Consider the following 71,445-nt stretch of genomic DNA (forward strand, 5'->3'; position numbering starts at 1 on the left):
CTTGGCGCTGCTCCTGAAGAAAACAGAATTACCCTTGATGACATACTGAATCATGACTAATTATTTTCCTTTGGGAGATAACTCTTCTTTGTGACCCATGATTGTGATTATATTGTGAAACAATCATCATATTTCTATATTTGTCTAGCCCCCGAGTGTTTCGGTGGCTATTTACTGTATTTGTATATTGCGAGGTTTTGAACCAAGGCATTTATTTAATACGTATTTATGGCGAATATCAGCCCCCGAGCTTCTTTATTGAGTACTATTTTGTATTTTTATTAACTCACGAGGTATTTTAATACCAAGGCAAGGCTTTTCTTTTTCGAGGAACTATATTTAAATTCGTCGGGTCAGAGACTTTGAGCATGTCGATAAAGAAAAGTTATATTGACACTATCTTTATTATATTGCAGCACCGCGAGCCCGCCTCATTAAAAACCTTTCCCGGCCCCACTCGGTGCCCCGAAAAAGGAAAAGAGTGCGTCTGAAAACTCGCGGGCGTTTCAGTACATTGAAGTTTTACAAGGACTATATTTCAGCTCTAGGCGTAGAACCGCCTGAGTTGCGCCACGTTCCAGGGGTTTTGCTCCTCCACCCCTGTCTTCTTGTCCTTTATCCTGTATGCTCCTCCTCCGATTACTTCCGTGACAATGTAGGGGCCTAGCCATGGTGACTCGAGTTTTTCATGACTTTTTTGCGTGAGCCGAAAAACTAGGTCTCCCACCTGAAAGGATCTTGGCCGCAAACGTCGACTGTGGTAATTCTTCAAGTCCTGTTGGTATTTGGTTACCCGAGACAGTACTTCATCTCTAGCTTCATCAAGTGCATCGACGTCATCTTCTAGCGCTTTTCTCGACACCTCTTCATCATATTCTACGACTCGTGGAGAGTCATGCTCTATCTCGATTGGTAGTACTGCTTCTGCTCCATGAACCAAGAAGAACGGAGTTTCCCTGTGTTCTTGTGTTTGGTGTTGTTCGTATGCTCCATAATACACCGGGCAGCTCCTGCGGCCAGGTGTGTCGAGCTTTCTCCAAAGGCGCTAGTAAGCGTTTCTTAATGCCGTTGCAGATGATTCCATTAGCTTTCTCGACTTGGCCGTTGGTCTGCGGGTGCGCAACTGACGCAAAGTGTAACTTTATACCCACTTCTTCGCAATAATCTTTAAACTCGTGGGATGTGAAGTTACTGCCATTGTCTGTGACAATGCTGTGGGGCACTCCAAATCTGAAGACGAGGCCTTTTATGAATTTTACTGCAGATGCTCCGTCTGGTGAATTTATCGGCTTCGCTTCTATCCACTTTGTAAATTTGTCGACAGCTACTAGCATGTACTCCTTTCCTCCTGGCCAGGATTTGTGTAACTTGCCCACCATATCAAGTCCCCATTGGGCAAAAGGCCACGACAATGGTATTGGTGTTAGTTCTGCTGCTGGAGAGTGAGGTTTTGCGGCAAACCTTTGACACGCGTCACAAGTTCTTACTATTTCCTTGGCGTCCTCGATTCTTTGTCAACCAGTAGAATCCTGCCCGAAATACCTTGGCTGCAATGGCTCGACTACTTGCGTGGTGGCCACATATTCCTTCGTGTACATCCTTCAGAATTATTCTTCCTTCTTCGGGTGTGACACACCTTTGCAGGACGCCTGAAATACTTCGCTTGTACAATTCTCCTTTGATCACCGTGAAAGCTTTGGAGCGTCGAATTACTCGCCTTGCCTCCACTGGATCATCGGGTATTTCTTTCCTGAGGATGTACGATATGTACGTCTGCATCCATGGTATTTGTATCACCATGACCAGGTCCTGATCTTCTTCTTCCTCTTGCTCTTCCTTGGTAGCCCCCGAGGGTTTCTTCTCCTTCTTTTTTGATTTTGTCGATTTTGTAGATCTCTCTGTTATCTCTTCCCAAAATACACCTGGCGGAACTGCAAGGCATTGCGACCCGATGTTTGCAAGAACGTCGGCTTCGTCGTTGCTCAATCTGCTAATATGATTTACTTCGCATCCATCAAACAACTTTTCGAGCTCGTTGTACACCTCCTTGTATGCCATCATGCTATCATTGACTGCGTCACATTGGTTCATGACTTGCTGAGCCACCAATTGTGAGTCGCCAAAGATTTTTAATCGAGTTGCACCGCAAGCTTTCGCCATCTTCATCCCGTGTATGAGAGCTTCATATTCTGCTTCATTGTTAGATGCGTTAGGGAACGTCATCCGAAGGATGTACTTCAACTTGTCGCCTTCAGGTGATATGAGTACTACTCCTGCGCCAGCTCCTTCTAGTCTTTTGGACCCATCAAAGTTCATGGTCCAGGTTCTCGACAAGTCTGGAGGTCCTGTGTTTTGCAACTCCATCCACTCTGCGATGAAGTCCGGCAGAACTTGCGACTTGATTGCTTTTCTTTTTTCATACGTGATGTCCCGAGGGGAAAGTTCTATTCCCCAAAGGGAGACACGACCCGTAGCTTCTGGATTGTTTAGTATATTTGACAAGGGAGCTTCATTGACCACTATGATCGGGTGTGCCGAAAAATAGTGGCGCAATTTTCGTGCTGTTGTGAACACTCCATATGCTAGCTTTTGGTACTGAGGGTACCTTTGTTTTGAGGGCGATAAAACTTCGCTGACGAAGTATACTGGCCTCTGCACGCCGTGGAGTTTTCCTTCTTCCTCCCTTTCGACAACTAGCACCGTGCTCACCACTTGGGGCGTGGCTGCGATATACAGCAGGAGAGGTTCCTTTTCCTTCGGCGCCACCAAAATTGGTGGTGTCGAGATTGTGCGCTTCAAATCCTCGAAAGCTCTGTCGGCCTCTTCGTTCCACTGGAATTTATCTCCTTGCTTTATCAGAGCGTAGAATGGTAACGCTTTTTCTCCCAGCCTGGCGACGAATCTGCTCAAAGCTGCGACTCGCCCAGTTAGCTGTTGTATTTCTTTCAACTTTGTTGGCTTTCTCATTGTTACGATAGCTTGTATTTTATCGGGATTTGCTTCAATCCCTCTTGCTGAGACTAGAAACCCCAGAAGTTCTCCTGCTGGGACGCCAAAAGAACACTTCGTCGGGTTCAACTTCAGGCAGAATTTGTCGAGGTTGTCAAAAGTTTCCTTGAGATCCTCGATCAGTGTTGTCCCCTTTTTTGACGTTATGACGACATCTTCGATGTATACTTGCACGTTTTTCCCAATCTGTGTCGCCAAACACTTCTGCATCATCCTCTGATATGTTGCTCCCGCATTTTTTAGACCAAAAGACATTGTTCTGTAACAAAACACGCCGTAAGGTGTAATAAACGCGGTCTTTACTTCATCTTCTTCTTTCAATCTGATCTGGTTATAACCAGAATATGCGTCCAGGAAGGAAAGACGTTCACATCCAGCCGTGGAGTCGATAATTTGATCGATCCTCGGAAGGGGAAAGTGATCCTTTGGACAATGTTTATTGAGACACGTAAAGTCGACGCACATGCGAAGGACCTTAGTATTTTTCTTCGGCACCAACACAGGATTTGCTACCCATGTGGCTTCTGTGAATATCTCTTTGATAAAACCAGCTTCTCGTAGTCGATTGATTTCTGACAGCATAGCTTTGCGGTTTGGTTCTGAAAAACACCGCAAAGGTTGTTTGATTGGTCTCGCTATTGGATCCAAGTTTAGGTGGTGCTCGGCAAGTTCCCTGGGTACTCCTGGCATGTCAGCTGGACACCATGCGAAGATTTTCCAGTTCTCACGGAGGAACTCGACGAGCGCGCTTTCCTATGCGATATCCATGTCGTTTGCGATAGATGTCGTCTTTTTCGGGTCTGTCGGGTGAATCTGCACCTCCTTAGAATTTTTCTCGGTATTGAAAGTTGATTCTTTATTTGGCCTTCCAACGTCTGGCAGCACGTCGTAGTCAGTCATACTTTTTGACGCCAAATACTCAGCTTGCATCCCGAAAGTTTCTGATAGCCGGTGAAAATCCTTGTCACACTTATCGGCTAAGGCAAAGCTTCCTTTGACTGTGGTTGGTCCCTTTGGTCCAGGCAACCTCCACAATAGGTATGTATAGTGTGGTACCGCCATAAATCTAGCATATGCTGGTCGTCCCAACAGAGCGTGGTATTGCGACGGAAAATCCACGACTTCAAATTCCAGCCTCTCGATTCTATAATTTTCTCGGGTCCCAAACTGAACGTCGAGATTGATCTTCCCCAATGGATAACTTGGTTTCTCCGGTGTGATGCCGTGGAACCTTGTGTCTGTTTGTTTCAAGTTTGCTAAGGATATGTTCATCTTCCTCAATGTATCTGCATACATAAGGTTTAGGCTGCTGCCGCCGTCTATGAACACTCGAGAGACATCAAATCCCGCAATAACTGCTGGCAGAATAAGTGCTGACTGCCCTGGTCGAGGAACTTGCTGCGGATGATCTGCTATGGTGAAGCCAATATCTTGTCCTGACCAATTAAGATACTCAACTGTTGGTGGAGGCATTTTTTCTGCCATAAACACCTGTCGTGAGATTACTTTCTGAGCTCTATTGGACGGCCTTCCCTTCTGAATCATCGACACCGCTCCGTTGGAGTTAGGATCAACATAAGGTGGTGGTGGAGGTGCTGCCGCTATTCTGAGCTGATGCCGATTGTCGTCTGTAATCGCGGGAGGAGGCGGCAAGTGAATCTCGCTTCTGGGTTCTCGAGGATTTCTCTGTGTTGCCCGCGCATTAGCGTGCTCTGCATACCTTAGCATTGCCTGAAAATTTCGACAGTCTTTCTGCAAGTGCCCTGACTGTCTTTTACCGTTGCTGTCGAGGAAAAAGTGCATTTGACACGGCCCATTCATCATCTCTTCAGGGGACACGAAAGGCCTTGGGAACCTAGGCCCGCTATTTTGCCTGTTGTTGCGAGAATCATCCCTGTTATCACCTCGCTGTTCACTGCTTCTCTGATAATCATCTCTGTTGTTTCCTCCTGTGTTTGCCCGAAAACCTGCCGAAATTTGCCCTGGAGCGTCATAGTTCGGGTACTGCCGAGGAAATCGTCGCCTCGGTTGATAGTTTCGACCACGGTCCTCCTCTGGCGACCTGTGCCGTTTGTTGTGGACAGCGTCTTCTCCATCTGCCCATCTGTTTGCTATCTCCATTAACGCGGATACTGTCTTTGGATTGGTCCTTCCCAAGTCCTCGACAAAATCTCCACGCCTGATTCCTGCGACAAACGCATCTATTGCTCTCTCGTCAGATATATTTTCTGCCGAGTTTTTGATGATATTCCACCTTTGGATGTACTTTCTCATTGGCTCATCTGGCTTTTGTCGACATGCTCTCAACTCCTCTAACGACGCAGGTTTTTTGCACGTGGATCTGAAGTTCTTGACGAACACGTCCTCGAAACTTTCCCAGCTGTCGATAGATCCTGGAGTGAGTTTCTTTATCCAAGATCGTGCGGCTCCACTCAAATGCACCTGGATGCTTTGCATAGCTGTTGCCCTGGTTCCTCCTGTGAGCTTCACTGTCTCGAGATAATCAACTAGCCAATCCTCTGGATCTTGAAGGCCGTCGAACTTCTTGAAATTATCGGGTAACTTGAATCCTGAGGGGACTCGAGTTTTTCGGACTCTCCTCGTGAAGCATGGTAAGCCGCACATATCTTCGTCGTTAAGCTCCGGAGATTGCCGATGATCCCTTCTGCTTTGCCGCGCTCTGTCGACCCTTGCTTGTGCTGCTGTGTCTCTTGCTCCACTTGGTCCTTCAGGTGCTGCCGCTGTTGCTGCTGCAGGTCGTGGACTATTTTGCCTTGCCGCTCCTTCGGGAGGCGTTGATACAAACGCTGTCCCCATAGCTCCAACTCCTGCTACCGCCATATTGTATAGTGTTTCCCTTGGATCACCTGGAGGTGGTTTAGATGCGAGGATAAAAGCATGTGTCACCATATACCCAGCCTCTGGTGTCTTAGGGATGATGTTTCCTCTTGTATCTATCGACATGAAGGACATGTCGAGGTTTTGGACCAAGTGCTCTCTTTCTGCTTCGGGTATATGTTGCAACCTTGATCTTGCTCTGTTCCGCGCCTCCCTGTGGCTATCACCCGAAGTTCTAGATTGTCGACTTAGATCTGCCCTCCTCCTGCTAGATGCAGAAGCTGCCTCCTTTCTTCTGTTTAACTCAGCTGTCTGTTTTTCCAATTCTCTTGCAGCTCGTGCGAGCCTATATTGATATGCTTGCAATTCCTCTGGTGTGGCTGTGGTGGCCATTGGTTCTGAACCGTTCATAGCTCTCGCGGCTCTGTCCCACGCTGCTTGTGAAAGCTGAACTCTGTCTCGCGGCTGCGGCCCGACATATTTATTGCCCAGGCCTTGTCGCAGATTGGAGGGATCGACGTATGGATTTCCCAGATCGTCGAAAGCCTCAGATGTTTCTTCTTGATCTTCAATGGCATAAATCTGATGATACTTTGTACTCAGATCTATGTTGGGTGTGGTGACATCATCATTGAGATTGATGAAGACCTTGCCCACTGTGATAGATTTGTCGATGAAGTCGTAACTGTCGACATCGCTTGAGCCATCGCTTATATATGAGTCCGCAGATGACTCAAACGACATGTCGTTGAAGATCTTGGCGAGTTTCTCTCTTGCTCTGGTGCTGACGTAGCGTGTCGACGAAGTTTCTTCTTCTCCTGACTCGGTTGACGATGTATAGCTTGAAAAATCGGAATCGACCGCCGACGATCCCGACGAAATCGGAATTTCGACACGATACGATCCTTCCTTCTCGACGCGAAAGTGAAACCTTCCGAACGTCATCTCCATGGGCTCCGCCAGATACGCATATGCATCCAAACGGGAGGGTGGGTGAGGAACAAAATCGACAAGACCAGCAGCGATCTGTTTACCTCGATCCATTGTGTTGCTTGCGGTTGACGATGTCGAAGATCTTGAACGTGCCATCGAGATCAGATCCTTACGCCTCTAGTCCCCACAGACGGCGCCAATTGACAAGGTATCAACTTGTCAATGCCTATGGATTGTAGGCTAGGGTTTAGTTGGAAGTAGAGGGCAAATAGATCTCGAAGGTTTCAGCCGAAAAGTACTCGACGATTATGAGAACTAGGGTTTGTAACAATGATTCGATGATCTCTTCGTCCCTCGACTCCCCCTTTATATAGGAGGCGGAGCCGAGGGTTTCGTTTTGTACAAGTTACAGAGTCCGGGACGGTTTCTAACTCATCCCGCCAGATTACAAATAACACTTCCTATTACAACTCTAACTTTCCTTAATATATCTTGGGCTCCCGAATCTTCTTATTCTTCGGGTATTGGGCCTTCAGTAAATCCCGGGTACTATCTTCGGCAGGCCCATTTGGGATGCCTATGTCACCTACCTAAGCTCCCTATTACACTATTAAGTGATTCCTCTCTCATGCCCGCCTCTACGAGCAATCGAAATGAGCTGCATTTCATCTTTAATCTTCCTAACCACTATCATTGAGAGACTAGCTTATTTTGGAAAACCCTACTGTTTTTTCTAGCCAATTAGGCCGAAGGCCAAGGGTGACGCACTAGCTCTAGTCCACCAGTAAACAATGGGTCCATCGGTTTGCGGAGTCAAGGTCTGCATGTTCACCAAGACCTACCTAAACCAAGTTTCTTTTGCAAAGGGGCTTAACTTTTGATTATTAAACATTAAGATGCATATGTTTGTTCTGAATAATTTGAGTGATCATATATCAAAATGGATATTGTGTGAGAAAGTTATGCTTGTTTTAATAAACACGTCGCAACAATGACTTCGAACCAAAAACAAAAACACCATATAAAAAACAAGACTCATTTTCTAGGTTCAATGTGAACAAGATTGTTTTTGTTACAGAGATTTATCATATCTCTTACTATATAAAAGATAACATGAAGCTATTCATTATTCATACGCGGAGAATTGGAGACTTAACATTGAGTTTGAATTATTGGTATGTTTGTAGGTTCTACTTACAATCAAATATGCTATTTTGTTCTTTGCATCATTTTTTTAGAGTTTGTCCTACCTCAAATAATTTCTGTCCTTCACCTCTGGGTGATCATGAGGTGATGGATTGTTTCTGGCTCTTGAGCACACAGTGGCAGACTTGAGGATGTTGCAGACCACGTCGAGCTAGTCTGTCGGTTGTCCAATGCCGATTCCGAAGGTGATTTGGGAGTGGGCTGACTATATTTCTTCTGCACCAAAACTCTGCATATTGCCATGGAACAAGCCACAATGTATGATAAGCTGATTTGTTGGAGAAGGTTCCATTTGGGGTAAGCTTCCATATGAACTGATCTTGCTGATCCAGCGTCAGAATGACTCGGCCAACCTTTTCCCACAGCTCACAGAACTGCATAAGGGCAGGGATGCTTAACTTACCTTTTATGTCCTCTATCCATTTACCATCGGTGAGTGCCTCTGCCAGCGATCTATTGAGAGCCGGTTTGCTGATAAATTTCAGAAGATCCAGCGCCATATGTCCTAAGCAAAACCCCCAATCCAACCGTCTTTCCAAAAACTGATTCTTCTAGCATTGGACATTTAGCTGCAAGCCTAGTTACTGCATCATCTCAAAAGTATACGGAGGCGATGGCCCAATGCTCTTCAATGAGTTGCCTCTGCAGAGACAAGTACAAAAATAGACAGGATATCACATTTCAAAACAGATAGAGTATCACAAGAGCTGATCAAGCAAAAATCAGACAAGTACTTACGACTGCATAACACAATTAAACTGCAAACATATTTTCTCCTTAAAACTAAGTGGCTGAAGAAATCTACAATAAATATTTTAAAAAAGCCCCAGTACCTCAAGTTTGTTAGGTGACCTCAAGTATTTTTGGTAATAAGCGACCAGTCCTGAATATCACGTTGTGACCTCACGTCCACGAAATGCTACAACATAGGACCTGTTCGGAACACTTGAATTCAAATCACAGAGATAGGAAACTGTATAGTAATAGGATGGTGCGTGAAGTGTGATCCTACAGTCTTCTAAACAGAGGAATGAAAACATTTGAGGTATAGAAATAGGATGACTGCATTGGCAAGTAACAAGACTAGAGTGCGATGATAGTTACCTTCATGCAGGGCAGTGGCACAGTTGGTTCAATAGGCATGGCAGTTGATTCCATCGGCAGGGCAGTGTTGTGGTGGCACAAATTCCAGTTCGCACTGTTCCATTTCCATTCCCTTGTCTAAAAGTGACATATAGTTAAGAATATTATTGACTTAACTAGGTGATTAAAATATTCTAGTACTCCAGTAGTAAGTAGTTATATGTTATCAAGATTCTTTATAATCTAAAAAACAATAAATCCTTAGCTTCCATGATGGGCTATAAGCCTTAACACTTTGAACACAGTCAGTACAGCTGAGCATACATAAGCCAAAATCACTAAGACTGGCTCAAATACCACATACCTCCATCTGCAATGAGAATAGTCACCAAACAAAACAAAGAGAAGAGAAGCTATGTCAGGTGTGTAAACAAGAAGACGAGCAAAAACTACGCATAAATTGTAAGCTGTGTATAAAATGTTGTACTCCCTCCGATCCATATTAGTTGCCACTAATATAGATGTATCTAGTCATATTTTAGTTATAGATACATCCATACTAGTGGCAAGTGATATGAATCAGAGGTAGTACAAACATTTGGTCTTTATATGTAAGAATGACAAGCAAGTAGGAAGCATAGCTTCAGGCAGGGTAGTACAGTCAGGCACCATAGGGCAGCCGACCTGGATCTCCAAATGACAAGTCACTAGTACAGTCAGGCACTATTGTCACGGATCAAAACATTCATCTGCAACAGAGAAGGGCTTCATCGCCTTGACACTATCGATGATGTGGGAGCACAATGACAACGGTTCTCTACACCGTTGCCTTCATTATATTGGCAACAGTCACAAAATGCAAAACCGTCATCTTAATGTCTTACAATGGCTAAGAACTAATCGGAAACCCCCATTTCCGATGTCTACTGTACAAAACAAAAAGAAGCCCGGCAACACCGACTTCTCTGCATGGTGTACGGAGCCCCGCTCCTTCCATCTTCACAGCTACCCACCTCGTCCCTGTCTTCTACCACACCCTATACAAAAGGAAGATCCTGGCGATGCCCCGCTCCTACATTTTCACGGCTGCTGCATCGTCGCCGTCTTCTACCACGCCCTACACAAAAGGTCCACTCCTACATCTTCACGGCTGCGGCTCCAACATCTACATGGCCGCCGCATCGTCGCCAGCTTCCACCTCGTCCTTAAGACAAAGGAATACATTATCAAACAATTTTGAAACAAAGAACTAAACTAAAATGGCGTAAAATACAGTAAAAGACAATGAAACGATCACCAGAATCTTATAGATGAAACAGATAAGACATGATATAAAGGCATGTACATGATCTATACCAATCATGTCCACATCAACAAAAATGTTAACAGGAACCGAAGAAATATATAAGGTTCATCCGTCTAAATCCAAATAAATATATAAGCATTTAAAGACAATTAATAGGAATCTAAACAAAGCAGACTATAATTTAGTAGAGAACAATCCAATGGGCTGGTGAGGGGACTGCCACCACAAGTCGCTCTGGACAGGAACGCCATTGAAGAGATCAGGAGTGAAAGGGAAGGGAGTGAGAGGAAGTTAGTGTGGCAGCTAGTGTTGAGAGTGACTCTGAGAGCAACGGGGGAGGGGTTCTATAGGCTAGAGTGGTGGGCTTTTGGGATGCAAATATTGGCAACACACAAATGTCCTTTACCATAGAGGGTGACGATCCACCACATTGGCGTAAGACATTGACAAATGTTTGTTGCTGATGTCAATAGCCCAGTCAAGGCTCATTCCAGGAAAACCTCTTCAGCTACGGGCAAATATTTTTAACAGAGGCAAATATTTGTACTAGTGAGTTAGGTACCTCTCTAACCGTGTATGAGCCTCCTCCTCTCCGCGACAAGGGAATGCACTCCTTATGTCTCCGGTTCAAGAAAACACTTCAATAAAAGCATCATGCTTGACCCTTGGGCGATCCCAAACCATGTTCATCATGCGCGCCAACCCATCTCAACTCCTGCTTGATCCCAACTCTCGATTGGGATAAACAAGGTCATGGGATGCAGCAACACTGACCCACATTTCGTTCAACTATGGCTAGAACAGTTTAACAGACGAATGATGGACTCCAAAATCACTAACCCATTAGGACTTGTCTTAGAGCATCAAGAGCAGACCCCCGTCGGACCCCATCCGCATAATAACCGCTGTTTTCGGGTTCGGAGGGAGGGACCATTCAGAAACCGCATCGAACCTCCATACCAATTTTTTTTTTTGGGCTATCCCGTTTCGAGCCGCGGAAACCCCAAATTCCCGGGTTGGGGAGGCTGTGCAAGCGCGAACCCCATCTTATTCCTCGCGTTGGCGCGAAGGAAGTTCCAGCTCGCCCTTTCCCGCTTCCGCCCCACCTACCGCTCCCAATTCCGCCGCTCCCCGTCCCCTTCGGCCACCGCAGCCCCCGCTCCCGCGCCGACATGGACACCATCAACCTGCCGCTGCTCCCGGGCCAGACCGCGCCGCACGAACCGGCTCCACCGACCGCATCTAGATCTAGCGCCGTCGCGGCAGCCGCCACCGAAGGCCTCGTGGTCGACGCGCCACCCGCTGCTGCTGCTCTTGGAAAGCGGAAGCGGCTGGGGCAGCACGTCGTCCCCGCGCCTCCCGCTGCAGCTGCCCCTCCCGCTCCAGCCAAGCGGGACCCAGCGCAGAAGAAGGCGGCGCCAAAGAAGGCTGCGAAGAAGCCAGCCGCAGCCAAGATGGCGTCGCTGAGTGCCTTGACGGCAGCGATGACGAAGGCGCCGCCAGAGTCGGTTGATGCATGCAAGGTGGTCGATGAAAGTCCCACCGTTGATGTCGCACCGGAGTCATACGTTGACATGCTCAACGAGGCTTCCGTCCACATCTGCTCGGCGCCGCTTGTGGATTACGGTGACTACAACGACGGATTGGAGGAGGGACTCGAGGGCGAGGAGTTTGAGGAAGAAGACGCCGACGGCGAGGAAGATGAGTTGGAAGAGATCGAGGAGGGGGCGTTCGATGGGGCGGTGGCCAAGGCGAAGGGGAGGGCGATCTGGTCCGGCAACTACACCGAGTTTGAAGATGTGATCTTGATCCGGGCTTGGGAGGCGGTTTCGATGGATGCCGTGACCGGCACCGATCAAACCGGCAAGAGGTATTGGCAACGCATCAAGGACAAGTTCTTCCAATTGATGCCGCCTCTTTCTTCTACTCCGACCCTCTCCTACCGCTCACTCCAAGGCCAATGGGATACCATCAAGACAGTGTGCAGCCGGTGGGCCGGTTACATTGAGGGCGTGAGGAACGCGCCACCGAGATGCACCAACGCTGGCGATTGGGATGCTATCGCGCAGCAAAGGTATCGGGAGATGCCGGGTTTGAAAGACATACCGTTCAAATTCGTTCATTGCTATACCCTTCTTGAGCACAATTCGAAATGGAAGTTGAGGGAGCAAGAGGCGCCCGCCAAAGCATAAGCTTGTTGAGTTGGAGGATGCGGAGGAGGACGATGAGGCCAAGAAGAACAAGAGGCCAGATGGATGCAAGGCAACCAATGACAAGATTAAGAAACAAGAAGAGGCCGCATCATTGTCTCTCAAGATCGATGTGATGGTCAAATCCAAAGAGGTGTTGTTGATGAAAACTTTGGAGGCAAAGGAGATGATGGAGGCGAAGACCAAGGAGAAGGAGGCAAAGTGGACCACGCTCCAGGAGGATGCAAAGCCCAAGGCCGACATTGAGGAGAGGAGAGCACGCGCCGAGGAGCACCGTGCAATGGCGGAGCTCATTGCGGCGGAGAATGCCACTATGATGATGATGTTTGACACGAAAAAGAGGACGCTAAGGTGAAAAGCGTCTCCCTTACACCGGGGAAAAATAATGCGGGCGTGCCAGTGTACAAAGTACACAAAAATAAATAAAAGGGGAAAAAATACAATTAATCATCACGACTAAAAGACTATTCCCGAACGTGCGCTTCGTGTGGCCTGCCAGCGCGGCCAAAAATAGGCGATTGTGGTTTACTGGTTCCCGGGGCCTCGGAAAGCACCCAGTTAATTACTCCCGCGGATAACCCGCGGGAAACCTCCGATTAAGCCGTGTGGTCGTCTTCATCGTCTTCGCTTCGCGGTCTTCATGCAGGGTGGTGATGATGGTGATGCGTCGTGTAGGCGCCGGCGGAGTCCGTGTACTAGCATGTACACGCCCCGTGCATAGCATGGCCTTTGCGCTGTCCATGCCCGCCTCGTCGTCTTGCCTCGTCGGTCTCGGACGGTGTTGATGTTGGAATCGGTAGCATGCATGAAGAGCTAGGCTTGACGTTGCAATGATTTGCAGCCGTTGCGGCGGATGCCACGCCCAAGTGCGGGGCGACGGAAAAGTACAGGACGGGTAATCGCGTCCGTGAGCCGCGGACGCCAAGAGTATGGCGCGTCGAGGGTCGCTGCCGCGGAGGCGTCGAGTGTCGCGGGCGCCGCTCCAAGAGTACAGCGGGTCGAGGGTCGCCGCCGCGGGCGCCGCGCCGAGAGAACGGGGCGTCGAGGGTCGCCGCCGCGGCGCCGCGCCGAGAGTACGGCGCGTCGAGGGTCGCCGCCGCGGGCGCCGCGCCGAGAGTACGGCGCGTCGAGGGTCGCCGCCGCGGGCGCCGCGCCGAGAGTACGGCGCGTCGAGGGTCGCCACCGCGGGCGCCGGGGTCGCCGCCGCGGGCGCCGCGCCGAGGTTCGGCTCCTGGCGACGGGGCTGGGGCAACGTTCTGCCCCCGGCGGCGGCTGGGGCAACGTTCAGCCTGGCGACTGCCCCACGACGGGGCTGGGGCAACGTTCTGCCCCCGGCGGCTGTCGCCACGGCCAGCACCCCAACCTCCTAATAGATGCAAAATCAACAAACATATAGATTAGCTAGTGTTCGCTCTCACCCTTCCGGATGACAACTCCAGGAACCTTCTTCTCCATGGCGAGCCTCCTAGCCCGTGGAAGGTACGTGCTCCTTGTGCACCCAGAGCGGCCGTCCTCTCTCTCAGCCGCCTGCCGGAGAGGAACGACGGTGGCGTGCGCGCGGTTCTCCTTGATGCGATCTGCTCGTGCCTCCGGCTAACGTACGTCTGCGGGATGGGTTCTGGTTTTTTCTTTTTGCCTTGCGCCTCTTATATAGGCAGCAAAACTGGGGTCGTGAGGCGGTGGTGGTTCTGATCTGGTACGTATCTCCCGGCCTCCATGGCTTGCGCCATACGAAAACAAACAGAGTACTAGAGATATACTCGTATCTGTTAAATATCGATAAGATCAATCTGGTCACGCTTGACAAGTTCGGTCCAGCCTGACTCGTATATAATCTGGACTCTGAAGCGATCGGTCGAAGGTCCACGGGGCAGACAACACGTCAATCCGTCGCGCACATATTTTTGTACTTTGAACGCGGAATATTCACACGTATATTTGATACTACTTCCGTCTCATGTAAGATGTCTTAGATTTGACAAAAGCGGGATGTACCTAGTCTAGAAATAATGAGTAGATACACCCGTTATTTGTAAATTTGTCAGACAACTTCCATGAGACAAAGATAGTACTATGATCACAAAAATACGTCGAACAAATGCCCCCACACCAAGTCGAGTTCGAGTGCGAAGCAAATCGAATTTGACTTGGTGTGAATTAGAACTTTCCTTTTTGGGACAAAAGGGACGCAAACTAATCTGCTGTCTTCGTGCGATTGGTTTCCTTTTAAACGTGGCATTACCCATCGTGCCTGATCGAAACACAACAAACAGGGCTTCCTGGCAATCGTCAAACCGACCGAGTCTCTTTCCTGTATCTGTTTAAACTTCAACGAGTATACTTTCCATAAGACCCAGCCGTATCGGAACCGACCTGGCTGGCACAAGCCGATCGTGAAACGGCCGGACTCTCTGGCCGGGCCTTTATAACGCAGGCTCCCGCGGCGGTAGCTCGATACGAGCCCTTCAACGTCGACAAGTTTCGTCGACTTTCGTCCAGCCGTATCGACATCCTCTCGTCGGCCTCCTTGCTCGGGCTTTGTTGTGCGTATTATACCCGGGGCTTGTTAGCACGGCTAGCCTGAACACGCATAGCCGCCAAGCCCCTTTATTTTACTGTACTCACGTCGGCCGCTTCTGCGATTGTTCGACGTGCTAACCTCTTGTTTCTCCTCTGTCCTGATAGGAGCACCATGTCTCAAAACGGCGCCTCAAGGAAGGAACGATCGGGCGCGGGCGAGAGGGATCGGCTAGGGAAGGGTCGACCCACTGAACGTCTAGTCGACAAGGCCGCCTCGCCTCGCGACGACCAACCGAACAAAAGGCGGTGGGATGATGATGATGATGAGCGCGTCGCGCGGCGTCGCGAAAATTCGCCGCCCTCCAACCGGTGGGGACGCCAAGGGACGCGCAGCTCGGTCATCGACAACCCTCACGGGCTGCCGCCTCCGCCGCCCTTGCCCGACCACATGAAGCCGACTCGTGTGGGGGCGTCTTCATCTCCGCCACCTCCGCGTGGCAGGTCTACTGTACTTGCTTTGCCCGTGCCAACGGAGGCCAAGCCGAAGGCTGAAGCAAGGTCAAGGTCGAAGGCGAGTGCCCCTCGAGCTGCTGCAACTCCGTCCGCCTCCAGTAGCAGCGGCGTTCCCCTCGGGAACAAGGAGGCCGAACACTCCGGGGACGACATGGAGGAAACAGGGGGTCTACCAACCCCTCCGGTAAACAGTCCGCATATGCTTTTTTTTTTACGTATATATTTTTTCTAATCGGTCGTCTCTGATTTGTGTACCAGATGGACGATTTCGTCGTGTTGGACGACGAAGCCGATGTGGGCAATCTCGACGCCATATTTGAGGAACTAGAAGCCAACCAGCAGGTTGCTTCGGGCGGACAGGCGGACGTGACGTCTGCGCCTTCCGCTCCATCTTCCGAGGTTGAGCTCCAGAGCGGGGAGGCGGGCGTGACGTTACCGCCTCCAGCTCTGCCTGTCGGGGATGAGCACTTGGCGGACGTGATGCTCTCGCCTTCCGTTCAGCCTGACGAGGCTGAGCGTAGAAGTTTTTCTTCCGGCGCTGGTAATTTTACTGTCTCTTCCAGTTTAAACTCAGTTTGCTTCCAGTGTCGCGCCATTTTAAGGTGCAACTTCCTTTGCAGGTCTGAACGAAGCCCCGGTAGACTCAAACTATGACTTGAAGTACCTGTCTCCTCTAGCACGGCAGATCAAAACCAAGCTGACGACCCATGTCCAGTCCCTGGTAAAGGAAAGTCCGACGTTTCCTGCTGTGCTACTTCCCCTGCCGTGTAATATCCTCCTTCCTGAGGGCACTCTTGCTGAGCGTCTCCTCGTCCGTGTCGTGCGCGATGGCCTTGCTGAAATTCAAGAGCTGCTGCGTGCGGAGCCCCTTGATCCAGACCGCGTAATGGAGGCCATTGAAGCACACACCTCCATGTGGATTTACAAGGGCGCCATCCCGGAGCCATTGAAAAGACTAGTTTCCCTCCTGGAGAAACTGGTGGCGCGCATGAGAGGCGAGGCAGCGCCCAACACTGCTGGCGATCCGACTGCCACCCTTGCCGAGGAACAAGCCCGGGACCTGCAGCAGCGACTTCGGACTATTATCCCCTTGGTGAAAGAGGACCTGAAGCAGCTTGAACCGGAGGCACCGGACCTGCATGCCGAAGCCCGATTAATGAAACAAATCGCGCGTGAGAAAGATGCCAGCCAAGAGGTATGATGAACTGGCGGCGGAGGCCCGGCTGAGCGCAAAGGGGGCTCGCAACAAGCAACGAACCATTGACACCAAACTCAAGTGTCTTAGCATGGTCTCTGAGACCTTCGACGTGATGACAAACCAGCTGGAGCAGCGCGAAGCTGAAGCAACGAACTTCCTGGCTCTCTTTGATGAGCAGCGGAACCATGCCGAAGCAGGAGCGCTACCCGAGGTAGCACACATCTTGGCATACGCGGTGCCGGGCGAGCTCCCTAAACCTGAGGCATGAGATGGCTTCGTCCTCACCATATAACCATATATCTCGAGTTATTCATGGCCCCTTTAGTGCTCCTTAGTTAGGTTGAATCCAGCACTTGTTTTTTTTTTTCTTTAGTTTGAATCAGTTATATTACCGACTCGTTTAGTACCCTTGAAATTGTTCTTTTCCATTGCAATGAATAAAGGCTGCTTTTCCCATTACTACGTTTTGTACCTTGGCAATTGCTGTGCTGCACTTGTGTTTAGACATTGTTGACTGTAAAAACGTCGACGCTGAGCCGTCCCTACGCATTGCTTGCCTGTACCGGCCCGCGACGCGCGTATTTCGGGCGGAGGCTGCGTGATCGTTCTGTGGCAGGCACGCACGCAGTGCTACCAAGGCCAGAGCTAATTCATCCATCCGTGCAGCCAGCAGCACGAAACATGTTCAGTACTTACTGTTCTCCCGCCCGGCTATCTGGCTGGGGCATGTCTGTATGCAAATCGGTCGCAAGCTAGTTGCAGGTCGCGCGAACGCGGTGCCATGCAATCGTTGGCTTTGGCTGGATCTCTAGGCATGCTGGCATACACATGGGCGTACCTAGCCTTGCTGCATGCCGCGGTTGCGCGAGTCGAGCCGCCGCCTGGCTTGTTTCTTAACTGCGGGCCATCGCATAGGTGTTTGTATAGTCACGATCTCCTTTGCCGGGCAGACGATCGCGGAGAGGGAGGTGACGTGGGGGAAATGCCGCGTCGCGATCGCCACGCTGCGGAATTCGCGTTTTTAACATTGGTGTTGATCAGAACATACACGGTGAGCTAGAGCCGGTTCTATGACAGGCCCGCTGAACTCCGACCTAACATGTGCGCGCTCCGACTGCGATGTGCACATAATGCATTTGCTGTTTGTGGGCTTCATAAAGTTGCCCCCAGCGACATATGCTTTGTATGAACCAAACGCGCACGTTTTCTCCCATATACTATGTGGGCAATTACTTGCTCCGTAATGATTATAGGGAAAGAAAATGAAAATACAGGGGGAGACATGTTTTCTCCCGTATACTATGTGGGCAATTACTTGCTCCGTAATGATTATAGGGAAAGAAAATACAGGGAAAGAACACAAGTTTTCAGGAGTAATGCCCCCCACCAAGTCGAGGGGGAGAGCGAAGCAAAACTGCTCGACTTGGTGAGAGATACACTTGGCAACGCCACGGCGCAACATAAGGTTGTGGCTGCCACAAGAGTTGCTGGCCTCGGCGCCTCGGTGTGCCCCGGGCTCGAAGTGGGTAGAGTGCCTAGTTGGGTCGTTGCCACGACGCCTGTCAACGTAGGCGCAGTGCTTAGTTGGGTCGTATAGCTGCCACGACGCCTGTCAACGAAGCATCACTTTGTCATCCTCAAGCGGCGGCGAACGCCATGCTGCTCCTTGAGGGCGTTTATCGATCCAGTCGCGACCGTCTAGCTGCCACGGTGCCGGCCGAGCAGATCGAAGGGTTGCGCAGTTTCGCGCTGGCCGCATTGGCGCGCTACACTGTTCCCGTCATGATGAAGACATCGAAACATCCGTCGATATCTTGTGTACCCGTGCTGCGACGGGTGGGATGGTAATATTAAAGGCATAATGTTGCCCCCGGATGCCGCCGAGCTAGACGGCGTTTGGTGGCGTTGTTGTAGTTGACGCAGAGTAGATGTTGGGGCGCGTGCCCCCAATGGGGTTACGGACGCCGCCGAGTCAGACGGCGACCGGCGACGTTTGGCGTTGTTGTCACGTGCCCCCAGCGGCGTGACGGACGTCGCTGAGCCAGGTGACGACCGGCGACGGTTGGCGTTGTTGTTGTCGAAGTATAGCTGGTGAGAGGAGTGCCCCGCGTCGGGGCGGACGCCGGCTTGTAGTTGTCATGAGTGCGCGCTGCGCCCGTTGTTTGTTGAGTGCGCGCTGCCCCCGGCTCCCTTGTCAAGGCGTACGTTCATGGTTGTAGATGCGCAAGCGACGCTGGACGGTGTCGCGTGATTCACACCTGCTGCACAGAAAAATAGAACGTAGCCAAAGAGCCTGAAAGGACTACCACATTGCACCGTGCAGGATGCCCGGAGAGGCAAAAGTCATCCAACGCATGGGAAAGACCAAATAGAGGAACAAAAAAACGAGTTTGTGGTTTTTTTTTTTTTTTTAATGTTGGCTTTTCCGTTACCCTTGCCATGAGAAAGACATCGGAAAAGGCTGCCGAAGGACTAAAACATAGGAGCCGTCGAAATACCATGACGCTCGTGAGTGTGATGTGTATGAGTATGATGTGGTTGGACGAATGTCTGAGAGGCGACAGAAAATCGTACCCTAGCCCATGTGGGTAACGAGTAGCCCCCACAGCTCCGCCATGCTCCCTTCCGTGCCTCAAGGACCCAGAGTCATAGGCGAGGCAACGGGGCAATTTGGTTTGTAGGGAAACGGCTTGAGGGTGTGTTCATGCCTGAAGGGTGGTGGACAACTGCCGCCCGCCTTCCCGTGGTTTGACGACTGGATGAGGACGCCGGGCGCCGTTGAACGATGGGAGGTGTTTGACTTGAACGATCATTTTTTCTTTGACTCGTTTTTTTTTTCTCTCTCTTTTTTTTCTTTTTTTTTTTTTTTGCTCTCTCTCTTTTTTTTTTAAACTCGTACTTGACTTGCTTGCCGATTGCTGATAGGACGCTGACTTGCCGCTGTGGCGTTTCCTCGGGGGAACCACCTTGAGAACTAGGTTGGCAGCCGTCCACTTTGGTGGACTACGACCCCCCTCAGGCATATTATCTGGAGCTTTTGGTGGCATGCCCCGGGGTGCCACATAATATGGTCTTCTCCTAGCGTTTTCCCCCGGGGCATGGTGTCTCTGTGCCCCGAGACACCTCCGGCAGAATGGGGGTGTGCGGCTTCGATATCCACAAGTCGCCCAGGTAGTCGTCTCCGCCGCCTCTCGGAGCCTGTGAGGTGTGTTTGGGTGTCGTGGGTGTAGGTGCTGCTCCACTTACCCTCCGTGCTTCCGCTAGCATAGTCCTAAGGCAGCCAAATCTTTAGTCGCAGGCGAAGCGTTATTTGGAAAAGCCGTTTTTGTGTAGGACTTGAAAGTCCGGGGAAAACCGAGAAAAACACGGACAAGTCACATGATGCAACGGGAGGTGCATTATGGACTTGCTGGGCAACAGAAGAAATCCCCCTCTTTGCGAAGGCTCAAGGGCAAGAGAAAATAAGTGAAAGAGAAAAGAAGCACAATAATAAAAAATAAAAAATAAAAAAAAAAAAATGATGGAAGGCGCAAAACGTTAAGCAAAGTACTTCTTCAAAAACCTTCCGTTGATTGGGGGCATAGGCCGGGATCCTTGGTGATCGACCAGCTGATATGCTCCCCCGTCGTAGGCCTGTTCAATGACGTATGGTCCCTCCCACTTCGGCTCAAACTTCCCTCTCGTCTTGTGTGTAACGACGATAGGGCGGTGGAGCACGAGGACCAGCTCGCCCTTCCTGAAGACCCTGCGCTTGACGAGTTTGTCGTACGCCCGCACCATGTTTTGGCGGTACAGCTCCAGATTTTGAAGCGTCTCGAGGCGCCCCTCTTCTAGGGCGTCCAACTCTTGGTATCGTAGCCGAATTTGCTCATCTTGTGTGAGCTCTTCGTGCACAGCCACCCGTAAGGAGGGTAGCTGAATCTCTAGCGGCAAGACCGCCTCACTCCCATACACGAGAGAATAAGGCGTCGCTTGTGTTGGGGTACGGACGGTGACCCGGTACGCCCACAATGACTCATAGAGACGGTCGTCCCAATCCCTCCGGTGTCTTGTCACCGTCTTCTTGAGTATCTTGCCGAGGGTTTTGTTGAAGGCTTCAATCGCGCCGTTGGCTTGTGGGTAGTATCCGGTGGAGTAGCTCCACTTGATCTTGTATTTCTCCATAAACCTGTACATTTTGCCTGATTTGAAGGCCTTGGCGTTGTCGGAGGTGACGCGGTATGGTATCCCAAAGCGGTATATAATATGCCGCTCTAGGAAGTTGATGACGTTGGCGCTCTTCACCTCCCTAAGTGGGACGGCTTCCGCCCACTTGGAGAAGTAGTCGGTTGCCGCGAGTATGAAGCGGTGCCCCCGGGATGAGGGCGGCTCGATTGGGCCGATGACGTCGATCCCCCAGGCGTCGAATGGCCAGGAGGGGATGGTCGGATGTAGAGGCGCTGGTGGTTGGTGCTTGAAGTCGCCGTGGACTTGGCATCCATGGCACGACTTAGCCACCTGCAAGCAGTCGACCATGATGCCCGGCCAGTAATACCCGGCAAGCCGGATGCTGTGGTACATCTTGGCTCCGCCTTGATGGCCGCCGCACACCCCATGGTGCACCTCTTGCAAGATGCGGTCAGCTTCCCCTCGGCCGACGCACCGAAGGAGCATCTCGTGTCCATAAGACCGTTTGTACAAGACTCCGGCCTTATAGACATAGGAAGGGAGTCGTCGTTGGAGTTGGCGCCTCTCGGTTGGATCGTCGGGGAGACGTCCGTGCTGGAAGTAGTCGAGGAATGGCTGTAGCCATTCTCCCTCCTCCACCACGTTTGTGGTGATGGTGTTCACCTCGCAATCTGCGGGTACGAGTTCCAAGACGGCGGGTAGAAGCCATCTTTCTTCAACGTTAACCTGCGTGGGTTTACCATCTGGTAAGACCAATGAGGACGCCAGCTTTGCCAACGCATCCGCTGGTGCATTTCTGCTCCGCGGTACGTGGGCGATTTCGATATGCCGAAACTTGTCCATGAGCCGCCGGGCCGTATTATAGTATGGCACCAGTTCAGGCTTACGAACCTCGTAGATGTTGTTCACTTGGCGAACGATTAGCTGGGAATCCCCAAGCGCTCGCAGCGAGCGCACCTCCATAGAGAGCGCGAGAAGTAGGCCGAAGATGAGGGCCTCGTATTCCGCCTCGTTGTTGGAGCACTCCTCCTTCATGAGGGAGAAAGAGTGATAAATCACCCCTCCTTGTGGAGTCTTGAATACCAAGCCGGCACCCGCTCTCCGCCTCGGAGCACCGTCGGGGTCGGTTTCGGTGCGCGAGGCACCGTCAAAGTACAGCTCCCATGGTGCTTCCGGCTCGATGGCGAACACCTCCTCGTCGGGCAAGTCGGTGATGAGAGGGGAATCGTCTGGGACGGGATGCGCCGCGAGGAACTCCACCAAAGCTTGCCCCTTGATTGACTTCTGCGGTACAAAGGCGAGGTCGAATTCCATCATGAGGAGCGCCCATTTTCCAAGTCGCCCCATGAGTGCGGGCTGACTTAATACGTACCGTATGGGATCCGCTCTTGCAATGAGTTGGATTTCGTGGTTTAGCATGTAGTGTCGTAGTTTCCGAAGAGCGAACATCAGGGTCAAGCACAACTTCTCTATCGGAGAGTAGTTGCGCTCAGCCCCCACCATGGTGCGGCTCAAGTAGTAGCACGCCACCTCCTTGCCTTCGTCATTGTGTTGGGCGAGCAAAGCGCCCAACGAATTGGGCAGGGCTGCAATGTACAGTATGAGTGGGCGCCCTTTTAAAGGAGCTGCCAGTACAGGTGGGTTTAGCAAGTACCTTTTAATGTCATCGAAGCCGCGCTGGCAGGCTTCGTCCCACACGAACGGAGCACCTTTCTTGGCGAGGTGCGAGAAGGGCTGAATGCGCCCGGAGAGGTTGGAGATGAAACGCCGTATGTACGCTAGCTTCCCTTGCAAGGTCCTCAGCTCGCTGAGTTTTGTGGGCGCAGGCATGTCGAGGATGGCCTTGATCTTCTTTGGTTCGACCTCGATGCCTCGGTGGCGCACCACAAAACCGAGGAAGAGGCCGGACTGTACGGCGAATGCACACTTAAGTGGATTCATCTTGAGTTGGTGTCGACGTAGTCGTTCAAAGACCACGCGAAGATCCTCTTGGTGGTCGCGGCGGTCTTTGGTTTTGACCACCAAGTCGTCGATATAGCATTCCACCTTATGGTGGAACAAGTCGCCAAGGACGCGTGTCATGGCACGCTGATATGTAGCGCCGGCGTTCTTCAATCCGAAAGGCATGACGGTGTAGTAGAAGTTGCCTTTCGGTGTCCTGAAAGCGGTGTTGATGGCGTCGTCCGGGTCCATCTTGATTTGATTGTAGCCCGACGAGCCGTCCATGAAAGACAACGCGCCATGTCCGGTGGTGGAGTCGACGATGATCTCCGTAATGGGTATGGGGAAATCGTCTTTAGGGCATGCACGGTTCAGGTCGCGGAAGTCCTGACAGACCCGCACCTGGCCGTTTTTCTTCTCCACAGGAACGATGCTGGAGAGCCATTCGGTGTATTGGGCTTCCTTGATGAAACCTGCAGTGATTAGTTTGTCTACCTCTGCGATGACTTTATCTTCAAATTCCGGCCGCAAGTGTCGTGGCTTTTGCTTGACTGGCCGAAATTGGGGGTCAATCGCCAACTTGTGTGTGGCGACACGGGGGTCAAGCCCCGGCATTTCCTTGTAGGTCCAGGCGAAGCAGTCCCGGTACTCCATCAGGAAGCTTCGATAGTTTTCGCGCTCCTCTTCCGTCAGTGTGGCACTGACAAAAGTAGGGCGCGGATCGTCTTCCGTTCCAAGGTTGATTTCCACCAGCTCGTCGATGGTGGGTTGGCCACCGTCTTCGAGCTCTTGTGGCGCTGGTGTAGCGCCGGTGTCTTGATCCTGGATGGGATGTTCGTCATACGTGTCGTCTCCCGAGGAGACGGAGGTGGCGTGGCACGAGGCTTGTACATTGCCCTCATGCTTGCCCTCTAAGTTGGGGATGTAGCCGAGCCCATACTTGGGCTTCTTCTTGCCCTCCGTCTTGTTGAGGACCTCCGATTGCCTCCACCACTCCTCGCATATGGAGGGCGGTGGCGGCATCCTGTTGTTTTGCCGGAGCGTGATTCCGGCGCTCGCCAAGAGTCGAGCCATCCTAGGCTCAACTTTTATCGTTGATAGCACTTCCTCTGTATCAGAGCAATGATTAGGGAGTTCAAGTATAAAGTCACAATGTTTCACTTGGGGAACTTTATAGAACAAGGTTTCAATTCTTGACCCGGACGAGTTAGGTATCGCCCAAACTTCAAGTGGGGAGGTTACCGAAATGTAGAGGGAAGGGGGCTGCACGTCTGTAGCTCCCCTTAGAGCCTCCTTGATGACGCCTTGCTTGTTAGGCGCTCCTACGGAAGGAGCGGGCTTCGTCTTGAGCGCTCCTCGTGCTCGAAGTGTTAGCGGCGCACCGCTGTCGGCGTTCAGCGTGCTGCGGCCTTGAGCACCTGTAGAGCGAAGTGTTAACTCCCGGGACTCCGACGTTGAGGAGGTGGAAGGGTCGTGGCGGGTCAGCTTAGTTGTTGACCTGCTCGTCGTCGACGTAGGGATCCTCGCTTTTAACAGCAAGGGCTTGGTTGGGGTGGGCGTAGAAAAATCTGCCCCAGTCATGTGGCCACCATCTTGACGAGAGGATGAGCCTCTCATGTTTGTGGGTGAGGATGGCGTGATGAGGCTCTTTCCCTCAATGGCCCAAGTGGCGCCGGCCTTGGGCTGAGTGTCGGCTACTGGTGCAGCACGCCCCTGTTTTTGGCCGTTGTTGTCGACGGGGAAGTAGTATTTTGCGTCGGCATGATGCGACTCCTGCACGGTGTAAGGAGAGGCGTTTCCGACGATGCGTTGCTGCGTGCCGTTCCCATCTAGAAACTTGAGGCATTGGTGAAGCGTGGATGGTACCACACGGTACTTGTGGATCCACGGCCTCCCCAAGAGTGCGGAGTAGGATGTGTTCGCCTCGATGACATAGAACCGCACCTTGAAGCTGAAGGTGGACATTTGTATCCTCACAGTGATGGCGCCCAAGGTGGGCTTCCCTTGGTTGTCGAAGCCGCAGATCATCACGTCGGTGGGCTCCAAGTCGCTCGTCGTGAAACCTGCCCGCGTCAAGCTCTTGACGGGCAGAATGTTCACGGCGGAGCCGGGGTCGACGAGGACTCGCCGCAGGTGGGCAGTCCCTATGTTCCCTTCCATGTAGAGGGGCCGATTGTGGTCTCCTTCCTCTAAGAGACGGTCGTCGTCGTCGAACGTGATCTCATTCACGTACAACGTGTTTGAGAGGAGGCGATGCTTTGCCATGGCCACCTCGTACAACTCCGGTGCTTGTAGTGCATGTATGAGCGCCTGACGCAGGTCCGGCACTAGCATGAGAGCGTCGTAAACACTCAATAGTGCAGGAACTCGCTTCAGGTGGGCGATGATGTTGTAGTCGACGTCTTTAGACGTTAACTTTTCTTTGTCTTGGGGGAGTTGTGCATCTTCCCTTAGTGGCGCCTCTTTTGAGGCAGAGGTCTTGTCCGCCCTTTGCGGTTTTGCTTTCGCTGCTTCGGGTAGAACCTTGCCGCTGCGCAGGTTCATGTTGACTTCCTGCAATAGGGGCTCCGTCGTGGAGCCTTCGACGCGGAACACCTCCTGCTCTTGAGAGGTGAGTACATCGTCGGCCTCGGAGCTGCTTGCATCTCCGCAGTCGAGGACCACGTTGCAACTTGCTACGTTTGACGACTTCGAGGCATTGGTTTCTTCTTGGGCGTCCTCTGCTGCTCGCGTTGGACGTTGCGGGAAGAACTGCCCCAAAGTGGGCAATATCCGCCCGCGTCGAGGGAAAGCCTCGTCGCCCTCCGACTTGGGCACGAATCTTGGTGGTGGACGACGCTGACTTGGATCAAAGCGTCTCGGGAGTGTGAGAGAGGTACGTTTCTCAAACAATTGGTGAGGGAGTCGCGAGGGCACCGGCCTTGCGTGCGTCCGGCGCCGCACCGTGCTCCAAGGCTCCTCACCGCGGGAGGGGCCTACGGCCCCGTTGTTGACGGAAGGTGCCGAGGCTGAAGCCATGACGAGGCTCGAAAGTTGATGCTCAACTTGAGAAAACGGGACCCATGATGTCCCGCTCTTCGTCGTGGAAGAATCCACGCTCACCATGTTCACGGCGTGGTAGTCGGGGTTGACAGCATCGGCGTCGAGGTTGATCCTCTTCTCGTTGATGGCTCTTTGGAGCCATTTCTTGAAGGAGATACAATCTTCTATCTTGTGGCCCACATACCTGTGATATGGGCAATAGAGAGGATTGTCAACCATATTTACCTGGTCCGGTCTTTGCGGATCCGGCAAGTTTATTGCGCGGTGTTCCATTAGCTGGTTGAACATATCGTGCACCAAGTCCCGCCGGAAAATATATTGTTTCTTGAGGAGCTCTTGCATGGATGGTCGTTGTCTTCCTCCTTGATCACCCCTTGCGCCTACGAAAGGCGCATTGTTTCGTGGGGCGGAGGCGAATACTCTAGTGGCATTCGTCTCCACGCTCGCCGTTTGCTTGCTATTGTTGGCGGGTGGTTTGGACGTTGAGTTGAACCTCTTCGCGGGGTCGTAGGCGGTGGCGTTCTTGTAGAGCTCCATGATTTGCGGCGACTTCTCAAACTCTAGCTTTGTGGCTGCCACAGCCGAGCTGAGAGCGCTGAAATTTCTGGGCTCGCGCCGAGAGACTTCAAGCGACCAGTGTTGCAGCATGCCATGGACGCACATTTCAATGGCATCCTCGAGGTGCATCTCTCTAGCGAGGCGCACATAGCTGTTGCGGAAACGGACGATGTAGTCGTCGATGGACTCCTCTCGCCGTTGTCGCACTTGCGACAGTTCGACAACGGAGAAGTCTTTCTTCATGGCGACGAAGTGTCGTTTGAAGACTTCCTTCATGCCTGCCCAGCTGCTGATCGATCCCACTGGAAGGCGGCTATACCAGTGGAAGGCGGGGCCAGTTAATGACCCCGAAAATTGTCGGAGAAGGAGCGACGAGCTGTTGGCGGTGTCGCCACATGCTGCCTCGAAGTAGGCTAAGTGCTCCCTTGCATCGCCAGTTCCGTCGAACTGGCGAAACTTGGGCGGATGCCACCCAGCGGGGAATGGCACTAGATCATGCCATGCTTCATAGGGCTTCTCTAGCTCGTTCTCCGAGGAACGGGGCACCTGGTCGATGGCCATCTGTTTGAATTTCTTGGTGACCATGCTCTCAAGAAGGTCGTGGTAGCCCTTGAGGTCACTCGGACTTGGCTCTGCGTGCGCAGGGCCAGATGGGGCCAATGGTCGAGCGTGCAAGCCCGAGTCTTGTCGCTGATTTCCTTCGTTATGGAGGGCATCTCCTGCTTCGCCGGATAGGAGTTCCTCCTCCTGTGGGTCGGCCACCTTGGTATTCTGCATCATGAACGTCATGAATTTGTCTAACTTTGACGTTAGCTCGCTGAGTTTGCGGTCTTGCCGGCGCACTTGATCGGCTAAGTTTTCGTCGCCGAGAGCTTCCTTGCTGGAAGAGCTATCGAGGGTGCCCTTTAGCGCCGCGAGCTCTTTGGCTTTTGCAGCTGCCGCCTCGGTGTCTTCGTCCTCCGTCGTCATGCGCACCGGTGCGGTGTGGAGGTCTTGTAGGTAGGACTCGTCGTCCGAAGGGACGGACGCGTCCATGTCGTCATATGGCGGGGTGGGGAGCGTCTCTAGTGAGGAGGAAGAGGCGGCGTCGGAAGCCTCCTCGTCCCCACTTTGAGCTTCGATAGGATCACCCAAAGCTGCAACGCCTTTCTCCATGCCTTGAAGCGCCAGTGCTTTTAGGCGAGTTCCGGCTCCTGGCCGGCCCGCCACTTGTTGTAGCCGGGCTTGATCTTCGGGAAGCCTCGACGCCATGTCGGTGTACCGGACCGGGGAAATATCCCGGTCACGTTTGGAGCATCTAGGCTTCTTGCCACCCCCGGTCGTGATGGGGAGGGAGGAGGCTGTCGACCTCGCCTCTTCTTCTGAGGTGCTTGATTTTGCTGCAGCTTCGGCTCCCTTGAACCATGAGCGAACATGGCCGAGGCCCGGCAGCAGGGCTGTGCGGAAATTAGCCCTTGGGTTTGGAACAATCTCCTCATCCGAAGAGTATGTAAATTCGTGGGTGACACTTGGTGGTTGCCACCCTGCTTCCTCGTCACGCGAGCGCACTGCTAGAGTGCCGCATGAGGCCGTGTTCTTCTTCGCCTCATCCTCCCCGCGGTGCAGGGCCGTAGTCTCGCCTTCCTGTTCCTCCCTGTTGAGAGAAACCTGAGCAGGCGCCTCCTCCATGGGTTGAGGAAGTTCGAGGGCAGCATTGGGTTGCGCCTCGACGGGTCTGGTCTCGACACCTCCATCTAGGGCGTCATCGGGACGCTCCTTGGGCATCTTTTCAACTCCCTCCATGGGAGAAGCATCCTCCACTCCCTCCATAGGAGAGACGTCCGTCACTCCCTCCATAGGAGAGACATCGCTTCCTTGTTTAGGGATCGTTGGAGGAGCAGCCGAGGTGACCCCCGCGGCCGGCGTGATCCCCGCTCCTTCTCGTTCCGCGGCACCGGGTTGTGCCTTGCGTGGTTTTGGCGTGAGGCGGCTCAGAAGGTAGGTATACCTTTCATGCCGCTCCAAGTCTGGGGAGATGCGGAATGTGATTCGGTCGTTCTCTACGACATCGCCATCGCTCCGAAGGCGGACGTGGGTGTGCCGGAGCACCAAGCCTTCAAGCTCGTTGTAGAGGACTTGTCGATTCCTCCGGCGCCGTTCGCGTTTGCGTTGGTTCTCGGTAAGAGCACCGAGAACTCTTGGTGGAATGGGCGGTGTCGGTAGGAGAGGTGGTACACCTCGCCGGGTCGATGGAGCTGGTGGGGCGGTCGGATTGTTTGTTGCCCGCTCCCGCACCTCTTCCCGTCTCACCTCCTCACGTCGAGGTGGTGATACTCTGGTGGGCGCCGGCTCGCGCCTCACGTCCTCGCTTCGAGGCGGTGGTACCCTGATGGGTGCCGGCTCGCGCCTCACTTCCTCGCGCCTTGCAAGTGGTGGTGCCCGGGTGGGCGCCGACTCTCTCCGTGGTCGCCATTGTTGCATGGGGCGGTGGTCTGCGGCATCGTCTCGAGGCCACCTACTGTCGCGTGGCGGGAAAGCATGATGCCCCCGAGAGTTAAGGCGTGTAGGAGAAGGACGTCGTCTAGGCGCCAAAGTTTGGCGCTCATGTTGAGGGCGATGGGTTGGAGCAGGGCGCCTATTCCTGTTCGCACCTTGCGCCGATGATTCAGGGCGTTCCCCTTGTCCATCGAGCCTCCTTTGAAGGTGGCTCATTTGGTTTTGGAGTTGACGCAGCTCTTGTCGCAGGTCCTCCTCTCGCGGAGCGGGCGCTTCGCTCTGAAGAAGCGAGAACCTGTTGTTGGCGTTGGCGGAGGGCAGCCCGTCTCCCGCCGAGGTATGGAAGCATGGGGCCCACATACTCGGGCGGAGCGAGCCGTCGCTGATCGAGTCGAAGGCGACGGTTTGGCCCGGCAGCACGGGCTGCTTTCGGGGGCGCCGCTTCCAGAATTCCCGCATGATCGCCCGGCGTACGAGCTCCTTGATTTTGGATGGCTCATTCCCGCATTGAGCGAGGAACCAGCCATCTGGGGAATTTAGGGTGTCGCACATGAACACCTTGTGGGCGAACTCCGTTGCGCCAAAAGACCAGTCCTCATCGAAGACGGCCTTTTCGGCAATGCGGGAGCTCATCAGTCGATGAAGACGTTGTACCTTTTGGTACTTCCTCCTAAGGTTGCGAAGGCGGTGTGGGCTCCGTGATGCACGGGCGCTTGCCTTGAGACTCCGCAGGTTAGCGGAGACAACCTCAAGAGCCTCGAGAAGCTCAGCCTCCGTGCGCTGTCCAGTCCGCTCGGTAATTTCCGGTTTGACGCCGGATACCGAGACTGAAACTGAAGTGTTCTTCAAGAGGGTGCGTGCTTCAAGCATAAGCTCGCAGCGCACCTTCTTAGTGTTGGCGAAGGCCCTCTCTCGGGCTTTCTTTGACTCCGCCTCTTGGGTGGTATCCTGCGGTTGTCCTCAAACTTGGGGATCACGGACCCAAACTGGATTACCACGTCGGCGAGGTCAGGGAAAAGACCTGCAAGATGATGCTTACCATCAGAGGAATGCCTCCATTGACCCTTCATGCAACATGTCATGCAAGATGCAATGCATTTGGAAGACCAAGCGAAGACCGAGCCGCGACCAATGTGCAGCAAAGATGGGAGGAGAACCTTGTCCCACCGGGCGTGCCAATTTGTTTGACACGAAAAAGAGGACGCTAAGGTGAAAAGCGTCTCCCTTACACCGGGGAAAAATAATGCGGGCGTGCCAGTGTACAAAGTACACAAAAATAAATAAAAGGGGGAAAAATACAATTAATCATCACGACTAAAAGACTATTCCCGAACGTGCGCTTCGTGTGGCCTGCCAGCGCGGCCAAAAATAGGCGATTGTGGTTTACTGGTTCCCGGGGCCTCGGAAAGCACCCAGTTAATTACTCCCGCGGATAACCCGCGGGAAACCTCCGATTAAGCCGTGTGGTCGTCTTCATCGTCTTCGCTTCGCGGTCTTCATGCAGGGTGGTGATGATGGTGATGCGTCGTGTAGGCGCCGGCGGAGTCCGTGTACTAGCATGTACACGCCCCGTGCATAGCATGGCCTTTGCGCTGTCCATGCCCGCCTCGTCGTCTTGCCTCGTCGGTCTCGGACGGTGTTGATGTTGGAATCGGTAGCATGCATGAAGAGCTAGGCTTGACGTTGCAATGATTTGCAGCCGTTGCGGCGGATGCCGCGCCCAAGTGCGGGGCGACGGAAAAGTACAGGACGGGTAATCGCGTCCGTGAGCCGCGGACGCCAAGAGTATGGCGCGTCGAGGGTCGCTGCCGCGGAGGCGTCGAGTGTCGCGGGCGCCGCTCCAAGAGTACAGCGGGTCGAGGGTCGCCGCCGCGGGCGCCGCGCCGAGAGAACGGCGCGTCGAGGGTCGCCGCCGCGGGCGCCGCGCCGAGAGTACGGCGCGTCGAGGGTCGCCGCCGCGGGCGCCGCGCCGAGAGTACGGCGCGTCGAGGGTCGCCGCGCCGCGGGCGCCGCGCCGAGAGTACGGCGCGTCGAGGGTCGCCACCGCGGGCGCCGGGGTCGCCGCCGCGGGCGCCGCGCCTAGGGTCGCCGCCGCGGGTGCCGCGCCGAGGTTCGGCTCCTGGCGACGGGGCTGGGGCAACGTTCTGCCCCCGGCGGCGGCTGGGGCAACGTTCAGCCTGGCGACTGCCCCACGACGGGGCTGGGGCAACGTTCTGCCCCCGGCGGCTGTCGCCACGGCCAGCACCCCAACCTCCTAATAGATGCAAAATCAACAAACATATAGATTAGCTAGTGTTCGCTCTCACCCTTCCGGATGACAACTCCAGGAACCTTCTTCTCCATGGCGAGCCTCCTAGCCCGTGGAAGGTACGTGCTCCTTGTGCACCCAGAGCGGCCGTCCTCTCTCTCAGCCGCCTGCCGGAGAGGAACGACGGTGGCGTGCGCGCGGTTCTCCTTGATGCGATCTGCTCGTGCCTCCGGCTAACGTACGTCTGCGGGATGGGTTCTGGTTTTTTCTTTTTGCCTTGCGCCTCTTATATAGGCAGCAAAACTGGGGTCGTGAGGCGGTGGTGGTTCTGATCTGGTACGTATCTCCCGGCCTCCATGGCTTGCGCCATACGAAAACAAACAGAGTACTAGAGATATACTCGTATCTGTTAAATATCGATAAGATCAATCTGGTCACGCTTGACAAGTTCGGTCCAGCCTGACTCGTATATAATCTGGACTCTGAAGCGATCGGTCGAAGGTCCACGGGGCAGACAACACGTCAATCCGTCGCGCACATATTTTTGTACTTTGAACGCGGAATATTCACACGTATATTTGATACTACTTCCGTCTCATGTAAGATGTCTTAGATTTGACAAAAGCGGGATGTACCTAGTCTAGAAATAATGAGTAGATACACCCGTTATTTGTAAATTTGTCAGACAACTTCCATGAGACAAAGATAGTACTATGATCACAAAAATACGTCGAACAGATGAACCCGGCCAGCATGGATGAAGCTAGCCTTGAGTGGTGGAAGCTTACGAAGACGCAGATCTTGGCGCGAAGGAGGGAAGCTGCACGCGCTGCCATGGATGCCGCGATGAATGCCGGAGGTGATGCCGGAGGTGAAGACGCTACGGCGAGTGGTGGCAGCCATGTCGAAGCGCCGGCAATTGACGGTGACATGTGATCACTTCCCTCCTTGATGATGCGATGTTCGATCTTCTTTTGGTGTCGTGTTTCATGTATGATTGGGTACTTTGAACAATCTATTTTGCATGATTATGTTGCTGCATTGAGAATTAGCAGATTATTTGCATAAACCCTTTGTTTCTAGTTTTGGTTGCCGGCCGAAAAACGGCCATGCAGTCCAGGCGCACCAAACATGGCCCAAACATGGCCCGCATAACAGCATATCGCGGCCGTTTTTCGGCCCCTAAAACGCGTTTGGGATGGCCTGGATACGCCGATTTGAGGTTTAGGGTTCTACTAGAGATGCTCTTAAACAATAACCCAGCTCAGCCACTTAGAACTGATGAGAAATTAAAATTAAAATTCCATCCAGTCGAAGGGACTGCGGGCTGGGTCGCATATATTGAAGTCACCCAAACAAGGAACCAGTTTGGACAGTTTTCCCAAACATCCATATGAGCACGCACGCACCTCCCTGTACTTGTGCAGGTAGATCTTGAGGGGTTCGATGTAGTCCTCAAACCCCAATGTTGCCATCGCCCACAGCAGGTCGTCGCCGTTCATGGACTTCCGTTTCTCCCTTCTGCATTTGTCACTCGCCCTGCAAAAAACCTGACGAAATCAGCACAAAACGAACTAACGAAAGACTAGAATTGAAGGCCAAATTAAACCAAACAGAGGAAGCTCGCAACCATACTCGCTAGTGATGAAGGAGATGAACTCAGAGACAAACTCCTGCACCGCCTCCATGGCGCCCTTGTCGATCTTCCCGTTGGGCGGGATGGCCTTCCTCATGATGCGGCTGATGTCAGCGGTGGGCAGAAACCCATCCCGCTCCTTGACGCCATCGGCCGTGGGGCTGCCGCCAACATGGCTCTCACTGGCGGCCGCGGGGCTCGCCGGCGCGTCGGCCATCTGCTCCCGCCTGCACCACCGCACCCAACCAGAACACTAGATTAATCAGATCGAGCAACTCACCACACCAAACCCTAACCCCTGGAAGGTGCGAGAAGGGCCACTGGTGGAAAAAAGGGCTTTGGTCGCGGTTGGCAACTGCCATTAGTCGCGGTGGCCCAACCGCGACCAAAGCAGCGCGACTAAAGGCCCCCCCCTTTAGTCGCGGTTCCTTACGAACCGCGACTAAAGGCCCGTCCACGTGGGCCGCAGGCGAGCGCCAGGGCGGAGGACCTTTAGTCGCGGTTCTTCTGGCCAACCGCGACTAAAGGCCTCCGCAGGGTTTAGGGTTTTAGCCCCCCTCCCCCTAAATCTGGTTTCTTTTTAATTTGTATTGTTTTATTTCTTTTGGGTTTTAATTTTGAAGGAGTTTCACATATTCTACGGTACTGTATACATACATGCATATGAATGTACAATTTCAAACAAATTTGAAATTAGAACCAAAAAGAATTCAAGAGGAATATACAATATATATTCAATATCGGATCACCATATACAATATATATTCAATATCGGATGACCATATACAATTTTGAACAAGTTAGTTACAAATTCTGGTGCATATAAAGTTCTACGTCATCGTAATAGTGTTCTCCTCTAGGATCGATGACTTCCCTCGCCAACCATCCAGCTAGTTCCTCTTGAAGTGGTCGGAAGCGAGCTTCTGGACTAAGCGTCTTCCGGAGGTTATTCCTCAGGATGTTGTTCTCACACGTCTGGTCCCGCTCATTGCAGTATCTCCGGATCCTCTCACAAACATAGTATCCACATAGATTGGTCCCCGGTGGCTGAGTATCCCCAGTCGTCCGCACTGCCATTTTAAAAGATAGCTCTTTTTTGAATTCACCGACCTTGGTATCTACGAACCGTCTCCAAACCCTACGAGGCAAAGAAAATTAAATAAGCAAGAGAGTTATTAATTAGTTACTTGATATTAGGAAATGATGAACGAAATAGGCCGATCGATATAGAGCGCAAATGAATGAAAATAATTACTTTTGCAACATTTTTCTCATGTCGCCCCAAAGCGCCGGATCCATATTCAGCAGAGTCGTGGACGAGAACCGAGGAGGTCTGAACTTTAATTACCATAAGAATCCAGTGGAACCTGCGGACACGATACATGCACAGTCATGCATAACTCATCGATTAGCCACATACCATGCATGGAGTAAACAAAAGAGAATGTGCTCAAGACAGAAACACTCACCCAAAATGGTAAGGAAATAGAATATCACTTTTCTCGTTGCTGTTTTCTAATAAACCGCCACAGTCATCCTCCACGTCGGCGGGGTGGTGTTCTAACACATGTGAATTAACGATGTGTGGGTCAATGAACCCAACATCATGGATGTTCCTTATTCGCATTTCCCGCTTCTTCATTACGCATAATAGCGTACACAACAAGATAGTTAGGACAAGTGCAGCAATGAACGAGATGGGGTAGAAATTAATAAATCACTTACGAACGTAGCAACTGATGATAGATTTGTCGAGGTCGCGCAGATTGAACAGCTGGAACAATTCACTCAGAGGAATTTGTACCCAGTAATGTTTGAAGTGATGCTCATATCTAACTTCCGCATAGATATAGTCTTTGGCGTTTTTATGTTTTATGTAACCCTTGTACCAATTTAGCAGACCTAGCATTTGTCGAGGTAGATCCCCTTCTGCGCAGGCTCGACGAGAGGGCCATTCTTCACATATGTAAATACTACGTCCTTCATTGGCGCCTCATCAAGGCCTAGCGATTGCACGAAGAGTGATACCTAACTCGGCCGCTTGTTCTCTCGCACTCGTTACGGTCAATCCATGTCTTTGCCGCAGCTGCTATGATATCGGGGCATCCGGATCGGCGGCTTGCACTATGAGCGGGGCGATCGATTGTTTACTTTGTTCCCCGAGCTGGGCAACTTCTTTCCCCCTTTCTAATTTTGACTCGGCCTCGTCCTTCACGGCTTTCTTCTCCGCCAACTCTTTCCTGTTCTTGAACGCGAGTGCTTGCCTACGAAGTTCACGTAAATAGTCGTCGAGGCGATTCTTCGCGGCTTGGGACGGTGTGTTCAAAAATGACTTAGCCCATCGCTTTTCCTTGTCGAATATGCGGCTTGGGCTCGCCCTCTATTTTCCTCTTGACGCTCGCCTTCCATTTCTCTAAATCAGCAGCCGCGCCGCCTCGACTTCCTCGGCACTACTTTCCCAAGGCCTCGTGGGGAGAGGCTTCAGTGATACCTCCGGTACCTTTGTTTTCTTAGGTACGTAAGGGTCCGGGTTAATAACCCAGGACTGCTTCTGCTTCTTCGCCGGAGGTGGATTGGGGGGCGGTACCGGTGTCTGATCACCCGCCGGACGAGGACTGGGGGGCGGCGGCGTGGGCTGACGTGAATGAGGTGTATTAGGTGAAGCACCACCGCCACCGTCACCGCCACCGCCACCGTCACCGCCACCGCCACCGCCACCGTCACCGCCACCGCCACCACCACCACCGTACGGGGGTGGACTTGTTGGCGCCTCGCACAGAAACTTGATAAATTTCTTACTGCCATAGAATGAATCGGCGCTTGACATCTCCAAGTCTTTTCACCCCTTCGGGTGTAGCAATGTCAATGTCCAGGTTCTCAAACCCTTGGACTATCTCCTCCACCGTCACACGAGCATAGCCATCTTGAATGGGGTTGTTGTGGTGGAGTGCTCCAGTGGTAAAGCACTGCCGATGGCTACCTTCATGGACATGTTCCCGATAGGATAATACGAGATGACATGCTTTCATCTCCTTTATATCGTCCACGGGGTAGCGAGGAGGCTCCGGTGCAGTAATTTCGACCACCGCAGGCTCCGGTGCGGTAATTTCTATCGTCGGTGCACCAGCCGGTGAGGCCTCCGTGGAAGCCACGCTGCTTCTTCTCTGCTGGCTTCCGAGATCCATTGGATGATCTTCGACATCTTTGCGCCCGAGCTGCATCTCTTTCGGCGACTAGTACACTCACGGTTTTCTTCATCACATCCATTTCCGTTACCAACTTCGCCACAACATCTGCATCCCGATCCATCTTTCTCTTACGGCTTCTGTAACCGTACGGGTCATCGTTCCGGGGGAACCCTATTTTCCACGGAATGGGCCCCATGCCTCGTATACGTCCTCCGTGTTCAGGATTCCCGAGGGCTTTTGTCAGGGCGTCGTTCTCTCTGTTGAACCTGATCCTCCCCTCTTGAGCCTCCCTCATTGCCTCAATAAGCTTTTGGGTGGGTGTAATTATTTTGCCCTGATAAACACACTCCCCTGTCTCCGGGTTCAGCGATCCCCCATGCCCGTACCACCAGCTTTTGGCCCTTGGGTCCCATCCCTCCGTACCTGGACGGATTCCTCGCGCCCTCAGCTCGTTCTCCATCTTCTCCCACTTAGGCTGCCAAAAGCGATACCCTCCGGGCCCCATGTTAGGATTGTACTCCTTCTTGGCCGCATTTTCCTTATTTTTTTTCGATAGTTCAAGGAACTGCTCCGATTTCTTTTGCTTCACAAATTCTGGCCAATCATGTTGCAGTTTCTCATATTGTCCTATGAAATCCGGAGTCTTGCCCTGGTTGACAAAGTCATGGGCTAGATTTTGCTTGTATTTCCGGAATGCGTTGGCCATCCTAGAAAGAGCGAACTGTTTGACTAGCTTGCGCCTCTCCTTGTTTTCCGCAATCTTGTTACCCTCCTCATCGTATTTGCGGTATTCGGAGGTAGAACGAAATGTTCCATAAGCTTGTTGAAGCAATCTTTTTTCTCTCTTATCGACAAAAGTGAAACCAACACGTGCCTTCTTTGGCTCATTCCACTCTGGCGGGTGATCGAGACGTTGTCTCTAACAACGGCTCCGCATTGGCCGACAAACTTGGTGGCGTTCTTCTTTGGGCTCCAGCGGCCTGCCGGTTTCTTCGTCGACAACATCGATGGTGCATGTTTCTCCTGCTTTCATCGTCTTGGTTGCGCCACGCTTTGACGACGTACTCGATTTTTTCGACGATCCGGCCGAGGGCTAAAATAAGAAAGAGAGTCGCGCGCGTTAGTACACACACATTTATTCAAATCAGTTAGTTGTATCACCAGACGCTCAATATGTATATATATATACCTCGGCGCCGGAGGTGGTTGCTACTTCCAATTGAAGATCGTCGTTTATCGACGTTCCTTCGGCACCATCTTGCTGACCATGCCCTTCATCTTCACCCTCAAGGTTCAGATAAGAAGAGATATCATCTTCTTCTTCTCCGGTCGGCACAAATGGAATATCGCCTTTTATGATGCCGAACATATGGTCTTCGGCGTCCGGATCATAGTTGTCCGAGAATCGGGTCAGCTCTATCGTCCGCCATATGTCGATCCTGAAAACATGTAGTCAAAACAAATTAATTGTGTATATGCCAGCATTATCACATCTCTTCTACATATAAAGAGAGAGGGCGACGAGGGAGGCGAGAGGGGGGACGCGTATTAGCGGTGGCGGTGGCGGTGGCGAAAGGGCGGTGGCGGTGACAAAAAAATACCCCGCGCGTATACGGAGGGGGCGACGAGGGCCTCGCCGCCCCCTCCGTATACACGCGGGGTCGGTGGCGAAAGGGCGGTGGCGAAAGGGGGGCGGTGGCGGTGGTGTTGTCAAAATTTTCGTTTCCATATTCGTTTCCGGGGTTTCCGATTTTTTTTTCGATTCCGTCAAGATAGGGGCGGTGGCGGTGGCGGTGGTGTTAGCTCACATCAAGTTTTACTTTTTTTGAGACATAATTTTTAAGTCATATTTTAGTTTTTTAAAGTCAAATTTTAGTTTTTTTTAACACAATCTTTTTTAAGTCACATTTTAGTTTTTTTACACAATCTTTTTAAGTCACATTTTAATTTTTTTTACACAATCTTTTTAAGTCAATTATAGTTTACAATTTTTATTAACAAAAACAAAAAAAACAAAAAAAAAAACAAGAGAGGCAGGGGCGCCGGGGGCGCGCCCCGCTCTCTCTCGCTCCGCGCCTTGTGGCTACGGGTGTGGGCGGCGCGGTTAGGGTACGTGGCGGCGCCGGCGAAGGGTGTGGCGCGCGGCGGCGGAGTGTGCGGTGGCGCGCGCGTGTGGTGTGTGGCGGCGTACGGTGTGCGGCGGCGCAGTGAGCTAAGCAGCCGCGGCGGCGGGAGACGGAGGTCGCGCGCGCGGCCGGCGCGAGAGACGTCGACGACATACGGGGCGAAGCGGCGTGGTCTTCGCGGGAGGCGGCGGCGTGCAGGGGCGTCGGCGTCGAGGAGGCGTCGGCGTCGTCGAGGCGCGGCAGAGCGTCACAGAACTGGCGGAGGAAGAAGAACTGGCGCGGCCGTTCGGGCCGCGCGATATTTATAGCGAGAGGGCTTTAGTCGCGGTTGGGGTCACCAACCGCGACTAAAAATGACCTTTAGTCGCGGTTGGTGACCCCAACCGCGACTAAAGCCTTTTTTCGCCCTTTTGTGGTTCCGCGGAAAATGACCTTTAGTCGCGGTTGGTGACCCCAACCGCGACTAAAGGCCTTTTTCAAAATTCTTTTCATTTCAAAATCTTAAAAATACAAATAATATATCAAAAAATTCAGAAAAATAAAACTAATTCATTTCAAAATCTAAAAAATACAAATAATATATAAAAAAATTCAGAAAAATAAAACTAATTCATTTCAAAATCTTAAAAATACAAATAATATATCAAAAAATTCAGAAAAATAAAATTAATTCATTTCAAAATCTTAAAAATACAAATAATATATCAAAAAATTCAGAAAAATAAAACTAATTCATTTCAAAATCTTAAAAATACAAATAATATATCAAAAAATTCAGAAAAATAAAACTAATTCATTTCAAAATCTGAAAAATACAAATAATATATCAAAAAATTCAGAAAAATAAAACTAATTCATTTCTAAATCTTAAAAATACAAATAATATATCAAAAAATTCAGAAAAATAAAACTAATTCATTTCAAAATCTCAAAAATACAAATAATGTATCAAAAAAATCAGAAAAATAAAACTAATTCATTTCAAAATGTTTAAAATACATATAATATATCAAAAAATTCATAAAAAGAAAACTAATTCAATTCAAAATTTTAAAAATACAAATTATCAAAAATTCATAAAAATAAAACTAATTCAATTCAAAAGTTCGTTGGCCCCCTCTTCCCGCCTCTTTCCGCCGACCCCCTCTTCCCTCCTCGTCTTCCCGCCATTTCTTCCCTGTCTTCCCGCCTCTTTCTTCCCGCCAATTGTTTCCCGCCAATTTCTTTCGGCCTCTTTCTTCCCGCCAATTTTTTCCCGCCAATTTCTTCCCGCCACTTTCTCCCCGCCTCTTTCTTCCCGCCTCCTGTCTTCCCGCTCCCATTTTTCCCGCCATTTGTCACTACATATAGGTAGCCCGGCTTGGCCAGCATTATCACATCTCTACAATCTCTCATCACTCTCTCATGGCTTCCACCGCACCCACTCTAACCTACCAGCAGGTGGAGGAGCTTTGCGCCTCGAACTACCCTTGCCCTCAGGGCTACCGCGTCCCTGCCACGGAGCCTAAGCGCCGGCGGCGTGCCGGTCCCTCCCGTCCCTCGAGTGCTTTGCGCGCCGGCGGCCATCACGAACCACTACTACCTCGACCTCACGCCGGAGCAGCGGATGAATCCCCGCTGGCATCCCGATAACCAGCATACTTGGGACGCCTTCTTCATCAATCGGCGTGAGAGGGCGCTCGCCAGGTATGAGGAGGACGGTCTGCCTCCTGGAAACTTCCACGAGGCCGGCCGTCGGCTATGGTGGTACGGCCGGACTCTGCAGAGCGTCATGGACTACATCATGGCCGGCGATATCCCCCGCCTGCGCTACCCTCAGTTCGAGCCACGAGCGCCGCCCGACGACGGCAGCCGACGGCGACAGCGGCAGCGATGCCGGCAACTTAGAAGGCGACGACTACCAGTACAACGGCGGCGGCTATGAAGACTACGAGTATGCATATTATACGCCTAGGCAGGAGTATGACTAAATCACTCCAAATTTCATGTATGCAGGAGTATGACTTAGTCACTCCAAATTTCCTGTATGAAGGAGTATGACTTAGTCACTCCAAATTTCATGTATGCATGCAGGAGTATGACTTAGTCACTCCAAATTTCATGTATCATCAGTGCTATCTCGAGTCAATTGAATCATTCGAAAATGGACACCAAACACATCACGGGTAATATAATTCACATGATTCATTCAACAAAGTTTGGTACAATAAATTATTACACATCATTTCTTCCCTTGTGTCCCTGCTTGCTTACGATTGTGCCGTATCCATGGAGCATCCTCATCATTTAACTTAATGCTTGGGTCGGTGTTCACTTTGAAGGGCGGAATTTCAGCAAACATATTATAATCTTCTGACATGTCTGTCTTGTCCTCCACTCCCACGATGTTTCTTTTCCCCGAAAGAACAATGTGGCGCTTTGAATCATCGCATGATGTACCGATCGTTTTCTTATCTTTCCGTTTCCTCGATTTGCTACTCATGTCCTTCACATAGAAAACCTGAGCGACATCTTTCGCTAGGACGAATGGTTCGTCAAGATAACCAAGATTGTTGAAATCCACCATTGTCATTCCGTATTGCTGGTCCACCTTTACCCCACCTCCTGTTAGCTTGAACCATTTGCACCGGAACAAAGGGACCCTAAAGGAGGGTCCATAGTCAAGTTCCCATATCTCCTCTATGTAACCATAATATGTGACCTTTTGCCCATTCTCGGTTGCCGCATCAAAGCGGACACCACTGTTTTGGTTGGTGCTCTTTTTATCTTGGGCGATCGTGTAAAATGTATTCCCATTTATCTCGTACCCTTGGAAAGTCGTTATAGTCGAAGATGGTGTCTTGGCCAACATGTACAGCTGATCTACAACCTTATTGTCACTCATTAAATGTTTTCTCAACCAACTGCCGAAAGTCTCCATGTGGGCCTTCCTAATCCAGGATTCGGGCTTCCCCGGGGTTGTCCGAGCGTAAAATATTCTTGTGTTTCTCAAAGTACGGAGCAACCAAGCTGGAATTGGTCGAAGCGTGTGGTGTGCTTCGATCGAGAGAATGGCCGTCCATACATATCATTGATTTCCTTCCGATCGTGCCTTTTCCACTTAGTCTCCCCTCGTGCCGCGATTGAGGAAGACCAATCGGCTTAAGGTCGGGAACAAAGTCAACACAAAACTCAATTACCTCCTCATTTCCATAGCCCTTGGCGATGCTTCCTTACGGCCTAGCACGGTTACGAACATATTTCTTTAATACTCCCATGAACCTCTCGAAGGGGAACATATTGTGTAGAAATACAGGACCGAGAATGGAAATCTCATCGACTAGGTGAACCAGGAGGTGCGTCATAATATTGAAGAAGGATGGCGGGAACACCAACTCGAAACTGACAAGACATTGGATCACATCGTTCAGAATCGTGGTAGAACTTCTGGATTGATTACCTTCGAGAGATTGCATTGAGGAATGCACATAGCTTCACAATGGGCGATCGAACATTTTCCGGCAGGAGCCCCTCAAAGCAATCGGAAGCAATTGCGTCATAATCACGTGGCGATCGTGAGACTTCGGGTTTTGGAACTTTTTCTCCGCCATGTTTATTATTCCCTTTATATTGGACGAGAATCCTGACGGGACCTTCATACGCTCGAGGCATTCAAAAAAGATGACCTTCTCTTCTTTGGTCGGAGCGTAGGCGGCACGACCTTGAAACCGTTCCGGATGCCGGTCATCAGGGTCTTTCAAACTTTGCTGGTCCTGCCGTGCTTCCTTTGTATCATTTGACTTCCCATACACGCCCAAGAAGCTTAGGATGTTCACGCAAATATTCTTCGTAACGTGCATCACGTCGATTGCGGAGCGGACTTCTAGGACTTTCCAATATTCTAGCTCCCGTAATATAGATTTCTTCTTCCACATGGCTACGTGCCCGTCGGCTCCCTTCGGAACTGATTGTCCGCCGAGACCCTTTCCAAAGATGACTTTCAAACCCTTGACCATATCAAATACCTCGGCACCGGTGTGTTCCGCAGGCTTCGGCCGGTGATCTGCCTTGCCGTTGTAATGCTTGCCTTTCTTTCTTCTTTGGATGACCTTTCGGAAGAAATCGACGATGCCCAAGGTACACGTTCTTCTTACAATTTGGCAAATGTACACTTTCGGTCTCATGTAAGCGGTGCGTGCATGCATTGTATCCCTTATTTGACAGTCCGAAAGGTTACTAAGAGCAGGCCAATCGTTGATGGTTACGAAAAGCAACGCTCGTAGGTCAAATTCCTCTTCTTTGTGCTCATCCCACACACGGACACCAGGTCTGCCCCACAGCTGTAAAAGTTCATCAACTAATGGCCTTAGGTACACATCGATGTCGTTGCCGGGTTGCTTCGGACCTTGGATGAGCACCGGCATCATAATGAACTTCCGCTTCATGCACAACCAAGGAGGAAGGTTGTAGATGCATAGAGTCACGGGCCGGGTACTATGGCTGGAGCTCTGCTCGCCAAAAGGATTCATGCCATCCGTACTTAGACCAAATCTTATGTTCCTTGCGTCACTGCAAAATCTTTGAACTCTCTGTCGATCTTTCTCCATTGCGTTCCATCTGCGGGGTGTCTCAACTCCCCGTCCGACTTACGGTCCTCTTTGTGCCATCGCAACAACTTGGCATGCTCTTTGTTCCCGAACAGACGTTTCAACCGTGGTATTATAGGAGCATACCACATCACCTTGGCGGGAACCCTCTTCCTGGGTTTACGGCCCTCAACATCGTCACCGGGGTCATCGCCTCTGATCTTATAACGCAATGCGGTGCATACTTGGGCATTCATTCAAATTCTCGTATTCACCGCGGTAGAGGATGCAACGTTGATGCATGCATGTATCTTCGAACCTCTAAACCTAGAGGGCAGACAACCTTCTTTGCTTCGTACGTAGTGGCGGGCAACTCGTTATTCTTTGGAAACATATTCTTCAACATTTTCAGCAAGTTTTCAAATGCCGAGTCAGCTACACCTGCCTGTGCCTTCCATCTCAGCAAATCCAGTGTGCAGCCCAGCTTTTTCAGACCATCATCGCATCCGGGGTACAGCGCCTTCCTGTGATCCTCTAACATGCGATCCAAATTCTCCCTCTCTTTTTCAGTTTCGCAGCGTCTCCGTGCATCAGCAATGGTCCGACCAAGATCATCAACGGGATCATCACGTGCCTCTTCTTCACCTTCCCCTTCACCTTCCCCTTCACCTTCAGCATCCTCCATGAAAGTATCACCGAAATGAGCAAGATAGCTTTCATCGATGAAATCATCCCCTTCTTCATCTTCTTCCATTATAACCCCTCTTTCTCCATGCTTGGTCCAACAATTATAGCTTGGCATGAAACCGTGCCGAAGCAGGTGCATGTGAACATCTCTTGAGGAAGAGTAACCCTTCTGATTCTTACAGTTAACACATGGACAGATAACAAAACCCTCCTGCTTGTTCGCATTAGCCACTACGAGGAAATCTTTCAAACCCGCACTGAACTCGCCGGAGAGTCGGTTACCGTACATCCATTGTCGATTCATCTGCATTATTATAATATAAAATATATAATTAACCATCATGCATTTGTTAAACTAACTAGCTACAAACAATATAAATTAAACAATGAACTACACACACATGCATATTTTATCAATGACACATCAAAGGTTCAAGTTGCTAACCGCGATCGAGGAGGAAAAAATAAATGAGAAAGCTCAAGTGTGGCTCCAACACTTCATATCATGTTTGTTTCATGCTCTTGGGGCATTTCATCAAACACCTTATGTGCATAAGAGGAACCAAAAGCAAACCTAACACCCACTTGTGAAGTTTGTGAAGAGAATGGCTCCAAATGGCTAAGTGTTGGCTGCTGGATGGGTATATATAGGGGAGGGGCTTTAGTCCCGGTTGGCCTGGCCAACCGCGACTAAAGGCCCTCGGGCACCTTTAGTCGCGGTTGGCCTGGCCAACCGCGACTAAAGCCCCCCACGTGCACCGGCTGGCCACCGAGCGCCCTGGGCCCAGGCCTTTGGTCGCGGTTCGCCTCCCGAACCGCGACTAAAGGTCCCATTAGTCGCGGTTCCTATAGCTTCGCGACTTATGGGGCTCACCGGAAGCCTGTTTTTCTACCAGTGGGCGCGTAGGTCTGAGATCAGAGAACCAGAGAGCGGCGTTCTCACCTTATATACGGAGGCGCGCCAAATGGGCGAGGTGGTGAGTGCTCGAGGAGACAGAGAGCGGAGGAGGCGAGGCAGTGCTAACTGCGGCGAGGGCTTTTTACCGGAAGCAGAAGGGAAAAGGCTTTCACATGTAGTGCGCCCCTTTCTAGCCCCAGTCTAAGTTTAACAATCTTAGCAAAATGTCGCAGCCAGTGGCTGAAAATTTTGAAACCGCGAAGTATTGTAAAAGTTGGCAAAAAAAATTCACTCTACGATAAGTTCACCCAGTAGATAATGAAGTGTAGCAATTCTAAAGTATGGTAAAAGTTAAACATACAGCAAACTGTCAAACTTTGATTTGGCGCAGTTTCATTTCCATCCGCATCCATGGAGCAGTTATTCCTAGATCACTTTTTTTTTTGTAAAACAAGGGCTGAGAAGCTACCGTATATTTCATCGGCGGGCTTAAAAATAAGTAGAGGTCCACCAATAAATCATAATTACAACCAGGTCCTACACTTCTATAACAAAGATCTTGAAAGAAAACACGAAACACGATCTGGTCCTTCTGCATTGCAATGGCGAGAAGAACTCAACCCCCGAACCAACGAAGCCGACGCTGGGGACGAACCACTTGGGGCGGCGTTGCTGAGCTGCATTCAACCAAAGTCAGAAAATCCTCAAAACGGCTTGGAGCCATGAGAAAGAAAAACCATTTTCACGTGGCTAAGGATGGACTTTCGACCAGAAGGAGCAAACGCAAGACGGTGTTCGCGCGACACAAGTCCAGTGCTAAGGAGCTCCGAGGAAATGGTGCAACCTGAGATCCCTACATCGCAAATCCAAAAAAAAAAAGCAAGAGGTCGTCTTCCCAGCAACCACCATGACCACAATGGTTGTACCGAGGAGAGGAGCATGTGCACCGACACCGGGCTTATTTGGACTATTGTCATCCAATCCCATCCCAAGAGTCGTCGTCGAGCATGGACAATCGCTGCAAGAGGAGGAGGACAAGCCACATACGCTGCTCGTAACCGCTAGGAGGTAGCAACAGAATACTAGATCGACATCGAGCACCTGGGCTCCGCTTCACTCGAACTTGCCTCCGCCACCATGGAAGCCACAAGACTAAAAGAGGAAAAGGGCAGGAGAGCCAAATATTGAGGTATATGACTCTAGGGCACACACCACAGTGAGTGTAGATCTGCAGACCATGACAACTCTTTTCTTTACGAAAGGCAGGTTGGCTGCTTTCATTGCGATAAGGGGGACAAAGTACAAATGGACAGGAAACTGTCCAAGGTACAAGAAAAAAACTCAAAGGAAAAGAAGAAGAACAAGAAAAGTTGTGGTCAACGGGCTTTGCCATGGCACCCAAGCTTGCTTAATCTGGCCCATAAAGACTTTTGCGCCCACCAGCCCGGGAACCATGGATGAGCGAAGGAGGATAAGCATCAGATATGCTTTATTGAGGAAACTACACCTACATTAAACCTTAATAAGAGCAACCCAACCCCTCTCCCACTCACCGTCGGCCACCTCATGGCCACGACAATGGGACGGAAAGAGGTCAGGTTGAGGGATCGTGGGTTTGACAAAGAGAGAGGGGGACATGAAGGGCCAGTCGCCACACGTGGCATAATGATGAGTCGAGATGGCGAGACTTTGGTGCACACCATTCCACGATCACGTGATGCAGCTACAAGGAGCACATGTGTCCCAAGTCTTCGACGGCATTCTCACCGCTGTGTTGTGGGTAGTTTTAAGAACAAAACTTGCACATCACCTTTAGACTAGCGGCCAGAGTGAATGTGTAAATAATTGCTTGTAAATGCGCTTAAGAAGTTTTGGGGTAGATGGTTGCCGCTCGTAGAATTTCGATACAACTCTTCCTATCGGTTACCATTGGGTTGTTCACCTTTTAAGGCACTCTAAGGCCATGATCCCAACATTGGCAAAATGCCTGATTTGGCACAAACCTTAAGCGAGTCCGTGTTTAAACTTGTAACTAACAAACTACACATCTAAAAGAGAAGATGAAGCATTGCAGTTGCTCAAAAGAGAATGAAACTCCAAGCCGATTGCCATCACACTGGTTAAGTGAAGGCAGAAACCAATTTAACTCTTACTATCGGTCACCATTGGGTTGTTCACGTTTTAAGGCACTCTAAGGCCATGATCCCAACATTGGCAAAATGCCTGATTTGACACAAACCTTAAGTGAGTCCATGTTTAAAATCATAACAAACAAAGCTACACATCTAAAACAGAAGATGAAGCATTGCAGTTGCTCAAAAGGTAATGAAACTCCAAGCTGATCACCATCACACTGGTCACCATGTAGGCAGACAAAACCAGTACACGCTACCTGCCCTCCCCGCGCTTGGCCAGGAAAGCCCATCTTGGTTGGCCTCTGTTAGAGGATCTCTAATAGAGCCCGTATTTATCGGAACCGAATAAACTGAGTTCAGTCTCCCGAAAAACGAATTGAGAGCGCATATGGGCACGGCGCAGAACAGAAACCGTAAACCCAAACCGAACTCGCGAAAATCAAACGTCACGAGAAATCGATTTTCGTGATTGCAGTCGATTTCATCCGATCAAGCTTAATTCGTTCATAATTCACAATAATAGTGGAAAAATACATCCGCATTGGACCTACATTACGTACTACGGACCTAATTAGACTAGAAATTAAGGTTCCCGGAGACTATACTGTCACTGGGCGTCGGCGGAGGGTTTATGGTCGCCGGCGGTTGCTAGGCGACGACGAGGGCCGCCACCTCGATGGCCGCCGCGCCGGAGGCGCTCCCGCAGAGCAGAGGCGGTACGTCTGCGTCGTGGTCATCGTCACCGCTCGGGGGGTAACGACGGCAGCGGCGGGCTGCACGCGCCGGCAGTGGGGAGCGCCTCCGCTTCCCCAGCCGCAGCTGCAGCCGCAGCCGCCTCCGCGCGCGCTTCAAGGAGGCGCGCCATTACGTCCGGCCACTTGCGGCCGGCCCGCTTCCATGCGGCGTCGGAGCGCGACCGCCTGGCGCGCTCCGTCTCCGCCCGTACGCCCGGCGGACGGTGACTTGCCCTTCCGGCGCCGGATCGGCCGCCGTCCCTAATCACGCGTCATTTGGGATGGCGGGGTGGTGGCCGTAGCGGCGGAGCGGCGTCCGAGCGCCCGGGATTGCTCGTCGGAGCGGCGGCGGGCTGCGGCGGCGGGAGAGGAGCGGCGGGAGGGGAGTAGGGTTTCCGAACCGAACTCCCCTCCACCAACCCTTTTAATAGGGGCCGTGCGGTGAGTTTCTCGGGCCCCTGAACTTCCAGTTCAGGCGGCCCATGTTTACGGGCTCTGATCTGCGCGCATTTCAGTCCGAACCCGTAAATCCGCCGGAAAAGTTCGGTTCCGGCGGGATTTACGGGCTCTGTTAGAGATGCTCTTACAACCGCGAATTAACCAGAAAACTAGAAAAATACATCATAAAATACATCATAGATCTTCACACATATTAGCAAATCATATGTATTACGAATTATCTTTACATCGGAAATTACAAATTTCCTTCTCGAAGTATGACCGATTGTGCATTTGTCCTTACGCTGCGTAGGGTGATTGTCGTGTTATTTTGATAAACTTTATAGCACGTCACCGACCATCTGCTCATGTTTCTTGAAATTTGAGTGTGAAAAAAGGGAAAAAAGTTGTCTGGCATGAGAATACACAGCTGCGTACTAGCGGTGTGCAGAGTAGCATCTGAAGGTTTAGATATAACCGTACACACGTGAAGGCAGAAACCAATTAAACTTTTAGTCTTTCACACAGCAAGCTAGCACGAAGCACAATACGGGGAGAAAGTTCAAGCAACACCAGCTGGTTTGCACATCAAAAGGCCTTCTGCAGGATATACACAAACTATTGAAGATCCAAAACACCAAGACAGTGACTTTAGACTACTGAACATGGCACAGCTGTATCGGTCATAATTCGAACAGGGCACTGGGAAGATCAGAGAGAGTAGTAGTCATGGATGTAAGTGTAGTATCTGGTGTCATCGCAGGTTACGTTGTGCAGGTCTGGAGAGTCAGGGGACGAGGGGGGTGTATAGTCTTCCCAGTAGTTGTCGCCGTAGCCATCATCCTCCATTGCTCCCTCCTCCATTGATCCCGTGTCACGCAGCATACGAGCCTCTATTTCATAGACATCAGGCAGCTCGATCACTTCGCCTTCCTTCTCTCCAATAGTATGGAGATCTGGGCAGCGAACATGAGGCCAGTGTCCTGGCAGCCAGACATGATTGATCTTGGCGCATCGAGCTATGAGTTCATCGTCAACTTTCAGATGACCACAATCTGTAAGGTCGAGGCACTCGAGGTGTGGGCAGCCTTCAAGAATGGCGTAGACCCCTTTTTTGGTCAGGCTGTTGCCGGCCATCTGAAGGAGCCGCAACTCATGCAAGTTCTCTGCTATGGCGAAAGCCTCCTCGTTGTGTCTCGCTTCCCAGGCCTCGTACGGCTCTTCCTCCTCCTCCTCTTCCTCGTCATCGTCCTGGCGCTGTTCCATCATCATCTCATGCTTAATCGCATCAGAGTCGTACCAATCCATATGGATCCTTAGACGTTTCAGCTCTGGGCGCACTGTTCCGATCTGCTTGAAGAAATACCCTGGCTGCTGCTGATGCGAGTACTCTATCTCTTCCAGCATTGGACATTTAGCTGCAAGCCTAACTACTGCATCCTCATCATCCCAAAAGTATCCAGGGGCGATGAGCCGAATGCTCTTCAATGATTTGCCTCTGCAGAGATAAATATCAAAATAGACCGCATATCACATTTCAAAATAGAGAGTCACATAAACCGATCAAGCAAGATCAGAGAAGAAGTATGCAAGACTGCATAACAAGTTTAAGAGATCCAAGTTTAACAGGCAAACACAATTTCTCGGGAAAACCTAGTGCTGGGAGAAATTTATATCAAAAGAGAGTCCCACTATGTCAAGTTCTTTTAAGTGACGTCACATTCATTTGGTAATAAGCATCCTGTCCTAAATATCAATAGTGACATCATAAAAAAAAGAGTAGGACTACCACACACCAGCTTATTTGGCTATTTAGCTTATGTTTCCCCGACTGTAGAGACAAATAGCTAGTAGTTAAAGCTGTAAAGACGTGCACATTTGTTTTAGTTTGTTATACTCAGCTCAAGCAATTGGAGTGTCCTTTATACAAAATATTAGACACAGGCCACAATAATATATCATGAAACTGACGGCATGCTTGGAGAAAATGCATTGGCCCGGTTAGATACCACTTCACTTCCTATGTGAAATTCATGTTTGCAACTATTAACAGGAGGTAAATACTGCAAACAATCCTAAAGACTGAGTAAACGACAAAGTGCTGAAATTCAAGAACAGGAATGCAGGATGCAAAGAACAATACCTGCTTGCAATGTAACCGAGGAGTTCGCCACTGACAAACTTCTGAGCCCAGAATGACTCCATTCGTCCATCAGAGCGATCTATAGCCACCTTTGCCATTTTGCACATGACGCTTTCTGCCTTTGAGAAAACCACCTTGTGGCGTGTCATGTCCACAAAACGCCACAACTCAGGGGACTTTGCCGTCAGCAACCATGAACGGCACACAAGTCCCGCACCCATCAGGATCTCAATTGTCCCAAGCTTCATGAAGATTGCAGAAAGAGCATCGAGTGGGAGCTCAGACCAATCTCTAACATCAAATACGGGCAAGGTTTTTGGCTCTACTTCCATTGTGCAAGGTAGCACCTAAAAACGATAGTATTGTCAGAGAGAACAAGACTGCCAGACTTTCGCAAGGACTTGAAAATCTGCATGATGACACAGCTTGAACACAAGAAAGAAGAAGCTCATGCAATGCAACATGAGCAGCTTCTCCACAGAGCACACAAACGTAACTTCTACAAGAAAACCGATGGAAGATCAATGGTTTAGAGTGAAGCAACCGCAGATATATAAAAAAATCATACTATTCCATTTACTGCGACCAATGCTCCAACTACTAGAACCTTCAAATGTAATAAAAAATAAATACATAAAATCTCCTCGGCTATTGATTAGGTAAATAAGGGTCAAATATTTCTACGTACTAATAGATGCACACAATAATAAAATTGCAAGAGGGGAAAAACTGGAGAGAGTATCAGTATTGAAAAAGAATTCGTTGGTAACTAGCAACAATGGAAAAGAATTTACTTCACTGCAAGGAACTTCTCAGCAAGTAATGCTATAGTGTGATGATAGCTAGTATCGAAATGAAAATAAATGATGCCTGGCATAGTTAATAGCTAACTAGCAACGGTAATAAATAACAAATTTGGCTGCACTGGCGACTAAAAAGATTAGAGTGCGATGAAAGAGTAACCTTGCAGGGTAGCGGCACTGTCGTCGGTTCAGGGCTGTTCTTATGGACAGTGATGTCGGGTTTGGGATATCCGTTCGGAAGCCCATCTCTCACCTTATCATGTCTCATCTCGGCGATTCCATCGGCAGGGCAGTGCGGTGGTGGCAGCACCTCCAGTTGCTCATGCTGTTCCAATTCCATTCCCGTGTCTAATACTGACATCTAATTGAGAAAATTATTCACTTCAGTAGGTGATAAAAATATTCTAGTACTCTAGTTGTATGTTAAAAAGATTGATTCACAATTTAAAACTAGTCCGTAATAAATGTTAAATTCTTAGCTCCTATGACAGCTATAAGCCTAAACACCTTTGAACAGAGTCGTTTGAGCTGCGTATACATAAGCTAAAATCATTCAGACAGGCTCAAACAGCTCCTATTATTACTTCCTCTTGGGTTAATCTAATATTCCAGAAAAATTTACATCCCAGTGTTAAAGATCAACTGTATTATGAAATGGTGCATAGATACTTAGTCTGGAAAATTTAAGTGTGACTGGTAAGTAGGACGCATGGCAGGGGTTTCGGTTGCGCCACAATAGGTGAGAGCAAGGGCACCCGTCCCGAGTCTCCAGATGAATGTTAGGTATCCCTCTAACTTTGCATTGGAAGATGAAGCTCCTAGCTCTATTCCACACCTTGATTGACACAGAAGAGTGATTGATTGACTCCGAAACCACCAATCCACATTAGGAGTTGGCTAGATACACGTTAATAGTCCAACTCAAAACTGATGAGAAACTAAAACTAGAACTCCATCCAATCCGAAGGGACTGAGTCGCATCGAACTGAAGGTGATCGAAGTGCACCCCGACAAGGAACCTGGATTTTGCCCCCTGGCGGATACACGACGCACCTCTCTGTACTTGTGGAGGTAGAGCCTGAGGGGTTGGATGTAGTCCTGAAACCCCAACGTGGCCATCGCCCACAGCAGGTCGTCGCCGGTCAAGGCCTCCCGCTTCTCCCTTTTGCATCTGTCGCTCGCCCTGCAGAAATAGAACCGACGAAATCAGCACAAATCAAATCCGACCAAAACTGAAGGCGAGAAACCGAATAGAGGAAGCCCGTTTATTACTCGCTGGTGAGGAAGGCGATGAACTCGGAGACGAGCTCCTGCACGGCCTCCTTGGCCTCCATGTCGATCTTCCCGTTGGGCGGGATGGCCCTCCTCATGATGCGGCTGATGTCGGCGACCGGCAGGAACCCGTCCCGCTCCCCGACGCCACTGGCCGTGGGGCTCCCTCCAGCGGCCGCGGCCATGCGCTCCCCGGCTGCACCGCCGCCGGCAATCGAAGAACTAGAGTAAATCAGATCGGGCAACTCTTACTCAACAAACCCTAACCCCTGGAATGGAAGGTGCGAGAACAGCGGGGATGTGAGAGTCTGAGAGCTGTTTTGGAACGAGGAGGCGGCGTTGTCACCTTATATATACGTAGGCGCGCCCGTGCTGGTGGAGAGAGCGGAGGAGGCGAGGCGGTGCCAAGCAGAAGCTTACGGTGAGGCCCGGCCTCTTTTTACCGGAGGGAGAAGAGAACGTGAAAACATTCACTTTTGTTCACATTTTTCTGATACCCCCTTTTGCTTTATCTCGCGACAGATCGACCAAGAAATCAACATTTTTCATACACCCTCTGTTCGAAAAAATTGATATATAAATGTTTTCCAAATTCAGAAATCTCGGTTAAAATTTCTAACTCTACGGTTCAAAATTCGTAATAGTTACGTTCGCTAAAAAAATAATTTCATGATGACAACAAAACTGATGTAATTTCCTTTCTTTAACAATGGTGAAAAAGAAAGATGTTGATGATAGCGAGAACATGTACTTCATACACACAAATCTCTTTCTCATGGGTGTAAGGCTTTATAGCTGCAAGGCGCGCATTTTGCTCCCTTAAACGAGTGGCCTAAAGTTTATCAATTCACTAAGAGATACCAGCACTCAGTGGGGAAGGATGAAAATAATCTAAGATAGTGCATCGAATTCTTAGAAAATGATGCAAGGACAAAGAAATAGTCATGAGATATTAATGTTATAAATGATTCTAACACATCACTTAGAACAATGAAAATATAAACATATTTGATTATAAGTAGGACCTACAAACATACCAAATTTTTATCTTAATGGAAAAATTTACCTTTTAATTTTTTTTATGTAATTCATCGATCAAGACTTATGGACATCCCTCATTTGATGCAAAACTCGGTCTTGATGATATTTATCGCCGGTAAATACATTTCAATTTTTATCTTCGCCACCGAAAAACCAAAACACATTGAATGAACTAGTAATGTTGCTTGAGAAAACATTTTTTGCCTTTTTAAATATAAAGAAATCTTTAAAACTGCCAATTCTCCGTGTAAGAATAACAAAATAGCATGATGTTATCTTGTATATAGTAAGATTTATGATAAATCTCTGCTAATGAAGGAATCTTATTCACATTAAGCCTAGAAAATTAGTCTATATTTTTTATACCTAGTTCATGTTCTCGGTTTGAAGTCGGTTTCGTGCAGTGTTCACTAAAACAAACATAATTTTTTCATACAAAATCTGTTTTCGATGTACCACCACTCAAATTATTTAGGAAAAAACACGTACATCTAAATATGTTTGCTAAAAAATCAAGGTAGGGCGACTGCCCTACCTTGCTATAAGGGGAGCTTCGCCCCTACCATCACTGAATCCCTCTACTTCAAGCAAGTTGCTAAATTTCCTAAACTGCAATCTTGCACCCCAAGCATCTGTGTTGAAGTTATGAATTATTTGATATAGTTTGGCAATATATAATTAAATTGAAATGAAAAGATATTTGTATTTTTCGATAATAAACTGTAGAAATTGGGAAAATTTTAACCAAGTTTCATGGGTTCGCGTGTCACATGTGCCAACAAGGGTAGCATAAAATGATGTACGACGGGAAACTCCAACCAAGTTGCGGGTACAACCCATCTTTTTGTGACACTTCCAAGTTTCTAAAATTGTGAACATACAATGTTGTATCTTGTGCATCTGTGAAGTTTCATCCGAAAAATATGACCATATGTGATCTACACAATATAGCATATTTTGAAACAAACATTTCAAGGTTTCATATTGTGAACATAGATGTGTAAATAGTACATGACCCTATGTCTTTTCTTTTTGCACAGGTTACATAGGACCATATTTTGAAACAAACATTTCAAGGTTCACAATATAGCATAACCAACGTCTACGATTTTAGTTTACATTTTAAAAAACTTGGAAGTGTCACAAAAAAATGATTCACCCGCAACTAGTTGTAAAATATTTGCAGTTGATGTACGACCTAGATATGCTAGATTATAATTGTTAATGTGAATCTATTATATCAGAATCACATCCATAAATCCAACAACTAATACTCTACCCAAATACACGATGATCCATGGCATACGTGGCCTATTAAGGGTAAACACAAAGTATACAATTAACGAAACATGAAATGATCTTGAGAATTAATCTACTCACAATAATGAAGATCTTGAGAATTAATCTACTCACAATAATGAAGTAACAATACAACATGGTAGAAGTGCTGCCTTTGTGCCTCACGTGCCAAAGTGCATTCAATAATTTGTTATATGGCAAATAAACACCGTCAGAGAAAACCCCGACGGGAGAGACAACCTCTACAACTAGGAAGTCTCGGCGGTTTTTTCTCCTACCGAGGTTTTGTTAGGCCTTGCCAAACTGGTCTGACACAACACATGAAATTGCCTCCATTGGTCAGCCAGGACTGACATGACAATGGGATATGCCTCCAATTGCAATTCTTGCATGGCAGCTACCTGGGAATTGGATCTTATGTGCCATCGCTATACAGTGCCCACATCGGTTACATGACCATACAAAGCCCACACCATTAACAGATTAATTAGGAGGGTCTTCTACACCTTCATTTGGCACTATGCCCTTGCGATGGCCTCAGTTTCGGCCGAGGCCAAGGAGAGGGCATGCATGTGCCATCGCCACCCACTCCACGAATAAGAGGCCCTCTCATCCAATGTATCAAAGGCCTTGCCCTCCTTCAACGATGATTTGGAGGTAGGGGCCGGTAGCCCAGTACGTAGGCGTTGTCAGAGTTGGAGGCTACATCTCCCAATTGGCGGGATCGATGACATAGTCAGCTTGACGGGGCCTTCGGGTAGGCGTGGGCGTGAAAGGCACCAAGAACAACACGATGGCGACCAAAGCTGGAAGAAGAGGGGCTACGTCCTCCTCATGTACGACATGATCGGGGTGCTACACCGGAGCACCAAAATGGCGGCGAGGCATAAGAAATGGAGTGTGACAAGTAGGGGAGCGAGAAAGAGATGAGTGGGGTGTGGCTGCTAGGGTTGGGGGGTAAGAGCGGTAGAAGTGTGGGTGGTTATATAGGCTCTGACGGGTTCCTCGGCTACCAATATTGACGACAGGAAAATTTAGATGCATGTTGCCGATGTGCTTTATGTCGGGAACATGCCGAAAAATGTACTTGTTGTTAATGCGGGTTCCCCTACAGCGACCGACATTAGCAACAACGGTCTATAAATCTATGTTGCCAATATGCATAGCCCATCGACGACGGGCGCTGTTGTGGGTATACTTTATGGGTATATCAATGGCATGGCCTAGATCCGGCAAGCCCGGGTGGCCCATAGATGGTGATGAGGCATGTGCCCATCGGGCGGACCAGTTGCTGTAGATCCTGAAGGATGAAGTCCAGCCCAGGAACAGGAAGCCGGATCCCAACCGACCTACGAAGGAGGCCGTATCCGTGGAGGCCCATGAAGTATCCGGATCCAGCACGGCCCTCATGGAAGGCGGATCCTTGACGTACACGGCAAGATATTGTACCGTAGTTAGGCAACTTGTATTCCGGCTAGGACTCTCCATGTAAACCCTAGATCCGTGCGCCTTTATAAGCCGGATCCCGGGAGCCCTAGAGGCACAATCACAACCATTGTAACAACGCGAAAGCGCTCAGATAATTCCAGACAAGCAGCAGTAGGCCTTGTCATCGAGCAGGTGTTCCGAAGCTGGGTAAATCGCGTACCACCGTCCCGAGTGCTCTCTGCCCTATGGCCCCTACTTCTTCACCCCCTCGTGAGGATACCTCCTCCGTGGTATTGTCAAATAGGCAACGACAGTTGGCGCCCACCGTGGGGCCAGCGGCGTCTGGAGGCCGGAACCGGGAGGGTTCCGCCATGGGAAGCTACGACGACTCCATCGCTGTGGGGCGCGTCCTTTACGCCGGAAACTTTCCGATCATCCCTCAGGACGAGTGCTGGATTCCGGCTAGGACCAACCCCACCAAGCTCTCCATCGTCCTAGTTGGCGACATACACATCTTCATCGGCGAAACCGTCGACTCCGGCGGAAACGCCCTGGTAAGTAACGCTGACGCAACAGCCGCTGAGCAGGACGCAGTCGCGAAGATCCGATCTGAGATGCCGGACCTCCCTAGGGAAGTTTCCGCCTTGGATCTGGAAAATTCAAAACCCACCCAATCCGCCCCTGAGCAGGAAACAACGGTGGAAGACCAATGCAGATCCGCCTGGGTCTCCCAGGTGTTGGAAAAGCAAAGGTCTCACTTCGTGCACTACTTCGCACATACCGCTGGAACCGCTCCTTCTCCGGAAGATGCAGGACCCATGCAGGTTGATGCTGCCGGAACCGATGATGCCCCGGAACAGCATGAAGCTGCCGGAGATAACAGCGCACCGGATCGTCAAGAGGAGGCCAGAGATGTTGAAGAGTCAATCCTGGGCAACCTCAGCCCAGCTTCCGACTATACTTCATCCATGAACACGGAAGAATTTGAAAAAGCATTGAAGGATCTGGAAGGTGAAAAGGAAGAAGACGTGGAATCTGCCCCGCCTAAGCAGGCCCTAGCGACCATAACTGGGTTAGGCGAAGACGCTGACGAAGAAACTCCTGCCGCTACAGCCCTCCCGATAGTGTCAAATTCGGATACTCCGCCATCGCGACCTCGTCGCCGCGCTGCATCGAAATCCGGAGAAGACAACTTTTCCGGGGAAAAATATTACCTCTCCCCGGAAGAACTCGTGGAGCAAGCAGGCATTGGATCCCTAATTCACACAGAAGTCCTGAATAAACCTATCACCCCGGAAGAAGCCGCAGATCCAGTAGCTCTAGAAGCAGCAAGAAGGGAGATGCTGGCTACTGCCAAGAAAATCTCCACCACCGCAGCTGCGATGTTGCAAGAAAGGCAAGAAGCTCGAGAGGTAATGGAAAACTTCCGCCAGCGTGAGCAGGAAGCTGTCGAATCCTTGCAGAAGGCCAAAAAAGCTCCGAGAGCATTGGGAGGCCAAGATAAAGGAAGCTGATAAGATCCGACGGGAAGCCATTGGCCCCCGCAAGATCACTTTCGCAACCCCCTCCAATCTACAACCGCTCACAACTCCAAAGGAGAACATGCAGAAGGCTGCAGAGATCCTGAACAAGAAGAACGAGGAGATCGACATCAAATACCTTCGCACGCTCGTCGCTTCAGCGGTTCAGCAGCAAAGTGATGTCTACTCACGCTTCTTTTCCTGTAGACAGTGTTGGTCCTCCAAGAGCAGCGGTTTGTAGAACAGTAGCAAGTTTTCCCTTAAGTGGATCACCCAAGGTTTATCGAACTCAGGGAGGAAGAGGTCAAAGATATCCCTCTCAAGCAACCCTGCAATCACGATATAAGAAGTCTCTTGTGTCCCCAACACACCCAATACACTTGTCAGATGTATAGGTGCACTAGTTCGGCGAAGAGATGGTGAAATACAAGTGGTATGAATGAATATGAGTGGTAATAGCAATCTGAATAAAATATGGCAGCGAGTAAACATGCAGTAGAACAGTAAATAAACGGTGACCTCCCCGGCAATGGCACCAGAAAATACTTGCTGGCGTGCAGTTGACGTGAGAGATAGGAATCTTTGTGGTGTAGCTTTTCTATTCGGAAACAAGGCCTAGGGATCATACTTTCACTAGTGGACACTCTCAACATTGATCACATAATAAAACCACTCTACACTCTCTTGTTGGATGATGAACACCATTAATTGTGTAGGGCTACGAGAGCACCTCAATGCCGGAGTTAACAAGCTCCACAACATTCGATGTTCATATTTAAATAACCTTAGAGTGCATGATAGACCAACGCAATTATACCAAGTACTAACATAGCATGCACACTGTCACCATCAGGCTATGAAAGAAGGAATAGATCACATCAATACTATCATAGTAATAGTTAACTTAATAATCTACAAGAGATCACAATCATAAACTACGCCAAGTACTACATGATGCACACACTGTCACTATTACATCATGGAGGAGGAATAGAGTACTTTAATAACATCACTAGAGTAGCACATAGATTAATAGTGATACAAAGCTCATCTTATGAATCTCAATCATGTAAGGAAGCTCATGAGATCATTGTATTGAAGTACATGGGAGAGAGAGATTAACCACATAGCTACCGGTACAGCCCTTAGCCTCGATGGAGAACTACTCCCTCCTCATGGGAGACAGCAGCGGTGATGAAGATGGCGGTGGAGTCGATGGAGATGCCTTCCGGGGGCACTTCCCCGTCCCGGCGGCGTGCCGGAACAGAGACTTCTGTCCCCCAGATCTTGGCTTCGCGATGGCGGCTGCTCTGGAAGGTTTCTCGTACCGTGGCTTATTCCCCTCGAAGATTTAGGTCAGGGGGCTTCTTATAGGCGAAGAGTCGGAGTCGGAAGGGCTGCGCTGGCTCCACACAATAGGGGGGCGCGCCCCCCCTGGGCCGCGCCGCCCACACGTGTGGTGGCCCTGGGCCTCTCCTCTGGTGTCTCTCCGGTGTTCTGGAAGCTTCGTGGAATTATAAGATGGTGGGCGTTGATTTCGTCCAATTCTGAGAATATTTCCTTACTAGGATTTCTGAAACCAAAAACAGCAGAAAACAGGAACTGTCACTTCAGCATCTCGTCAATAGTTTAGTTCCGGAAAATGCATCAAAACGATATAAAGTGTGAACAAAACATGTAGGTAATGTCATAAAACAAGCATGGAACATCAGAAATTATAGATACGTTGGAGACGTATCAGCATCCCCAAGCTTAGTTCCTACTCGCCCTCGAGTAGGTAAACGATAAAAAAGATAATTTCTGAAGTGACATGCTACCAACATAATCTTGATCCAATAATGATGTAAAGCATGTGAACTGAGATCAAATCACTCAAAGCAAATGTCTATATTGATATAAGAGATGATAATGCAAGAGTTAAACAAGCTAGAAGTTTTCATGAACTATTGCTTAAAAGACATGAAACCGTACAAAGTTCATTAAAGATGTGTTAAGTATTCAGCGTAGAAGTTCTATCCTTCATTCCAAGCATCAAGTAAATTTTCACAACATAAGAAGGATTCAGTCAAGTAAACATAAACATGAACGTCATGAATCAACTGTTTCGAAGTCTACTCAACCGGTGAGCGCAAGCATTTGGTATTAGCACCAGGATGTTATGGCATAAAGAACGTTAATGGGGGTTTGGAAGGCCAAATGGAAGAAAGTCTTACAAAGCTATAAGTGATTATTAGACAAGAGGAAGTCTTATAATCGAAGCTATGCAAGGAGTAGTGATTGCCATGCAACGGATGCACATAGAGCTATATGTGTATGAAAGCTCTCCAATGGAACTAGTGGGGGTGCATCCAACTTGGTTGCTCACGAAGACCTAGAGCACTTTTGAGTAGGCTCATCATTGGAATATACAACCCAAGTTCTATAGTGTAAATTCCCCACATAGTTATACTAGTAAAACATGAAAACTCTCTCATATGGAGTGTAGGTGCTAAACATGAGCACAAATGATGACTATGAATAATGCAGGTGCTAAAACATGAGCACAAGTGTGGATAAAAGATAGTAATGCTGCCCCTTTTTCTTTATTCTCTTTTTTTTCTTTTTCTTTTTCTCTTCTATTTTTTTCTTTCTTTTTCTTTTTCTCTTTTTGATGGCCTCCATGGCTCTTTTCACTTTTAGGGGCAACATCCTAATATGACAACACACTTTTTGGTACAAATAACTCATAATGAATGAAACATGATGTATAAAACTGTATGCCTCTGCCAGTGTAGCAGGATGTGCAATGATCTAGCGTAACATGGGTAAACCACACATCAGCTGTATAGAATCATGCAAAGAAATGTATAAATGATAAATGACAACATGTAATGTAAGATGGAAGTTGCATGGCAATATATCTCGGAACAGCAATGGAAATGCTGTGGTAGGTAGGTATGGTGGCTGTTTTGAGGAGATGTATGGTCTTATGTGTAGGAGAACAAGAGAAAGTCCTCCCACGGGTTTGGATGTACTGGCGAAGTATGCACGATTCTCAATGTGAGCAAAAGGCAATGCACAATACCGAAGAGGCTAGCAAATTTGGATGGTGGAAGTGCCAAAAACCGTAGCTTTACATTAGTCAAAAAGAACTCACAAGCTTATTGCAAACAACTAGCAGGTTCATCATTAAGAGCATGATTAAAATTTGCTCTAAGGAGGACCGTTCACGGTGGCACAAGTACCCCGCTAGCTCCCTCGACCTTCAGCACAACTTAGTTATTACGATGAACTCTCAGACATGGAAAGCTATCAAGTCCAACTACACCTTCAACTATTTAAATAGAGTTTGTAGTACGGCACAAGCTTAAAGACAACAATCCACTACTAATTTTAACTTATTTATCCAGCAAGCCTTACCATCTAAATACCTCAAAAAGTTTGCAAAGAATCAAGTTATCAAAGCTCAATGATCTACAAGATTATGCAAGTATTTCATTATACCACTACCACATGTAGCATTTCCCATTTTCAACCATATAACAATTAACGAAGCAGTTTCAACCTTTGCCATGAAAATTAAAAGCTAAGAACACATGTGTTCATATGAACCAGCGGAGCGTGTCTCTCTCCCACACAAGCATGAATTTATTCAAACAAAACAAAAATAAAAACAAACAGATGCTCCAAGTAAAGTACATAAGATGTGATGGAATAAAAATATAGTTTCAATAGAAGAAACCTGATAAATTGTTGATGAAGAAGGGGATGCCTTGGAAATCCCCAAGCTTAGACGCTTGAGTCTCCTTGAAATATGCAGGGATGAACCACGGGGGCATCCCCAAGCTTAGACTTTTCACTCTTCTTAATCATATATCATCCTCCTCTCTTGACCCTTGAAAACTTCCTCCACACCAAACTCAAAACAAACTCATTAGAGGGTTAGCGCATAATAAAAATTCACATGTTCAGAGGTGACACAATCATTCTTAACACTTCTGGACATTGCTCAAAGCTACTGGAAGTCAATGGAACAAAGAAATCCATCCAACATAGCAAAAGAAGCAATGCGAAATAAAAGATAGAATCTGTCAAAACAGAACAGTCCGTAAAGATGAATTTTTTAGAGGCACTAGACTTGCTCAGATGAAAATGCTCAAATTGAATGAAAGTTGCTTACATATCTGAGGATCACACACAAAAATTGGCAGATTTTTCTGAGTTACCTACAGAGAACACTGCCCAAATTCGTGACAGATAGAAATCTGTTTCTGCGCAGTAATCCAAATCTAGTATCAACCTTACTATCAAAGACATCACTTGGCACAAGAATGCAATAAAATAAGATAAGGAGAGGTTGCTACAGTAGTAACAACTTCCAAGACACAACAAAACAGTAGCAAAATAAAAACATGGGTTATCTCCCAAGAAGTGCTTTCTTTGTAGCCATTAAGATGGGCTCAGTAATTTTAATGATGCACTCCCAAGAAATAAGAGTTGAAGCAAAAGAGAGCATCAAGAAGCAAATTCAAAACACATTTAAGCCTAACCCACTTCCTATGAAAAGGAATCTTGTAAATAAACAAATTCATGAAGCATAATGCAACAAGCATAGAAAGATAAATCACGAGTAACTTCAAGATTCTCAACATAAAGAGGGGAAACTTAATATTATTAAGAGGCATATAACCATGTTTCCCTCTCTCACAATAACTTTCAGTAGTATCATGAGCAAACTCAACAATATAACTATCAAATGAAACATTCTTATCATGAGCTTCATGCATAAAATTATTACTCTCCACATAAGCATAATCAATTTTATTAGTTGTAGTGGGAGCAAATTCAACAAAGTAGCTATCATTATTATTCTCATCAAGTGTAGGAGGCATAGTATAATCGTAATAAGATTTACTCTCCATAGTAGGCGGCACCAAAAGACCACTATCATTATAATCATCATAAATAGGAGGCAAAGTATCATCAAAGAAAATTTTCTCCTCAATGCTTGGGGGACTAAAAATATCATGCTCATCAAAACCAGCTTCCCCAAGCTTAGAATTTTCCATATGATTAGCAACAATGGTGTTCAAAGCGTTCATACTAATATTATTACTACTAGCATTCAAATAAGATTCCATAGGTTTTTCAATTTTTGCAACACACCATTTATGTCTTAACTCAGGAAATAGATTAAAAAGCTCATAGTTGCTTTCCATTAGGCCAAACTAGTGAAAAACAAGAAACAAAAAGATGCAATTGCAGGATCTAAAGGAAATAGCTTCGAGCACTTACAACGGCACCAGAAAATAACTTAGTTACCTGGGACCGAAGTGTGAGTGCCTTTTACCTTTCCTCCCCGGCAATGGCGCCAGAAAATAGCTTGATGTCCACTCACGCTTCTTTTCCTGTAGACAGTGTTGGGCCTCCAAGAGCAGAGGTTTGTAGAACAGCAGCAAGTTTTCCCTTAAGTGGATCACCCAAGGTTTATCGAACTCAGGGAGGAAGAGGTCAAAGATATCCCTCTCAAGCAACCCTGCAATCACGATACAAGAAGTCTCTTGTGTCCCCAACACACCCAATACACTTGTCAGATGTATAGGTGCACTAGTTCGGCGAAGAGATAGTGAAATACAAGTGGTATGAATGAATATGAGTGGTAATAGCAATCTGAATAAAATATGGCAGCGAGTAAACATGCAGTAGAACAGTAAATAAACGGTGACCTCCCCGGCAATGGCACCAGAAAATACTTGCTGGCGTGCAGTTGACGTGGGAGATAGGAATCTTTGTGGTGTAGCTTTTCTATTCGGAAACAAGGCCTAGGGATCATACTTTCACTAGTGGACACTCTCAACATTGATCACATAATAAAACCACGCTACACTCTCTTGTTGGATGATGAACACCATTAATTGTGTAGGGCTACGAGAGCACCTTGATGTCTACTCACGCTTCTTTTCCTGTAGACAGTGTTGGGCCTCCAAGAGCAGAGGTTTGTAGAACAGCAGCATGTTTTCCCTTAAGTGGATCACCCAAGGTTTATCGAACTCAGGGAGGAAGAGGTCAAAGATAACCCTCTCATGCAACCCTGCAACCACAAAGCAAGAAGTCTCTTGTGTCCCCAACACACCTAATACACTTGTCAGATGTATAGGTGCACTAGTTCGGCGAAGAGATAGTGAAATACATGTGGTATGAATATATATGAGCAGTAGTAACGACGCCAGAAAATAGCTTGATGCTACAACTGGCGTGTGGTTGATGGTGGTAATATTGCAGGCAGTACAGATGCAGTAAAACAGTAAACAAGCGATGATTGCAATATTTAGGAACAAGGCCTAGGGATTATACTTTCGCTAGTGGACACTCTCAACATTGATCACATAACAGAATAGATAAATGCTATACTCTACACTCTCTTGTTGGATGATGAACACCACTAATTGTGTAGGATTACACGAACCCTCAATGCCGGAGTTAACAAGCTCCACAATATTCGATATTCATGTTTAAATAACCTTAGAGTGCACGATAGATCAACACAACTACACCAAGTACTAACATAGCATGCACACTGTCACCATCACACTATGAAGGAGGCATAGATCACATCAATACTATCATAGCAATAATTAACTTCATAATCTACAAGAGATTACAATCATAACCTACGCCAAGTACTACACGATGCACACACTGTCACCATTACACCGTGCAGGAGGAATAGAGTACTTTAATAACATCACTAGAGTAGCACATAGATGAATCGTGATACAAAACTCATATGAATCTCAATCATGTAAGGCAGCTCATGAGATCATTGTATTGAAGTACATAGGAGAGAGATTAACCACATAGCTACCGGTACAGCCCCTTAGCCTCGATGGAGAACTACTCCCTTCTCATGGGAGACAGCAGCGGTGATGAAGATGGCGGTGGTGTCGATGGAGAAGCCTTCCGGGGGCACTTCCCCGTCCCGGCGGCGTGCCGGAACAGAGACTCCTGTCCCCCAGATCTTGGCTTCGCGATGGCGGCGGCTGTGGAAGGTTTCTCGTACCGTGGCTTTTCTGTATCGAAGTTTTAGGTCAGGGACGTTTAAATAGGCGAAGAGCCGGAGTCGGAGGGTCGACGAGGCGGTGACACACTAGGAGGGCACGGCCCCCCCTCTGGCCACACTAGGGTGTCATCTGGTGGCCCTGTGGCCCATCTCTGGCGGCTCTCGGGTGTTCTGGAAGCTTCGTCCAATTCTAAGACTCTGGGCGTTGATTTTGTCCAATTCCGAGAATATTTCCTTACTAGGATTTCTGAAACCAAAAACAGCAGAAAACAGGAACTGGCACTTCGGCATCTCGTCAATAGGTTAGTTCCGGAAAACGCATAAAAACGATATAAAGTGTGAACAAAACATGTAGGTATTGTCATAAAACAAGCATGGAACATAAGAAATTATCGATACGTCGGAGACGTATCAGCATCCCCAAGCTTAGTTCCTACTCGTCCTCGAGTAGGTAAATGATAACAAAGGAGATTTCTGAAGTGACATGCTACCAACATGATCTTAATCATACTATTGTAAAGCATATGAGATGAATGCAGCGATTCAAAGCAATGGTAAATACAATGGTTAAACAACTGAATCATATAGCAAAGACTTTTCATGAATAGTACTTTCGAGACAAGCATCAATAAGTCTTGCATAAGAGTTAACTCATAAAGCAATAAATTCAAAGTAAAGGCATTGAAGCAACACAAAGGAAGATGAAGTTTCAGCGGTTGCTTTCAATTTATAACATGTATATCTCATGGATATTGTCAATGTAAAGCAATATAACAAATGCAATATGCAAGTATGTAGGAATCAATGCACAGTTCACACAAGTGTTTGCTTCTTGAGATGGAGAGAAATAGGTGAACTGACTCAACATAAAAGTAGAAGAATGGCCCTTCGCAGAGGGAAGCATCGATTGCTATATTTGTGCTAGAGCTTTGATTTTAAAAACATATAGAGAGCATAAAAGTAAAATTTTGAGAGGTGTTTGTTGTTGTCAACGAATGGTAGTGGGTACTCTAACCCCCTTGCCAGACAAACCTTCAAAGAGCGGCTCCCATTTTATTTTTATTTTTGTGTGGCACTCCTTCCAACCTTTCTTTCACAAACCATGGCTAACCGAATCCTTCGGGTGCCTGCCAACAATCTCATACCATGAAGGAGTGCCTTTTTATTTTAGTTTTATTATGATGACACTCCTCCCCACCTTTGCTTTCTCAAGCCATGGCTAACCGAATCCTTCGGGTGCCGTCCAACAATCACATACCATGGAGGAGTGTCTATTTTTGTTAATTAATTTGGGACTGGGAATCCCATTGCCAGCTCTTTTTGCAAAATTATTGGATAAGCGGATGAAGCCACTAGTCCATTGGTGAAAGTTGCCCAACAAGATTGAAAGATAAACACCACATACTTCCTCATGAGCTATATAACATTGACACAAATCAGAGGTAATAAATTTTGAATTGTTTAAAGGTAGCACTCAAGCAATTTACTTTGGAATGGCGGAGAAATACCATGTATTAGGTAGGTATGGTGGACACAAATGGCATAGTGGTTGGCTCAAGGATTTTGGATGCATGAGAAGTATTCCCTCTCGATACAAGGTTTAGGCTAGCAAGGTTATTTGAAACAAACACAAGGATGAACCGGTGCAGCAAAACTCACATAAAAGACATATTGTAAACATTATAAGACTCTACACCGTCTTCCTTGTTGTTCAAACTCTTTACTAGAAATTATCTAGACCTTAGAAAGACCAATTATGCAAACCAAATTTTAGCAAGCTCTATGTATTTCTTCATTAATAGGTGCAAAGTATATGATGCAAGAGCTTAAACATGAGCACAACAATTGCCAAGTATCACATTATCCAAGACATTCTACCAATTACCACATGTAGCATTTCCCGTTTCCAACCATACAACAAATTAACGAAGAAGATTCAACCTTCGCCATGAATATTATGAGTAAAGCTAAGAACACATGTGTTCATATGAACCAGCGGAGCATGTATCTCTCCCAAACAATCATTTATTCAAACAAAAACAAAAACATACAGACGCTCCAAGTAAAGTACATAAGATGTGATGGAATAAAAATATAGTTTCAAGAGAAGGAACCTGATAACTTGTCGATGAAGAAGGGGATGCCTTGGGCATCCCCAAGCTTAGATGCTTGAGTCTTCTTGAAATATGCAGGGATGAACCACCGGGGCATCCCCAAGCTTAGAGCTTTCACTCTTCTTGATCATATTGTATCATCCTCCTCTATTGACCCTTGAAAACTTCCTCCACACCAAACTCGAAACAAACTCATTAGAGGGTTAGTGCATAATCAAAATTTCACATGTTCAGAGGTGACACAATCATTCTTAACACTTCTGGACATTGCTCAAAGCTACTGGAAGTTAATGGAACAAAGAAATCCATCCCACATAGCAAAAGAGGCAATGCGAAATAAAAGGCAGAATCTGTCAAAACAGAACAGTCCGTAAAGACGAATTTTATTGAGGCACCAGACTTGCTCAAATGAAAATTCTCAAATTGAATGAAAGTTGCGTACATATCTGAGGATCACTCACGTAAATTGGCATAATTTTCTCAGTTAGCTACAGAGAATTAGGCCCAGATTCGTGACAGCAAGAAATCTGATTCTGCGCAGTAATCCAAATCTAGTATGAACCTTACTATCAAAGACTTTACTTGGCACAACAATGCAATAAAACAAAGATAAGGAGAGGTTGCTACAGTAGTAACAACTTCCAAGACTCAAATATAAAACAAAATTACTGTAGTAAAATGAACACATGGGTTATCTCCCAAGAAGTTCTTTCTTTATAGCCATTAAGATGGGCTCGGCAGTTTTAATGATGCACTCGCAAGAAATAGTAGTTGAAGCAAAAGAGAGCATCAAGAAGCAAATTCAAAAAAAAATTAAGCCTAACATGCTTCCTATGAGAAGGAATCTTGTAAATAAACAAGTTATGTAGGCATAATGCAATAAGCATAGGAAGATAGAACAAGTGTAGCTTCAAATTTCAGCACATAGAGAGGTGTTTTATTAACATGAAAATTTCTACAATCATATTTTCCTCTCTCATAATAACTTTCAGTAGCATCATGAGCAAACTCAACAATATAACTATCACATAAAGCATTCTTATCATGAGTCTCATGCATAAAATTATTACTCTCCACATAAGCATAATCAATTTTAGTAGTTGTAGTGGGAGCAAATTCAACAAAGTAGCTATCATTATTATTCTCATCAAGTGTAGGAGGCATAGTATAATCATCATAAAATGTACTCTCCATAGTAGGTGGCACCAAAAGACTACTATCATTATAATCATCATAAATAGGAGGCAAAGTATCATCAAAGTAAGTTTTCTCCTCAATGCTTGGGGGACTAAAAAGATCATGCTCATCAAAACCAGCTTCCCCAAGCTTAGAATTTTCCATAGCATTAGCAACAATAGTGTTCAAAGCATTCATACTAATAACATTCCCATTAGCATGCATATAAAGTTTCATGGGTTTTTTAATTCTCTCTTCAAACACATCATGTGCTAATTCAAGATAAAGTTCATAAAGATCTCTCATATTTTTGTTGTTTTCCATTATGCCTAACTAGTGTAAACAAGAAACAAAAAGATGCAATTGCAGGATCTAAAGGAAATAGCTTCGAGTACTTACAACAGCGCTGGAAAATAGCTTAGTAGCCGAGATCTGGGGTGTGAGTACCTTTTACCTTTCCTCCCCGGCAACGGCGCCAGAAAAGTGCTTGATGTCTACTCACGCTTCTTTTCCTGTAGACAGTGTTGGGCCTCCAAGAGCAGAGGTTTGTAGAACAGCAGCAAGTTTTCCCTTAAGTGGATCACCCAAGGTTTATCGAACTCAGGGAGGAAGAGGTCAAAGATATCCCTCTCATGCAACCCTGCAACCACAAAGCAAGAAGTCTCTTGTGTCCCCAACACACCTAATACACTTGTCAGATGTATAGGTGCACTAGTTCGGTGAAGAGATAGTGAAATACAAGTGGTATGAATATATACGAGCAGTAGTAACGGCACCAGAAAATAGCTTGATGCGACAACTAGCGTGTGGTTGATGGTGGTAATATTGCAGGCAGTACAGATGCAGTAAAACAGTAAACAAGCGATGATTGCAGTATTTAGGAACAAGGCCTAGGGATTATACTTTCGCTAGTGGACACTCTCAACATTGATCACATAACAAAATAGATAAATGATATACTCTACACTCTCTTGTTGGATGATGAACACCACTAATTGTGTAGGATTACACGAACCCTCAATGCCGGAGTTAACAAGCTCCACAATATTCGATATTCATGTTTAAATAACCTTAGAGTGCACGATAGATCAACACAACTACACCAAGTACTAACATAGCATGCACACTGTCACCATCACACTATGAAGGAGGCATAGATCACATCAATACTATCATAGCAATAATTAACTTCATAATCTACAAGAGATTACAATCATAACCTACGCCAAGTACTACACGATGCACACACTGTCACCATTACACCGTGCAGGAGGAATAGAGTACTTTAATAACATCACTAGAGTAGCACATAGATGAATCGTGATACAAAACTCATATGAATCTCAATCATGTAAGGCAGCTCATGAGATCATTGTATTGAAGTACATAGGAGAGAGATTAACCACATAGCTACCGGTACAGCCCCTTAGCCTCGATGGAGAACTACTCCCTTCTCATGGGAGACAGCAGCGGTGATGAAGATGGCGGTGGTGTCGATGGAGAAGCCTTCCGGGGGCACTTCCCCGTCCTGGCGGCGTGCCGGAACAGAGACTCCTGTCCCCCAGATCTTGGCTTCGCGATGGCGGCGGCTCTGGAAGGTTTCTCATACCGTGGCTTTTCCGTATCGAAGTTTTAGGTCAGGGACCTTTAAATAGGCGAAGAGGCGGAGTCGGAGGGTCGACGAGGCGGTGACACACTAGGGGGGCGCGGCCGCCCCTCTGGCCGCGCCAGGGTGTCATCTGGTGGCCCTGTGGCCCCTCTCTGGCGGCTCTCGGGTGTTCTGGAAGCTTCGTCCAATTCTAAGACTATGGGCGTTGATTTCGTCCAATTCCGAGAATATTTCCTTACTAGGATTTCTGAAACCAAAAACATCAGAAAACAGGAACTGGCACTTCGGCATCTCGTCAATAGGTTAGTTCCGGAAAACGCATAAAAACGATATAAAGTGTGAACAAAACATGTAGGTATTGTCATAAAACAAGCATGGAACATAAGAAATTATCGATACGTCGGAGACGTATCAGCATCCCCAAGCTTAGTTCCTACTCGTCCTCGAGTAGGTAAACGATAACAAAGGTAATTTCTGAAGTGACATGCTACCAACATGATCTTAATCATACTATTGTAAAGCATATGAGATGAATGCAGCGATTCAAAGCAATGGTAAATACAATGGTTAAACAACTGAATCATATAGCAAAGACTTTTCATGAATAGTACTTTCGAGACAAGCATCAATAAGTCTTGCATAAGAGTTAACTCATAAAGCAATAAATTCAAAGTAAAGGAATTGAAGCAACACAAAGGAAGATGAAGTTTCAGCGGTTGCTTTCAACTTATAACATGTATATCTCATGGATATTGTCAATGTAAAGTAATATAACAAATGCAATATGCAAGTATGTAGGAATCAATGCACAGTTCACACAAGTGTTTGCTTCTTGAGATGGAGAGAAATAGGTGAACTGACTCAACATAAAAGTAAAAGAATGGCCCTTCGCAGAGGGAAGCATCGATTGCTATATTTGTGCTAGAGCTTTGATTTTGAAAACATATAGAGAGCATAAAAGTAAAATTTTGAGAGGTGTTTGTTGTTGTCAACGAATGGTAGTGGGTACTCCAACCCCCTTGCCAGACAAACCTTCAAAGAGCGGCTCCCATTTTATTTTTATTTTTGTGTGGCACTCCTTCCAACCTTTCTTTCACAAACCATGGCTAACCGAATCCTTCGGGTTCCTGCCAACAATCTCATACCATGAAGGAGTACCTTTTTATTTTAGTTTTATTATGATGACACTCCTCCCCACCTTTGCTTTCTCAAGCCATGGCTAACCGAATCCTTCGGGTGCCGTCCAACAATCACATACCATGGAGGAGTGTCTATTTTTGTTAATTAATTTGGGGAGGAATCCCATTGCTAGCTCTTTTTGCAAAATTATTGGATAAGCGGATGAAGCCACTAGTCCATTGGTGAAAGTTGCCCAACAAGATTGAAAGATAAACACCACATACTTCCTCATGAGCTATAAAACATTGACACAAATCAGAGGTAATAAATTTTGAATTGTTTAAAGGTAGCACTCAAGCAATTTACTTTGGAATGGCGGAGAAATACCATGTAGTAGGTAGGTATGGTGGACACAAATGGCATAGTGGTTGGCTCAAGGATTTTGGATGCATGAGAAGTATTCCCTCTCGATACAAGGTTTAGGCTAGCAAGGTTATTTGAAACAAACACAAGGATGAACCGGTGCAGCAAAACTCACATAAAAGACATATTGTAAACATTATAAGACTCTACACCGTCTTCCTTGTTGTTCAAACTCTTTACTAGAAATTATCTAGACCTTAGAGAGACCAATTATGCAAACCAAATTTTAGCAAGCTCTATGTATTTCTTCATTAATAGGTGCAAAGTATATGATGCAAGAGCTTAAACATGAGCACAACAATTGCCAAGTATCACATTATCCAAGACATTCTACCAATTACCACATGTAGCATTTCCCGTTTCCAACCATACAACAAATTAACGAAGAAGATTCAACCTTCGCCATGAATATTATGAGTAAAGCTAAGAACACATGTGTTCATATGAACCAGCGGAGCGTGTCTCTCTCCCAAACAATCATTTATTCAAACAAAAACAAAAACAAAAACATACAGACGCTCCAAGTAAAGTACATAAGATGTGATGGAATAAAAATATAGTTTCAAGAGAAGGAACCTGATAATTTGTCGATGAAGAAGGGGATGCCTTGGGCATCCCCAAGCTTAGATGCTTGAGTCTTCTTGAAATATGCAGGGATGAACCACCGGGGCATCCCCAAGCTTAGAGCTTTCACTCTTCTTGATCATATTGTATCATCCTCCTCTCTTGACCCTTGAAAACTTCCTCCACACCAAACTCGAAACAAACTCATTAGAGGGTTAGTGCATAATCAAAAATTCACATG

At 48.4% G+C, this 71,445-nt stretch overlaps 3 protein-coding genes across 3 annotated transcripts; 1 reads left to right on the plus strand and 2 right to left on the minus strand.

Moving 5' to 3' along the window:
- Window positions 1–9,698: 9,698 nt before the first annotated feature.
- Window positions 9,699–44,538, minus strand: LOC139833173 (nuclear transcription factor Y subunit B-1-like). The gene is made up of 4 exons (XM_071823363.1): window positions 44,393–44,538; window positions 32,883–33,136; window positions 32,657–32,786; window positions 9,699–10,273 (listed from the first exon to the last, which is right to left on the minus strand). Exons 2-4 carry the CDS (start codon window positions 33,098–33,100, stop codon window positions 10,235–10,237), a joined length of 387 nt encoding a protein of 128 aa, XP_071679464.1. The 5' UTR covers window positions 33,101–33,136; window positions 44,393–44,538; the 3' UTR covers window positions 9,699–10,234.
- Window positions 15,278–17,219, plus strand: LOC127314603 (uncharacterized). The gene is made up of 3 exons (XM_051345105.2): window positions 15,278–15,802; window positions 15,877–16,159; window positions 16,239–17,219. The coding sequence occupies exons 1-3, from the start codon at window positions 15,278–15,280 to the stop codon at window positions 16,817–16,819; spliced, it is 1,389 nt and encodes a 462-aa protein (XP_051201065.1). The 3' UTR covers window positions 16,820–17,219.
- Window positions 44,539–48,141: 3,603 nt separating the features above from the next.
- Window positions 48,142–52,332, minus strand: LOC127314602 (uncharacterized). Its single transcript, XM_071824152.1, has 6 exons — window positions 52,219–52,332; window positions 51,873–52,141; window positions 51,552–51,783; window positions 50,761–50,961; window positions 49,798–50,144; window positions 48,142–49,152 (listed from the first exon to the last, which is right to left on the minus strand). The coding sequence occupies exons 2-6, from the start codon at window positions 52,055–52,057 to the stop codon at window positions 48,366–48,368; spliced, it is 1,752 nt and encodes a 583-aa protein (XP_071680253.1). The 5' UTR covers window positions 52,058–52,141; window positions 52,219–52,332; the 3' UTR covers window positions 48,142–48,365.
- Between the last annotated feature and the right edge of the window lie 19,113 nt (window positions 52,333–71,445).

This window comes from Lolium perenne, chromosome 7 (genome assembly GCF_019359855.2).
Source record: "Lolium perenne isolate Kyuss_39 chromosome 7, Kyuss_2.0, whole genome shotgun sequence".
Classification (NCBI taxonomy): domain Eukaryota; kingdom Viridiplantae; phylum Streptophyta; class Magnoliopsida; order Poales; family Poaceae; genus Lolium; species Lolium perenne.

Coding starts and splice junctions, on each gene's coding strand:
- LOC127314602 (XM_071824152.1), bottom strand. CDS start 52,057: ATGGCCGCGGCCGCTGGAGGGAGCCCCACGGCCAGTGGCGTCGGGGAG. Junction 50,962..51,551: donor GTCCCTTCGGATTGGATGGA/GTTCTAGTTTTA, acceptor TTTCTCAATTAG/ATGTCAGTATTAGACACGGG. Junction 49,153..49,797: donor CTCGGTTACATTGCAAGCAG/GTATTGTTCTTT, acceptor TTATCTCTGCAG/AGGCAAATCATTGAAGAGCA.
- LOC127314603 (XM_051345105.2), top strand. CDS start 15,278: ATGTCTCAAAACGGCGCCTCAAGGAAGGAACGATCGGGCGCGGGCGAG. Junction 15,803..15,876: donor GGGGTCTACCAACCCCTCCG/GTAAACAGTCCG, acceptor TTTGTGTACCAG/ATGGACGATTTCGTCGTGTT. Junction 16,160..16,238: donor AAGTTTTTCTTCCGGCGCTG/GTAATTTTACTG, acceptor CTTCCTTTGCAG/GTCTGAACGAAGCCCCGGTA.
- LOC139833173 (XM_071823363.1), bottom strand. CDS start 33,100: ATGGCCGACGCGCCGGCGAGCCCCGCGGCCGCCAGTGAGAGCCATGTT. Junction 32,787..32,882: donor ATCTCCTTCATCACTAGCGA/GTATGGTTGCGA, acceptor GGTTTTTTGCAG/GGCGAGTGACAAATGCAGAA. Junction 10,274..32,656: donor ACCTGCACAAGTACAGGGAG/GTGCGTGCGTGC, acceptor CTTTGTCTTAAG/GACGAGGTGGAAGCTGGCGA.